The 67,224-nt window shown below is 56.2% G+C and overlaps 5 protein-coding genes across 6 annotated transcripts in view; 1 reads left to right on the top strand and 4 right to left on the bottom strand.

The window, feature by feature from the left end:
- ZP1 (zona pellucida glycoprotein 1) overlaps positions 1-2,739 on the bottom strand; it is a 7,403-nt gene extending 4,664 nt beyond the window's left edge. Inside the window, exons 1-5 of the mRNA XM_036260132.1 lie at positions 2,547-2,739; positions 1,395-1,516; positions 855-1,125; positions 720-764; positions 410-550 (exon numbers count right to left, since the gene is read on the bottom strand). Of these exons, the coding sequence (XP_036116025.1) occupies positions 410-550; positions 720-764; positions 855-1,125; positions 1,395-1,516; positions 2,547-2,739 (772 nt within the window). The remainder of the gene's footprint in view (positions 1-409; positions 551-719; positions 765-854; positions 1,126-1,394; positions 1,517-2,546) is intronic.
- An 8,154-nt stretch (positions 2,740-10,893) lies between these two features.
- PTGDR2 (prostaglandin D2 receptor 2) lies at positions 10,894-14,505 on the top strand. The gene is made up of 2 exons (XM_036259663.1): positions 10,894-10,948; positions 13,313-14,505. The coding sequence occupies exon 2, from the start codon at positions 13,321-13,323 to the stop codon at positions 14,503-14,505; it is 1,185 nt and encodes a 394-aa protein (XP_036115556.1). The 5' UTR covers positions 10,894-10,948; positions 13,313-13,320.
- A 1,463-nt stretch (positions 14,506-15,968) lies between these two features.
- Positions 15,969-36,996, bottom strand: CCDC86 (coiled-coil domain containing 86). Its single transcript, XM_036259662.1, has 5 exons — positions 36,992-36,996; positions 21,369-22,166; positions 18,677-18,806; positions 16,929-17,003; positions 15,969-16,778 (listed from the first exon to the last, which is right to left on the bottom strand). The coding sequence occupies exons 1-5, from the start codon at positions 36,994-36,996 to the stop codon at positions 16,659-16,661; spliced, it is 1,128 nt and encodes a 375-aa protein (XP_036115555.1). The 3' UTR covers positions 15,969-16,658.
- A 1,105-nt stretch (positions 36,997-38,101) lies between these two features.
- MS4A10 (membrane spanning 4-domains A10) lies at positions 38,102-44,651 on the bottom strand. The gene is made up of 6 exons (XM_036259660.1): positions 44,454-44,651; positions 43,936-44,055; positions 42,865-42,921; positions 41,254-41,364; positions 40,027-40,137; positions 38,102-38,212 (listed from the first exon to the last, which is right to left on the bottom strand). Exons 1-6 carry the CDS (start codon positions 44,649-44,651, stop codon positions 38,102-38,104), a joined length of 708 nt encoding a protein of 235 aa, XP_036115553.1.
- An 11,578-nt stretch (positions 44,652-56,229) lies between these two features.
- Positions 56,230-62,840, bottom strand: MS4A15 (membrane spanning 4-domains A15). 2 transcript variants are annotated; one of them, XM_036259249.1, is made up of 6 exons: positions 62,610-62,840; positions 59,797-59,919; positions 58,448-58,504; positions 57,644-57,736; positions 57,163-57,276; positions 56,278-56,421 (listed from the first exon to the last, which is right to left on the bottom strand). In XM_036259249.1, the coding sequence occupies exons 1-6, from the start codon at positions 62,832-62,834 to the stop codon at positions 56,305-56,307; spliced, it is 729 nt and encodes a 242-aa protein (XP_036115142.1). In that variant the 5' UTR covers positions 62,835-62,840; the 3' UTR covers positions 56,278-56,304. The 2 variants fall into 2 exon arrangements, with proteins under 2 accessions (XP_036115141.1, XP_036115142.1); XM_036259248.1 differs by lacking the exon at positions 59,797-59,919 and having other exon boundaries at positions 56,230-56,421; positions 62,610-62,839.
- Positions 62,841-67,224: the final 4,384 nt, after the last annotated feature.

The raw sequence follows: 67,224 nt of genomic DNA, 5'->3' as shown, positions 1-67,224 counted from the left end.
GGGGTTGGTGTCCACTCAGCAGACCAGGGGGACGAGCTGGTGACAGTCAGTACTGACGTGTAGCCTAGGAGTCGGGACCCCGGGCTCTCACTCGCCGCCTGGCTGTCTGCTTGAGCAAACCCTCTGCAGACCCATTCTCTCGTGCATGGAGCGAACAGCTGAACTATGTCTAGAAGACTAAGATCGCCATCTAATTTATCATCCAGCTGGGAGGTTCTCGAGCTAAGGTAGGGGAACAGGTGAAGGGAGATTGACCCCTAGTCCCCAGAACAATCTCGTCAGGCAAGCTGGGACGCGTTCTGCCATCCCTTCTGGGTCAGGCTCTCCTAGGAACAGGGTCGAGGAGAAAGCCCTCCTATCGCTTCAGGATTCGGGAGGACGGGACCCTGCGTGGCATGGAAAGTTGTACCTGTGTTGCCATAGTAACAGGGAGCATCTCTGGTGTTGTCATAGCAGCAGCCGGCCTGCTGACAGGCTTCCTTTGAACTTCTCACTGTGCAGGGGATGTGCCCCGAGTCGCCCTGACACTGCTCCGGGCTCAGGTGGGTACCTAAGGGTTGGTGACAGAGTGGTTAGGACATGAGAAGGCGCCAAGTGGGCAGCAGACTTCCAGGGAATAAAAGGGAGGTGACTTCTTGAGGCCAGCAAGGGCCATCGGCTACCTGATGCTCCAGAAGTTCCCCGACACAGGGTACATGTACACAGAAGAGTCTATATACCTATGTAGTCTGGCTTGTCAACTTCCCACGTCTCCAAGGTGCTCCTGTGGGGTTGGGCCCAGGTGGGTTGGGCCCAGGTGGGTTGGGCCCAGGTGGGTTGGGCCCAGGTGGGTTGGGCCCAGGTGGGTTGGGCCCAGGTGGGTTGGGCCCAGGTGGGTTGGGCCGGTCCAGAGCCCAGGGACGGGGAGGCAGAGGTAGGCTGGATGAAGCTGTGCTCCGTGGTGGGGTGGGGGGGATGGGTTTGCGGGGTAGACAGCGAGAATGTGGCAGACGGCACCAGCTGGCTGTCCGGAGTCGTCCAGGTGTGGTCGGGTTTGGGACACACCAGAGTAACATTCTGTGCTACGTCAACATGACCATTGGGCAGCACAGCTTCTATGAACACTCGCAGGTGGGAGCTCCCATCCTGCAGGTGAGAAGGCAGAGAGGGGAGCAGCTGGGGGAGGCCCCTCAGCATCCGATGGCCATGGACAGCCCAGCTGGGTGTTAGGCAGGGGGCTGGGTTTGTGGGCGGGTACCCAACCCTTGGTCCCCCTTGTCCACCAGCTCACTGAGTGATCTCGGGTGCCTATGTGTTCCGGTCTAGGAGGGGCCTCCCCAGACCGCCACCGTGTTGGGCCAAGCTGGCTCCCAGCATGGGACTCTCCCCCAGAGCAGGGAGGGAGTGCTCCCTACCTTCTCCAGCACGTGGCAGCCTTTGTAATCAGCAGAGAAGACTGTGGGCCCCTGGGGCGTGGCCGAAACCCAGTGGTAGCAGATGGAGCAGTTGTTCACGTCAAATTGGTTCCCAAATTCATCTGGGACAGGGGAGAGCAGAGAGGAAGAGGGGAGGGGTCAGGGAGGCTGAAGGGTGAAGCTAGAGGCCGCTGGGATCTGCTGAGAAGACTCCCCACTCAGGAGCAGGAGGCTAGGGTTCCAGCCTTAGCTTTGCTATTCACTTGCTGTGTGGTCTCAGGCAAACCCCTTCCCTCTCTGGTCTGTTTCCACAGCTGTGAGGGCATGGGTGGCTTCAGCTGGTCCTCTTTCTAGTTCGGGTTCCCTGTTGAAAGCCTTCAGCAGCAGACAGGGACGGAAATGTGGTGGAGAAATAAGTAGGTCTCGGGCACTGGGCTGAGTATTTTACATCGGTTCTCAAACAGCGATTCGCACTCTGGGGATGCGGCAGCTGAGGCACAGAGAGTAAGTGAGCTTTCCCAGGCGCACACAAGGGGGCGAAACGAGGATTCAAACCTGGGGTTTTGTAGAAAGAGCCGAGTCCGTTTGCCAGGTGAAACGGCTTTTGCAATCACTTCACTTGGGGACACCTGCTAGGTGTTCACCTACCTGGTCAGCCCAGAACAGCCAGGACACGCTCTGGGTGTGGGCATGTCCCCTGCACTTCTGTTCATGGCAAGTTTGGGGTCATCTTGCCCATCTCACAGATAGGGAATGGGGGCTCAGAGCGGTCAGATGGTTGTTCACAATCACACCGCTTAGAAGCTGCAGCTGCAAATCCCGATTCGAAACCCCGTCCCTTTCCTCTGTACCGGCCACACCCGGCCACCGAGAGTGGTGCGTGGACCAGCAGCCTGGGCCTCAGCTGCGTGTGGTCGCCAGTGCAGAGCCTGGCCGGGTGAGTGTGCACACGGACTGACACGGGACGAGCTGTCTGGGGGGCCAGGGAAACTGAGGCTGGGAACCAGCCTTCCTCCCTCCTCCCTATGTGGTAGGGTTGGGGGCCACGACCCTCGGCTGGAGGGAGGCCCTACTCTTCCTGTTCCAGGGAAAGGACCCTAGCCCCCCACTGTAGCCCAGGATGGCGGGGTCTGGGATTCAGCGGCCACTCACCCATCACCTTGAATCGAATAGTCTGGCCTTCCCCCGGGAACACGAGCAACTGCATGCCCTTGACCCCACAGTCATAGCTGTGCCACAGGCCTGGGGGCCCGGGCTCGGGGTGCAGACGCTGACCCAGCCCCCGAGGGGCCAGCAGCAGCAGTAGCAGGGCCACACAGCAACCCCAGGCCAAGGCCCCCGCCATCAGAAACACCGCGGACCCCACGATAGGGCCTCCCCGCGTGGGACTCATATAGGACTTATATAGGGAAGGTGGCAGGTGGGAACTCTAGAGGCAAAGGGGGCCCACCTGGAGGGGTGCCTACTTGGCTGCCAGGGGCTCTGGTGAAATTCCTGCCCTGAAGGCCGGGGAAGGTGCCCTCCCAGCCCCGAGCCCCGAGCCCTGCGTTAATGCTCCTGAAGCTGCCCTCACCCTGGCTCTGCCTCTGCAGCTGGGGCTGGGGCTGGGCTGTCTCAGCTGAGTGACCCTGGCTGGAGGAGGGCACCCTCTAGGCCAGGTGACAGGGCAGGTGGGCTGCAGGGCCAGGTCCCCGCGGGAGGCAGCCCTGCAGGCGCAGGCGCAGCGCCCTCCTCTCCCCCTCCCTGCCCAGCCAGGCTCTCCAGGGCCTCCCACCTGGCCTGCGTGGAGCCGGGGGCGGCGGTGGGGGGCAGCGGGCCAGCTTGGTCCTCACCCCAGTCCTCAGGCCAGCAGAACAAGCCCGAGACAAGGCCCTTCCCTGGCAGCCTGCAGCCGGACGGGGCAGCAGGTGTGAGAGTGAAGGCAACTAGCACGACCAGGTTCTCACTGACGGAAACTACCAGCCGTGGGTGACTGATGTGACCTGGCCTCCTGGGGCAGGAAAGGGACAGGAGGCACACGCCCCGGAAATGGACTCGAGCTGCTAACGATGGATCGACCTCGGCTCACTGACTTGTGAACGTGCCATCCTCACGTGAGGTCACCTGCAGGGGAGACCAGCTGCTGGACGCACGGGGTCTCTGTGCTGACCTCTCAGCAGTTCCGGAAACCCAGAACAGTTCCAAGAAATAACGTTCGTTTAAGATCAACAGGAAGACGGCTGGCTGGCATGCCGGGCACAGCCACCTGTGCCTGGTTCGGCACAGCCCTGGTCCCTGGCAGCCCGTGGCCGGGCCGGCAGCGTCCCACTCAGGAACGCTAGTGCCCGTGGTTAGGGTAATCCAAAGCAGCGGGAGGGCACCCGGCTGGGGGCCAGGGCTCTGGGTCCAGTCAGCTTCCAGCCGTGACCCGGCGGACACATCGGTTCCTGTTAGTGACCTGGGGCGGATAATGCCTAACTACCTTGGGGCATGATGTGGTAAGGCAGCGATGGGCCAACGTCTTATCTCACAGCGCACAGAAACTGCGGCACACCCCAAAATGTACTTTTTGCCCATCGGACAGGAAAAAAAAAAAAAAGGTATAATTTTGATTCATTCACACTGGCTGGCTACTGTTGCGTTGGCTGTTGCTTTTCTACTTGACAATCCAAGAAAAGAGCTCAGTCCCCTGACTAAGTAGGCAGGGATTGCCTGTTTTAAAACTTCTTGTGCCACCTCCCGGCTGGAGCTCAGTCAGTCGGAGCATCATCCCATACACCAGGAGGTGGCAGGTTCGATTCCTGGTCAGGGCACATACCCCGGTTTGGGGTTAGATCCTTGGTCAGGGTGCAGCAACTGATCGATGTTTCTCTCTCTCTCTCTCTCCCTTCCTCTATCTAAAATACATTTTAAAAAATGTTATGCCTTTAAATAAAAATTCTTGCATCACACGGGTTGAAAATCTCTGTGGCAATGATTTAATGCTCAGATAGGGAAGTGAGGTGGGTGGGCAGTGGGAACAGAGCAGCTGGGGCATGGGCTGGCAGCGGGGGTGGGTGGGGTGAAGTGTTTGTGGAGGAAGCGGTGGGCACAGGGGTGGGTTGGGGGACACTGTGTTGAGGCAGAGGGGACTGGGCAGTGAGGACATAGACCAGAAGCGGTGGGCTTCAGCCAGCCGGGGTTCCTGAGAGGGAGGAGCTGGGCCGGGACTGAGCAGCTGTGGCTGGAGGAGAAAGGGGCTGTTGAGGTGGGTTTTTCCTGAGGGGCCAGGGGGTTTACAAATTTTTATTTTGAAATAATTTTAGACTTACTGCAAAGGATTTCCACCTGCCCTTTGCCCTCAAACATTCATTGCTACCTTCTTTTTACATTAAAAGAAATGTATTGTTGACCGTATCACAGATGTCCCCATTTTCCCTCTTTTTACATGGTTTTTGGCTGTCTCTCTCTGCGCGCGCACACACACGCACACGCACACGCACACGCACACCCGCTCTCCCATACCATCTGAGAGCTCTTTGTGGACATAACTGATCCCTCCTTTACTACATAAGTGTTTATTTCTTAACAACAAATGACCACAATGAAAAGATCCAAATCAGCGCTGCTATACACAACTGGGTAGTCCACGCACCTCACTCCTTAATCAATGGTTGTAATGATGGCTCCTGCAGGACGAGAGAAAGGTGTGGGTGGGTGGGTGGGTGGTTTTCCTAGGCCAGGATCCAGTCCGAGGTCAGGAGCAGGCTTCTTTAGCCCCTCCTGGGACAGGGCCCTGTCGTGCTCGCCCTCATGCCCTTGACACGTTGGATGCACGCAGGCGAGCTACCTTGCCGAGCGGCTCTCGTTTCGATGTCTCTGCAGTTTCCTCCTGATTAGATTACAGCTGGGCATTTTGAGCGTTTCTTTGGTTTGCTTGGGCTGTCACAACAAAGTACCAGAGTCTGGGGGCTTAGACAGGGGACGTGTTTTCTCCTAGGTCTGGAAGTTGGAAGTCCAAGTCTCTCTGTGTGCCCAAATTTCCTCTTCTCATAAGGACACCAGTCAGACTGCATTCGGGCCCACCCTAACGGCCTGGCTTGCACTTCATCACGTTTTTTTTAAATTCTCACCCGAGGATACTTTCCTATTTATCTTCAGATAGAGCGAGAGGGAGAGGGACATAGACACGTTGGATTGGTTGCCTCCTGCACAACCCTGACCGGCACTGGGGCCGGGGCCGCAACTCCAACTCTGGTTAAGAGGTACGCGCCCTCAACCGGAATTGAATCCTCGACTCTGTGGTCCGTGGGCTGACATTCTCACCGCTGAGCCAAACCAGCCAGGGCTAACTTCATCACCTCTGAAATACCTGTCTCCAGGTAGGGCCCCATCTGAAGTCCTGGGGGTTAGGGCTTCAACATATGCTGGGGGGGGGGGGGCACAGTCAGCCCTAACAGGCCGGATGGGCGCAGAGGTGATGCGTTCCTCTCAGTACGTCCCACCAGGAGGCTCCGTCCTGTTCCTGCCCATGTCGCTGTGAGGCGGGTCGGCCGGGTTTCTCTGCTGTCAAGGTTCTGTGCTTCTCTTTGTAAACAGTGAGTCTCTGGTGGGAGACACTGTGACCTTTCCCCGGCCCGGGATCGGGGTGTGGGCTGGGGTGGGAGGGAGGGCAGCAGCCAGAAGACTTGACAGACCTGGATTCCTCTGTGTTCCCTGCTCGGGGCTGAAAGCGTCTCCCGGGTGTGTAAAGTAGGGATGAGAAGGATCCCGGTGGGCGTGAGGTGATCTCATTCACAGAAAGGTGTTCCCTAGCTGATCCTCAACCTTACCCCTGAGCACAGCGTGTCTCCCAAGGCCCCACAAAGGCAGAGAAAGAGCAGGGAGATTCCTCGCGGCCAAAGGCGGAAGGACTTTTGAGAAAAACGGTGCTAAGCTGCCCTAGAGACGGGGAGCCCCCAGCCCCTGGCTGTGATTTCACTTTTGTCCGAAGGCTCGTGGGCGCTATAGCTTGTCAGCCCGGGAAGCACCTCAGCTCCTCCACGCACCCTCTGGAGACCTTGGAAAAATCACTCACGTAGTTGGTGACTCAATTTCCTCATCTGTGCCATGGGGTAACAATGCCTAACTTGCAGGCTGTGTGGCGATTAAGTAAAATAAGCCATGGAAAGCACGGGGACAGTCTGCAGGGAGTGATCCCTAGAACATGACGGTGATTAATTTCGTCATCTGTAAAACAGGGCTAAGAATAAGATCAATCTAAGTGGGGTGCCATGAGATTTAAGTGCTCATTAAGTGTTAATTCTCCATCCTGTCTCTTCTGCTAATAAAAACCAGGCTCAGAGGGGAGCACCGGGGAGGAAGGGGTTCCAGGCCGGGAAGACGAGGCTGAGTGGCTATGAGGATTAGATGAGCTAACACGTGAGGTGCTTAGCCTGGTACACACAGCAAGTACCCCATAAATGTTAGCTATTACTATTTGTAGTGGGTGGAGTGGTGTCCCCCCAAACCTATGTCCACATCCTAACCCCTGGAAACCGTGACCATGACCTTATTTGGAAAAGGGGCTTTGCAGAGGTAACTAGGGACTCAGATCATCCTGAATTGTCTGGGTGGGCCCTAAGTCCAATGACAAGCATCCTCAGGAGAGATGTGCAGGGAGAAGGAGGAGGCTGATTGAAAGCAGACCAAGACTGGAGAGGCCGCAGCGCCCAGAGGACGGGAGGACCCTGCCTCGGAGACCTCAGGGAGGCGCGGCCCTGCGGAGACCCGGGTTTCATAGTTCTGGCCTCAGGACCAGGAGAGAAGACGTTTCTGTTGTGGTTCTGTTATGGCAACCCTGGGATGCTCCCATGTTATTGCTGTTTCGTGAGGATTAACTGGCATATTAGTTAATAATAACAGAAAGTTGTTGGTCCCCAAGGTCGTACCTGCCGCAGGTGGGACAGGCCGAGAGGATGACGCCAAGTCACCAATAATAATGGATCCGGAGGCACTGGGACCTTTTTGGGGGCCAGTCTCCATTACTGGAGATTCATTCTGTTCAGTAAACATTCACTGGCTTCAGTGATGAGGAGATGAAACAGAGGAACAGTCTCTGTCCCCTCATGAGGGTGCAGAGCAGTTGTGTGAAAGTTACCATGGAGGGCAAAGGTAGCAGGATATCAAGGGAGGCAGAGATATAGACGGGAGGAGTGGGAGGTAGATGGAGTCTGTGGAAGGGGATCAGTAAAGACTTCCCAGAGGAGGCAACCTCTGGCCAGGGTTTTGAAGGATGAATAGGAGTCCACCAAGAGGTTGAGGGAAGACATGGTATTCTAGAGTCGAAAGCAAACAGCACAAGCAAGGGCGCAGAAACAGCTTGGCAGGAACAGGGTGTGGGGAGGTGGTGATAAACCTGACTGATGAGAGCATGTGATTAGGGAGCAGCAGAAACGAACATGGAAGCCTGGGCTGGGCCCATCACTGAGGAGCTTTTTGTCCTTGTGATGGTGGCACCAGGGAGCTCGACCTGGGCCTCCCACACGTCCTGTCAGGCTGCTCCTCTGCTGCATGTTGGCAGCGCCAGGGCCTCCTGAGTGAGGGGCTGGAGGATTCCCGGGAAGGCCTCACCTGCTTCCTGCCGTGCATTGCACTTCCTGTTTGATTGATTTCTATAGAGGCCAGAAAGGAACATGAAAACCCACTTCCTAAGGCAGGGCAGAGGGAGACAGCTGGGGAGAAACCCAGAACTGGGGGATACGCTGGCCCATTCATTCCCTTGACTATTTGTTAAACATGCCTGATGTTATGAGCATTCTCTTGGGAGCCCAGAGACACTGTGATCTCAGAAAGGGTCCTACGGGAGAAATAGGGGAGGAAAAAACACATTCCGGGCAGCAGCAACAGCACGTGCAAAGGCACCGAGGTGGGTGGCGGATGGGGGTAGCTGGGGACCAAGGGAAGCCTGCGGGGATTGGTGGGTGCTGTGCAGCATCCGAGAGGCTTGGGGAGTTTGGGCAGATCCCGCAGGCAGCAGGGAGGCAGCAGAGGTCTGTTAGGCTAGATTTCTCTGCCCTGCTGCTGAAGGTGAGGTTGATGCAGAGATTGACCCGACTTTGGCTCCCTCTGGCTGACATCAAGTTCCAAACTATGGAGAAGGCTGTACTTCAGGGACGAGGGCCTGTGCCCTGTGGGTAGCTGTGTTTTTTTCTAGTTCCTGGGGGTCACTGGACAGGGCTGGGTAGGGCTGGGGCTGAAGACCTGCCTCTCCCTGTCCCTCCAGCCAGTCATCCCAGCACTCAGAGAAGCCAGGCTGAGGAGCCTCTGTCTGCACCCTTCCCCAGCCCCGTCCAGGTCAGGCACCAGCATCCCTGGGTCCCTTCTTCCCTTAGCCTATAACCCCTCTAGGTAGGCCCAGGCTGGGCTGGCAGCTAAAACAAGGCACATCCTGCCCCGCACCCGCAGTGTGCCTGGGGAGGCCGTTCCCACGGAGGGAGCGCAGCCAAGGGGCCCACAGGAATAAACATCGCTGCCCCCTAACAGTCCTGTGCATCTGGAGTACTCTTTTGGTTTGTCTTAGTTACTTTCCTAAGTCCTTGGGGAGGGCTAGGAGATGATCATAGATAGAAAACCAGGGTTGGAGAAAGGTCAGGAGTGAGGGTTTCCGCTGCCAGAAGGGTGCAACGGGAGAGCGGAGGGCAGGGGCGGAGGAGGGAGGGTTTCGGGGAAGCAGCACCTGACAGGGCTACCCTGCGAGGTTGTGCCAGATGCACAGGGTCCTGGTGGATGCGTGCAGGGAGGGCTGTGCCCGCCCCAAGCCCGCCGCCCCAGCGCCGAGGTGTGTCTACAGGAGGGCAGAGGAGACGTTTCTTCATCCGGAGAGCAGTCTGTGCATCCAGGCCTGCACTCGGAGGCAGGGGTTGTGCAGAAAGAGTTCCTTTTAAAAGTTCATATTTTAATGGCTGTGAAGGTACTTGCCCAAGGTCACACAGCTAGGGAGGGGCAGTGCCATATCCAAATGCTGGCCGTCTGGCCCCAGAGTCCCTGGGCTTACCTGCTGCCCTACACCGCCCTCGCGGCCCTGAGGACGTCCACGGGCCAGCAGGCTGGGGTGGGGATGAAGACACTTCCCCAAAGTGGAGCAGGAACGGCCCCTCAGTTTCCAGGGAGGCTGCGTACTGTCTTTGGAAGATGGAGCCCCTCTGTGACCCAGAGGAAAAGAGACATGTCCCTAGTGCGGCTGGTTTGGGTAATCAAGGCTCTGCCTGTCCTTCCCTCTGGGGCTGCCGTGAGAAATACCCCATGACACGGCCATGGCATTTCATTCATTCTTCACTTGGGATCATGGCTTGCGGCCTGTTTATTAAGCACCAGGCCCTGTATTAAGCCTGTGCCTAAGATCCTTGTTGAGTCAGTCCCATGGGGGATACCTTAGTCTTGATACGGGGGTGCTCCCTGTGTTTCTCTCTCCCTCCCCCCACCCCCCTCACATGTTTTACTGAGTGTCTCCAAGGTGCTGGGACATCAAAGGAATGGTCCTTGACCCCCGGAGTATCGTCAGCCAAGGGGAGTAGAGGCTGAGGGAGGGAACACTTAAATGTGAAGTACAGAGTTCGCTTATCTTCGCTTAGGGCCTTGGGAATGAGAGCCGGGTGCCCCTGCCCAAGCCCACACCCACTGCTCCTCCGGAGGGAGACACGCACTTCTCGGAGCACCTACGGTGTGCCGGCGCTTTGGGAAGGAGGGCACCTCCTGGCACAGCCTGTGAGGTAGGCAGGCACTGTTGCTATTCGAAGACGCAAAAAGGGGCCCAGCCAGGGGAGTGGCTTACCCCCTGCCAGGGCTGCAGGGCCGGGAGGGGCAGCCGGGCCTAGGTGCTTCGCATGCCCGCCCGCCTTCCTGGCCGCGGAGCTCTGGGGCCCCTCACTGCTGGGCGCTGCCTGGGAGCAGCAGAGGGGCTTCTTCTCCGGAGTCCAGGGTTAGGAGAGGGCAGCCCGGGCAGTGGACAGATGGACAAGCTGTTCCTTCCTCGTGCACATCTCCTACATGCCCGTCACTCTCTCAAGCACCGCCCTCTGCCTGGCTGGGTAACTCAGTAGGTTAGAGCTTGGTCCTGATACTCCGAGGTTAAGGGTTCGATCCCTGGTCAGAAGCAACCAGTGAATGCATAAATAAGAGGGACAAGTCAATGTTTTTGTTTCTCTCTCCCTTCCCCCCTCTCTCTCTAAAATCAGTCAATCAATAAAATGATTTTTAAAAAAGCACCACCCTCTGCACACTTGGGATCACACTCCAGGGCACACACCTATCCCCCATGTGCAAAGTCTCCTTCGTGAAGGGAGGGGGCAGGGGCAGCCAGCAGTCATGTCTCTTCCCCATTAATGGAGATTAGTGTTACGTGAACACCAGTGTGATAACTCACTCTCCGGCTGTCCCCGCCTCCCCCCCCCCCCCAACACACACACACACACACACAAATACACACTCTGGGCTTGAGAGCTATTTCCTCCCTCAGCCTCACCCACTGCTGCTCCTACCCCGCGCTCCTGTGAGGCTGCTACCAGAAGCTGACTGCCTCCGGGCTGGGATCCCGAGCTCCCTCCCTCTGTGCCCAGGTAAGGGGGTGGCAGCCCAGGGGCTGTGCAGCCTTAGCCCTCTCTGGACCTGCGAGAGAAGGCATCGTTTTACCAGGGGGGAGGGCTGCTAACTGCTAGGGTGGCAGAGAGTTGGGTTTACCAAAGACAGGAGGGGACTTACTGCTCAGAGGAGGGGACCACATTTTCTTTCGCAATGACTAGGATGACAGAGCAGTCTTGGGGTAAACGACCCAAGTTTATCCAGCCAGGAAGTTGAGGAGTACCCAAGTCTCTGACTCCAAAAATTTGCATTCTCTGCCCCCAGCCCCCTGCCAGAGTAGGAGCCTAGATGCTGGGCTCCCTCCGAATCCTGGCCGCCCAGAGGCTGACTCTTCGTAGCCAGAGGACCACCTGGATGGGTCCCCAGGGTGCAGAAGGACTGTGTGCTCGGAGCATCCCCGTGGACAGGCAGCTGCTGGACTGGGGATGTTTCGGTGCAGAGAGGGGTGACACTTGTCTGTCTGCTGGGAGTGAGCCCCAGCTCCCCCTGCCGCTGAGGAATGTGGGCCGAGTTGCTTCTCCAAACCTCAGTTTCTCTTCTGAAAAATGAGGTCTCACAGGGTTACTGTGAGTTGGTTGTGCCATAAACTCTAAGGCTTAGGAAGTATGAGCATTCGCGGGGAGAACAAGCCAGAAGCTCCCTGCCCACTTGCCTGCACACCCCCAACCCAAAGGGCTCATTCACCAGGAAAACTCCAGATTGACATCCCAGGTCCTTACCCCGCACAGGAACGTGGTCCCTGGGGAAGGGGATGGTTTTCTCATCCTGGTCAACACTGTTTCCCCTGGAAAGATGGATACTGAAGATCACCCCTACTCCCTTTCCTTCTCCTTCCTCCATCATCTCTTACTTGGAGCAGAGGGAGGAAAGAAAATGAGCTGAGCGCTAAACGGTTACTCCTCTACTTGTCTGTACTGTTCGAGTGGCTTTGGGCAAGTTATTTAAACACTTGAGTCTCAGTTTTCTCATCTGAAAAATGGGACAGAGACATACTGGCACCTTTCTTGTAGAGCTGTGAGCAGGAGAGCACCCACGTAAGAAGCCTACCACAGTCCTGGCGTGCCATGGGGACCCGGGGCAGTGTGAGCTCCTCACCTGGGCTACCTGTGCCTTACCCCCTCAGCCCTCACTGATCCTGACCAGCTTCACATCAGATGGTCTCAGGTTCTTTTTTTTTAATCCTCACCCGAGGATATTTTTCTATTTATCTTCAAATAGAGTGGAAGGAGAGAGAGGGAGAGAAAGGGAGAGAGAGAGAGAAACACCAACATGAGAGGAACACATCAACTGGTTACTTCCCGTATGACCCTGACCAGGGCCGGGGTACATGCCCTTGACTGGAATCGAACCCAAGACTCATTGGTCTGTGGGCCGACGCTCTGCCGCTGAGCCAAACCAGCCAGGGTGGTCTCAGGTTCTTGATGAGGCCAGGGGCATGCACATTTGGAGTGTCTGCACATCTGCCAGGGGCTGGCTTCCCCAGCGATTCCCTGAGTAGTTGCTCAATTAATATCTGTTGAATGAGCGCTTGGTTCGTGAATGAATGAATGAACAGGCTTAGTTTTCTAGGGCGGGCAGGCAGCTGCGGCTTCCATCTAGGCAGGGAGGGTTCTTCTACAGCGCCTCCAGAGGTAGTTCCTCCTGCCCAGCTCTTCCAACTCTTATCTCAGTTCCTCTTCAACTATCAGTGGAGGGGCTGGCTCACTGTTTACAGCCAATACATGCAACCGGCCACCACTGTGTAGCAAACCACCCCAAGAGCCCCAAGGAGAATCTGCAGAGAGGCAAGCTCTAGGGGTGTTGTGGGTGGGGAAGGGGAGGCATCCCTTAAAAGCACAGACTCCTTTCATCCCCCAGGCCAGCTGAACCCTCCTGCCCTTTAGGTTAAGCCTCAACCATGCTTAAGCTCTCTGGGGACTGGGCAGAGGAGTCCTTCATGGTCTGACCTAGCTCCTATTTTCTCCATATGAACTTAGGCCATCTGCTTAATGATAATCACAATGGCACTGATGCAGTGTTACTGTCGATGCCAGGTTCCGTTCTAAATGCATGTATATGTATATGTATATGTATATGTATATGTATATGTATATGTATATGTATGTATAGGTCATGTTATGACTGATATTCATGTTGCAGAAGGTTAAATGGCTTGCCCAGGGTTGCACAGTCAGCAGGTAGGGGAGCTGGGAAGTAATTCCCCTCACCTTATGCCTTTGCTCAACTTCACTGATTCCCAGGGGCCTCATCAATTACACTCGTGAGTCAGACTCCCATCTCCTGGCCAGGGTCCCCTGTCGCCCCTGCACTGCCCACCTCAGCGCCTCTTCTCTCCATCCCAGCGCCCACCATGCTGGCCAACATCACGGCGAAGCCTCTCTGCCCTCTCCTGGAGCAGATGAGCCGCCTCGAAAGCCACAGCAACTCCAGCATCCGCTACATCGACCACGCATCGGTGGTGCTGCACGCCCTGGCCTCGCTGCTGGGCCTGGTGGAGAACGGACTCATCCTCTTCCTGGTGGGCTGCCGCATGCGCCAGACCGTGATCACCACCTGGGTGCTGCACCTGGCCCTGTCTGACCTGCTGGCCGCCGCCAGCCTGCCCTTCTTCACCTACTTCCTGGCCGTGGGCCACTCGTGGGAGCTGGGCACCACCTTCTGCAAGCTGCACTCCTCCATCTTCTTCCTCAACATGTTCGCCAGTGGCTTCCTGCTCAGCGCCATCAGCCTGGACCGCTGCCTGCGGGTGCTGCGGCCCGTGTGGGCGCTGAACCACCGCACGGTGGCAGCGGCCCACAAGGTCTGCCTGGTGCTCTGGGCCCTGGCCATGCTCAACACCGTGCCCTACTTCGTGTTCCGGGACACCATCCCGCGGCGGGACGGGCGCATTATGTGCTACTACAACCTGCTGCTCCTGAACCCTGGGCCCGACCACAACGCCACGTGCAACTCGCGCCAGACGGCCCTGGCCGTCAGCAAGTTCCTGCTGGGCTTCTTGGTGCCACTGGCCATCATCGCCTGCAGCCACGTGGCCGTGAGCACGTATCTGCACCACCGCGGCCGCCCGCGCTCGGGCCGCTTCCTGCGCCTGGTGACCGCCGTGGTGGTGGCCTTCGCGCTCTGCTGGGGGCCCTACCACGTCTTCAGCCTGCTGGAGGCGCGCTCGCACAGCGACACGGCGCTGCGGGTGCTCGTGTGGCGCGGGCAGCCCTTCGCCACCAGCCTGGCCTTCATCAACAGTGTGATCAACCCGCTGCTCTACGTGCTCACCTGCCCCGACATGCTGCGCAAGCTGCGGAGTTCGCTGCGCAGCGTGCTGGAGAGCGTGCTGGTGGACGACAGCGACCTCAGCTCCTCCAGCAGCCGCCGCCGCGCCTCCTCCACCGCCGGCCCCGCGGCCTGCGGCCCACGCCGGCCCTCGCAGCTGCTCGGCTGGCTGAACCGCGGCGCCGGGGCGCCAGCAGAGAATGGCCCGGCCGGGCCCCAGGACGAGAAGGGCCCCCTGAACCCAGCGCCGAGCACCACCTCTGGTTAGAGGCCAGGCCCGCATCGCTGTTCTCCCCCGAAGGCAAAGGCAGGCAGCGATCCAGCGCAAAAGCACCCTGAAGGCACTGTCGTTAAAATGTATATATCCCAGCCCCCAGCCCCCGCCTCCGAGAGCTTAGTCCCAAGGGCAGGGCCCGGGAACCTGCATTTTAAAGTACCCCTCATGACTCAGTGAAGCCTTTTCAGAAAGAGTTAAAGCCATCTTTGCAAACTTGACTGTGCTCGGGTCACCTAGGGTCCTGCTAAAGTGCAGTCTGATCCAGCGGGGATGGGTTTGCGGAGATCCTGCCTGTGTCCGCAGCGGCGACGGCTGTGGGGCTGCTCCACCCCCACACTGGGGAACACTGACCTTAAGAGCTTGACTCTCAAACAACGGTAGTGGGATCCACACAGGATGCATCTCCCTGGAGTTCAACTTTACCAGATGATGGGGGAGGGTATTTTTACATAAACCAGTGATGTATTTCTGGAGTAGAAAAGGGAGCAAGGTTGGGGAGCACTGCTAGTCTAACCTCTTCACTTTAGCCATTGAGGGTTAGGTTCTATTAACCCCAATTTGTTACAGATGCACAAACTGAGGTGCAGGGAGGTTAAGTAACTTCCCTGAAGTACATGATGACCACTAAGCATTGCCTGCTCAATTACTATTCAGTGAGAGAACACCGTGGCATTCCCAAAGTGACTAAAGCAGTAACTGTGGGAACCCCCATCTCTGCCCTCCTGCCCAGCATTGTTCAAAGAGCTTACAAGGTGGAAAAAACAAAGGGGTGCATGGTCAAGTGTTTGGGAAACCTAGGCTAGTCACAGTGCAGTGGGCATCTCTACTGACGGTCTTCTCAATCTAGTTCTTTAATGTGCACAGTAGCTGCCAAAATCACAGCACGTTTCCTAGCTGGCATGACACCTCTGCGTGCCTGGTGTTCCATGGGCAACGCCGGGCGTCCCAGGATTGTTGCAGCACCCACCTCCCGAGCACCCAAGCTGGGCAGTGGTCACTCCCACGTGTAGATGTGAGGGATGACTTGTATGTCTGTCGTAGCATGTCCTGCACCGTGTCTATTTCCTCTACCTGCCATGGACTCGAGGTCAAAGACTGTATTTAGCCCTGCATCCCAGGGCCTGGGAAGAGCTGGTGCCAGTCCACGTCTGGCAGATGAAACATTAGTGGAAGAGCCAGATGAGAAACTCTTAGGACGGTGGTCCAGTGCTCGTTGTGCCAGCCCCAGGCTGGGGCCCCTGAAGGCTGGGCAGGCAAGCTTACTCAGTACCAGGCAGGGCCTGGCCTGCAGCAAGTGCCCAGCAAACGAACAGACGTACAGCTGACAAAACAGACACCCCATAGTAACACCTCGCCGGGGTTGCGCCCCACCCCCTCCCCACTTTACTCAGCACCTCTGCCGCCTGACACACAGCACAGTTTACTTGTTTATTATGCTTTATGCATCAGGAGAGGTCCTCGAGAGCAGGGACTTCTGTCTGCATCCCTGGTACCTAGGATGGTGCCTGTACACAGCAGCTACTCAATAAATACTTTTGTTGCAAACTGGATGGGCACAAGTTCATCAGATCTTTGGGGCTGCTGCGGAGGATGGTATAGGACAGAGGGCTAGAGAGCAACCCCGCTCCCTGCAACCTCCCACTTTCACCTTTCCGTGTTGAAAAGTGGGTGGGGCTGGACTCAGTGGGGGTCAGTGGGGTGCAGAGGTACCCAAAGCAGCCTTTGGGGAGGTATGGGAAAGCTGCATTCCTGGCTGCTGGCCTCCTGGTCTGGGATGGACCCAGGACCTAGAGACAGAACATACACACCTGGGGGATTCGCCCTTTGGTCACCAGCTCTCGGAGGACAGAAGAACTTACTCTCCTCCATTTGAAGGCACTTGGAGAAGGAGGGGCAAAGAGAGAGGAGGGAGCTGAACCTTTTCTCTTGCCCTAGCCCCTAATCTCTGCCTGGTCCCAGGCTCCCTCTGGGCCTCTGTCTCACAAAGACCTGCCTAAGAGCCCACAAAGGCTGAGCCCCATCTGGAGCGGGGTCCCTGTTTTGGAGCCAGAGCTGGAGTGCCGGGCCCAGCAGAAGTGTGACCAGTGGCCAGAGGTGCCGTGTCTGACTGGTGGTTGGTTACAGGACTCCGGGCTGTTCTGAGCTCAGACCTTGGCTGCCGGCTGCTGGGGCGGTTGCTTCTGCAGCAGGGCCAGGGTGTCCCGCTTCTGGATGGAGCGCAGCTGCTTCTTCTTTGCCCGCTTGAGCTTGGCGGGGTTTCGGATCTGGGGGGTGTGAGGGGAGGGCATTGATGTGGCTGGAGTCTCCACCCTGTTCCCCAGGGAAAGGGAGGCCTGGGATCTCAGCAGGAGAGTGGGAGCAGGGGTGCGGAGGCATCTGGCTGCAACACCCAGCCCCCAGCAGGACACACTCACCACTTGGACTATCTCTGCCTTGCGCTCGTTCTCCAGGCGGCGTCTCAGGTTCTCAGCTCGGCGCTGTTTCTTCTCCTGGAACGCACAGGGCAGGGGTCTGGGTCTGGGGCTGAGGCAGCCGTGGTCTCAGGCCCCAGAGGAGTGAGAGCTGGCAGAACTCCCAGGGAGGGGAAGGGCCTCTTATCCTGGGTTCTGGTAGTGTGTGGGGGGAGGGCCAGGAAGGGACCATCCCTGTGCCCATGGGACAGTGGTGGGAGGTACTACTCCACCCGAGAAGGTGGGCATCTGGACAGGCAGCTGAGGACAGAGGCTTGAATGGAGCCAGGGGGACTTAGACAGGGGTGGGTCCCCACTTGGAAACTCATGTAGACAGTGGCCCCTGGTACCACCCCGCTCCATCAACTGCCAGGGGAGAAGGGGTGGGCTGGTTCCCTCATCCCGCCGGCTCTCCCCTGAAGTCCCTGTGTCCAGGTGCGGGGCTGGGAAGGGTGGAGGCTGCGGAGAAGAGGCTCTGGTTTGAATCCTGACTCTGCTGCTTTCTAAATGGGGGACCTTGGCCAAGTTGTTTAACCTCTCTGTGCTCGAACCCCCATCTTTAAAATGAGAACGATCGCATAAGTTTGTTTTGAGGAATAAATGAATGGATACATGCAGTGGGCTGCCCGGCCCTCCGGGAACATCAGGAGAGAATGCAGAGGGAGGTTGTCTTGGGAACGGGACACCCAGTGACTTTTTGGCTTTGCTGCCTGCTGTCCCTAGTGGGGCCAGGGTGGGATGTGGGCTTCAAGGCTGCTGCACGGACAGGGGCCTATCTTAGCTTTGGTAACTTCGGGGAAATGAGCGGCTTGGGCCCCTAGTGAGAAATGAGAAGCGAGACTTGGGCTCCCAGACGGGAAGGTCAGGCTGAGGACTGGGCAGGTGCACCTCTGAAGCGAACAATGAGAAGGCTGTCTTGCCCAAGAGGGAACCAGGGCCGCACAGGAAGTGAGATAAGGCCTCAGCACAAGGCAGCAGCCATACCTTCTACAGGACCTTGGCCTCTGGCTGAGCCAGGGTGACTCAAAGCAGGGGACAGATGACCGAGTGACTGGCCCATTCCCTCCCCTCAGTGGCCAGGCTGGGACCACAAGTTGGGGAAGGCATTTGATTCGTCCTGTGCCCCTGGGATCATGAGGTGAGCGACTGCCCACTGATAACCCGAGTCCTGGTGGAGCGGCCAGCGGCCACCGCCACTGCCTCGCTTTCTCTACGTGGCCTGCTGGGGCTTCCTGGAGACAAGAGGATGGCCGTGAGCCTCTTATGGGGCATTTGGCCCTGGGATGAGTATCAGGGAGAAAACTGAAGGAAAGTGTTGGCATCCACTTTGCTGATGTGTGGTAGCCACCTCTTGGAGAGTGACAGCAATACCGGGGATACGGCTTTCCAATATCTAAACCTCTCCCACCTGAGCAGGGACCCCGACCCCACCTCACTGAATATTCCTACCACCAGAGGGCCACTGGGGCCTCCTCCCCATCTTTGAGCCTTGTGTAGACCCCTGGGCTAAACTGGATATTCTATTGGCCTCACCTACCCTGTGGTCCCAGACTGTGCTTCTGCTTGTGGCCAGGCTCCCTGCATCCCTGGCGCCCTCAGGCTTCAGCCTTCCCTGGCACTTGTGCAAGCTTTCCCCTCGCCACAGGTCTATTACAGCAGACACTGGCCCTGCTTGTGAGCTCCAGGCCCAGCCTGGCCAGCTGGCCCCTCACCTGCCGGCGCCTCTCCTTCTCCTCCTCCAGGTGCCGGGCAAAGTCCTTGGTCAGCTTCCTCTCCTGCCGTTCCTTCATCTTCCGCTGCCAGGATGTGCGCAGGGGCTTGTCCTGAACCATTTGGGAGAACCTGGATGGGGGAGAGAGAACCTGGATGCTCGTGGAGTCCACAGGATGCACCCAGGCCTTCCCTTCTCTGCTGCAGACTTTTCCCCAACCCCAGCCAGAATCACCTCCCTACCTGCCTGATTGCGGGGCAGTCGCCCTCCAGGTCTGCAGAGACTCGGGGCAGAGAAGGCTCCGATCATGCTGGCTGCCATTTCTTAAGCCCTAGTTATGTGTATCTGACGTGCAGACTCTTGTTTTCTTCCTTTTACAGAGGAGCAACCAAGGCTCAGAGAAGTTAAATAATTGCCCAAGGTTCCTGAATCTGTTTGTGACCACAGAGTCCAGGCCACACAGCCTGCTGCTTTCCCCAAGCACAGTAGGCAGGGCACAAATGCCTCTGGAGACGGGGCTCACTCCCCACTAGGATGGCCGCGAACGGGAGCAGTTCTCTGTAATGATTCGGAACCTCTCTCTCCAGTAGGGACATGTGAAAATGGAGTGGGCATTGGAGGTGATCAGGGGAAGCCTTGATTTTCTGGAGTGTGACAGTGACATTATAATCACAGAAGAAAGGAGATTATCTCTGGGAGAAGGCTCACTGCAAGGTTGTAAGGGTGCGATGACATACCCAGGGTGTGTGATAAAATATCCCAGGGAAAAAAAAAGAAAGAGTAACAAATGTCAAGGAGGAAGATGAAGCTAGACCAGTAAAATGCTGACCACTGAAGCTGGTGGTGAGAACATGGGGCTCATTAAACTGTGCGTTCCCCTTCCCTGGAGGTCTCTTTCCTGGAACTATGTGAAATCTGTTTGAGTAACCCATGGGCCTTTTGCCTCAGCAGGTCCTCTCATAGTGGCCTTTTTGCTTCACCAACCAAGTTCTTAACTTCCAAAGAGGTCCTGTTCATCCACGTCCATTATATGGTGTCCTGAACTGTCACAGCAGAACAGGGGTCCTGCCCCAGCCTCTTCAGTCTTTTTTACCCTACACCTGCCCATCTTCAGGCTGGTTCTGTCCTGCTCTGTCCACTGCGCCTGCCTCTGACCCCAGCATACCTCTCACAGCTCCTTCTCCCCTTCCACAAGGGCCTGCCGCTGACCTGGCCTCCTATGCACAGGAGAATGGGGCTGCAGTGTGTCCTTCCTCCCCACCACAAAGTGGGATCTGAGGAATCTGCACGGACCAGGCAGTGGGGACATGGACACACACAAAGCCACAGGACACAGTGATGCATCTTTCTGGAGCACCACTGTGATGGTAGAAATGCTCCACATTTGTGCTGTTCAATAAAGACACCAGTATCCACACTGGCTGTTGAGCACTTGAAATATGCTTGGTTTGACTGAGCAAATGCATTTTTAACTTTAATTTTAATTCTCATCCATTTAAATTTAAATAGCCACATGGCAGTGGCTAAGGTATTGGGCCAGTGCAGTTCCAGAGCACTGATTTTACCTGGAGACTGAAGAAAGACAGGCCTGGGTTCCAAGGCTTGACTCAGCCACCTGTGTGATGCTGGGCAAGGTAGCCTCTCTGAGTCTAAGCAACTTTACATGTTAAATGGAGTTGAGAATTGTTCCCATCCCAAAGAGTGGTGGGTTAACTGAGACATTTTTGAAGAAGTACATAGCACAATGCTCTGCACAAAGTAAATGCTCAATAAACGCCACCCTTCTGAGAGAGGACACGGCACATCCACGGAGCACACTGTGCAGAAGGTGGCATTTGGCATGAACATGGAAGGTGGGGCTGCAGCCAGGCCTTTGCAGCCGTGACTGCTTTCCTCCATATCCCCCCTTTGCTGGGACACCTGCTGTAGCTGGTCTGCCTCCACTGTCTCTGGGCTCACACAATCCACTGAAGCTGCTTCCTCAAAGATCACACACATCAATTTGATAACCTTTGGGCCCTTGTCCACAGATCTGCCTGCAGCTTCTGATGGCGTTTTAATTCTAATGCAACAGCCTCCTTATTGGCTTCTCTGCTTTCACCCTAGGCCTCCTATGGTCTATTCACCCCTGGTTTCTCTACAGAGCCTCAGTGTCCTCATATGTAACATGAACAATCCTCGTACGTAAAATGAGGATACATCTATTGCTTCACAGGGTTAATGTGCAAATCAGATGCCATGATGCATGCTGGTCCCTGTTTGAAAGGCTCAAGCCCTGGCCAGTGCTTACTAAAGTGTTTAGCACTGTCCTGTATACTCAGTTTTGGTAAAACTTTTTATCACAAAGGCAAATATCTGTAACAGATAGTACTGGGTGAAGACAGACCTCACTGTTTTATCAAGTAACGGCTGGTTTACTTGCTTCTGCCCCCCTCACTAGAGAGGGGAGACAAAGGTAAATTCCTCTGGAATGAATACACAAATGAGGTGCTATAGGAGAGGTCCACAGGGACCTCAAGGAGGAATAATCATGCTGTCACCCTCCCTGGGGTCCCAGGGTATTTTACCACATTCTGATCATAATTACACGTTTGTGTGAGTTCTCTCTAACCTTGGGGCTGTCTCCAGGCTGCCCTGGTGCCCCAACACCACAGAGAACCCCACCATGCCCAGCTGCCCACCCCTCACTTCACCTCTTCTTGGAGCGGTCCTTCCACACTCGCCCCGACTTGGGCTTTCCCTTCGGGATTATAGAAACCTCCGCCTCCTCCTTCAAGTTCTTGGGCGCTGGGGCCTGGGATGAAGATCCTTTACGCTTCTTTGGCCTGAGGCCGTCTCGCACCAGCTCCTGGGCCGGAGGTGGCTTGCTCACCACGTGCTGACCCCGGGGGGAGCTAGGTGACAGGGGTGTTAGCTCCTGTGGTAGGGGTGAGGGCTCCGGACCCGGCGCTTGCTGACCAGGATAAGGCTCTGTTGATCCTGGGCCCGACTGCAGCTCCTCCTTACTCTGGGCCAACTCCACGTCCGGTTCTTCTCGGCTCCGGGAGAACTTTGACGACTCCCCACTTGGCTTTGGCTGACGTTGGGGGGATTCAGGACTCGACTCTGGCTGTCTCCGGGGACACCCTAGGCCTGGATCTTGCTGACCCTGGGGGAACCCTGAGCTCGGATCCGGCTCCCTTCGGGGAGACCCCAGGCCTGCCCCCTGCCCTAGACTGGGTGATCCGGGGCATGTCTCCGGCTGACGTCGGGGGCACTCCAGGCCGGGTTGCCGCACACGCCCAGGAGACCCGGGCTCACTCATTTCTTCTGGGTTCGACTCGAACTCTACGGGCGCTCGTTTCGCCCGCAAAGCTGAGGTGGGGCTCTCGGGAGACTCAGCCTTGAGGCCTTCCGGCTGCCGGCGGCGCCTCAGCGGTGTATCCACCGCCCGGCCTGTAAATTTCCCAAATCCGATCCCACGTGCAGTCTCTAGGTCGACCGGCGCCGTCCTATGACGTCAGGGGACGCCACGTTCGCGCCGGGCAGGCGCGGCTGTTGCCAGGGCGGCCGTGTTGGTTTTGGCCGCAGAGGCGGGGCTAGCGGCCCAGGGGGGCTGGGTTTACTAGGCGCACGCGCAGAGCGTTGTGGCGCGCTTCCCTGTGGTCGAGTCGCCTTGAGATCCCGTTTGCCTTTCCTGGAATCCCCGGGGTAGGGGCAAGAGTGTGCGGGCAGAGAACCGAAGGAGACCCATTTCCTGGAGGGAGGAGAGCTGGAAAGAGATCCAGGGAACCCGTAGGCAAGGCTGGATGAAAGCTTTGCCACTAACTCACTCCTTTGCAGTTGGGTAGAGCCCCACCCTCTTTGGGCCTCAGTTTATTTCAGGTGTATTGCGGGTGGTTTTGCACTAGGTTAGTGTATCTAGAATGACCCTGTCGGAGTACTGACTGCCCAGTGAACTTATCTGGCAGATCCTGGAGGTGGGAAATCTCAAGTCTTGAGTTATATGTTAGATGTGCACATCCTTGTCTTCTCTCACCCTGTGCTTAGGTATCAAATGTATGGCTCTCCCTTTTCTTTTTCTTTTTTTATCCTACCTGAGGACATTTTTTCATTTTTTGTTCAGATAGAGTGGGAGGGAGAGAGAGAGAGAGAGAAACATCGACATGAAAGGGACACATCGAGTGGCTGCCACCCGCACGACCAACCAGGGCCGGGGACAAACTGCAACCGAGGTACATGCCCTTAGCGGGAACCGAACCCGGGTCTCTCTGGACCGCAGGCCGACGCTCTAACCGCTGAGCCAAACTGGCCAGGGGTGGCTCTCCCTTTCAACATTTATTCGTGAAGGTGAGGTCCTGGTAAGATGCACCACTTTTGTCCGGGCCCACCTGGGCCTCAGCCATGCTGCAAAACCTCTCAGGTGCCCCTTTTGCCTCAGTTCTAGAAACAGGTTGGATGGCCTCTGAGCTTTCTTTCAGCCAAATAGTGGTTTTTGCCCCCGCTTATGAACCTGCCTCCTCCCCTGCTTTGTGTGAGAACCAGGAAGGGTTTTGGAGTCTTACACAGCCCCAGTCTTTCTTAGGAAGTACATCTTGGAAGTTGCCCAACTGTATCCCAGTGTTATTTTTAGAACTGCCTGGGAATGGCCCTCTGGGATCCCAGGACTTCTGTCCCACAGCCCCAGTGGCTTCTTTTATTTGTATTTTTAAAAAATTTATTTTTTGTTAATACTCAAATGAGGATATTTTTCCATTGATTTTTAGATAGGACAGAAGAGAGTGAGGGAGGTAGAGAGAGAGAGAAACATCGATTTGAAAGAGACACATAGATTGGTTGCCTCCTGCATGACCCTGACTGGGGTCAGGGATCAAGCCTGCAATCCAGATGCGTGCCCTTGACTGTGAATTGAACCCAAGACCCTTTGGTCTCGGGCGGACTCTCTAACCATTGAACAAAATTGGCCAGGGCCCAGTGGCTTCTTTTAGAAACCATTGCTTTTCCCGCAGAGGGGTTGTGAGAGGGCCTGGGAAGTTGTCCAAGGATGCTCAGGGGTCAGAGGAGAAAGGTCAGAACAGACATTCTGGGCCTCAGCACTGAGCACAGCTCCCACCTGCTGAGTCGCTCTGCAGTGTCAGATGGAGCCCAGCCAGTCTTGACTGCTGATCAAGAAGGAGATGAGGCTTCAGACAAGGTTCCTGGAGGATGGAAAGGTGGATTGAGAATCTCTTAACACCTCTCATTCCTTGGCTGGTGCCACACAGCATCCACGGTGCATCTTGATGAATTCAGCCTATTGAAATCATCTCCCTAAGGGTAAGGTGAAGGCATGGTTTCTCCAGTGTCCCTCCATGTTGTCAGAAATAGCTGCACCCTTGTGCTGTTATGGTGTGTTAGTCCCTGCCTTTCTGGCCCCTCGAAGAGGCTCTATCTTCAGGCTCAGTGCCCTCGTGTTCCTGGGCCTAGGAGGGCCCAGCAGGGAGGCTTTATCTCAGTCCCCTCCCAGCTGCGCAGCTCCCCACCGCAGAAGTAGCTTGCCAGTTCTCGCCAGTTCTCGCCTAGTTCTTCCAGCCCCAACTCTTGGTTCCTTAAATTCCTGCACCAGCCAGCCACTGAGAACCATGCCTAGCATGTGCTATCAGACTGTACACCACCCCACTGCCTCTGCCCTGCATCAGGTCCCCTCAGCTCCCAGCTTCCTGAGCTCCTGTCCTCAGCTGGTGGGTGGCTCTCAAATGCCCATTGGATCATATCCCAGCCCTGGTTTAAAATACTTTAGAAGGTAATCTCAGATTCCTGCCAGGGTGGTGTGAGAAGAGATGTTTTACAGACAGGGGCCCTTTGGGTGTCCCTTGAATTGTGTGTGGAGACCCATTATCAAACGAAGCATCAGGTGAACTCTGGCCCAGAACCCTCCACTCCCACCTGAGCTGTTTTCCATTGTCATAAATGGTGTGCAAGGGCCCTGGGGAGACCCCTGAATTTTTTCAGAAAAACCTGGTATAGCAGTTGCTGTTGGGACCCTGTTCTTTCTCTTTTTGTTTAATCCTCACTGAGGATATTTTTTCCATTGATTTTTACAGAGAGTGGAAAGGAGGGAGGGCGGGAGAAAGAAAGAGAGGGAGAGGGAGAGGGAGGGAGAGGGGAGGGGAGGGAGATGGGGAGAGAGACATCGATTGGTTGCCTCCTGCATGTGCCCAGACAGGGCGGAGATTGAACCTGCAACCCAGGTACACATGTACATGCCCTTGACCAGCAATTGAACCCATGATCCTTTGGTGCACAGGCTGACACTTTAACCACTGAGCAACACCAGCCAGGGCGGGACTCTGTCCTTTACACTCCTTTGTTTTCTACTGTAAACATCCCTGCCCCCTTGCCGTCAGGTTCTCTGCAGTCCCCCAGAGAACCCAGCAAGACTGAGCCTTACTTGTCTACTAAGGTAACCTGGTCATTCATGTACCCTCTTTTGGCTTCTTCCTGTACCTGCCTCACTTTCTCACTTGCAGGTGCTCACGGGGGTCATTTTGTGAACAGACTATTTGCACCTAAATCCTTGTCTCAGAGTCAGCCCTGGAGGAAGCACCTAACGCAACGGGGCAAACATTTGGTGGCCAGGCATTCTTTCAGGCACTCGGTATGTACAAACACGTCATCCTCACAACCCCGCGAAGCAGGTGCCTTGTGGTTCCTCCCATTTCGCACAGAAAGAAACTGAGGCACAGAGAGGCTGGGACACTTGTAAAGGTCACACAGCAAATAGGTGGTAGAGATAGGACCCACAGCGAGACTGCCTAACTGCAGAGCAACAACTTCTCCCTGTTATCCTGGTAAGGAAACAGGCAGAGAAAGGCTGAGGTGTTTGCCCAAACTCACGCAGCTATACATCAAAGAGCCAGGATCACACAGTTCCAGGGTCGGGATGCTCAGCGGCCCTGTGCCCCTCACGTGGGCCTCGCTCGCCCCTTCCCCACACTGACCCTGGTCTGTGCACTGGGAGGTGCTGGGTGCCACGGCGGCACGGGTGCGTACACACTGGGCAGGGCGCTGAGTCGGCAATACCGGCCTATTGATGTAACCTGAGATCTGCTGACTGAAGGAAACCCTGAGCCACAGATGACCAAAGATACGGAGCAGGTGTTCTTCTCTGAGCCACGACACAAGCTGAGGTTTTATTCAACATGGATTTTTTTTTTTTTTTTTTAACAAAGAAGTGCAATTATTACTTCCAGGAAAACAGAAATTTGTGCAGAAAACAAAAGTCATCGATCTAATGCATAGCTTTGGTAAGAAAGCTAAGAAGAGCCCTGGCCGGTTTGGCTCAGCGGTTAGAGCATCAGCCTGCGGTCCTGAGAGACCTGGGTTCAGTTCCCGCTAAGGACATGTACCTTGGTTGCAGTTTGTCCCCGGCCCTGGTCGGTCGTGCGGGTGGCAGCCACTCGATGTGTCCCTTTCACATCGATGTTTCTCTCTCTCTCTCTCTTCCTCTCTCTCCCTCCCACTCTACCTGAACAAAAAAGAAAGCTAAGAAGAGCAGTTACATAGTTATGTTAACACTGAGTATTTCACCAAAAATTTAAAGGGGAGAGTATGTTAGGGGCATAGTTTGGGATGGCAAAAGAAAGTAAATCTTTTCCATCGTGAGGAATTTATTTATATGCCTTACAAAACAAAAATCAGCAAATAGCTATATCAACATTTTTTGAGCGACAGAGGTAGATATTAAATGAATGAGTTGAAAATATATTTATAGCGGCGGCTGATATCTTACACGGTCTGGCCCTGTTTACCTCTCTGACTTCGTTTCTTTTCCATCTCCCCCCTCAGTAAAGCCACTCAAACTACAGTGGATTCTCACTAGTCCGTGGACTCAGGTCTTTGCGCTTTCATGGAATGCCTTCCCCTGGGTCCCTCCTGGGTGCCTGCTGGGTCCCCGGAGCGTGGGTGCTGGAGGGTGCTGGCCTGCACCAGGACGTGCTCCATGAGCCTCTGCCAAGTGTGTGAATGGAGGCTCATCACAACCCCAGCGCACGGATGAACGTCCCCGGTTTACTGACGAGGAAATCCAAGTCTGGGAGAGGCTGAGATGTGCTGCCCGGTGACTCAAGGAGAGGGTGCCCAGTGCAGGGACAGGGCTGGAACTCGGGGCTTCCCGACTCCACACCAGCCCTTACTTTCACACCCCCAGGCCCAGGACTGGGCTGGGGCTGAGTGCGGCTGGAGCGAGGGCAGGCCCCATGAGGTGGGGGTGTCACCAGACGGGCTGAGTGCGGCTGGAGCGAGGGCAGGCCCCATGAGGTGGGGGTGTCACCAGACGGGCTGAGTGAGGCTGGAGCGAGGGCAGGCCCCATGAGGTGGGGGTGTCACCAGACGGGCTGAGTGAGGCTGGAGCGAGGGCAGGCCCCATGAGGTGGGGGTGTCACCAGATGGGCTGAGTGCGGCTGGAGCGAGGGCAGGCCCCATGAGGTGGGGGTGTCACCAGACGGGCTGAGTGAGGCTGGAGCGAGGGCAGGCCCCACGAGGTGGGGGTGTCCCAGGCTGGGTTGAGTGTGGCTGGAGCGAGGGCAGGCCCCATGAGGTGGGGTGTCACCAGACGGGCTGAGTGCGGCTGGAGCGAGGGCAGGCCCCATGAGGTGGGGTGTCCCAGGCTGGGCTGAGTGCGGCTGGAGCGAGGGCAGGCCCCATGAGGTGGGGTGTCCCAGGCTGGGCTGAGTGCGGCTGGAGCGAGGGCAGGCCCCATGAGGTGGGGGTGTCACCAGACGGGCTGAGTGAGGCTGGAGCGAGGGCAGGCCCCACGAGGTGGGGGTGTCCCAGGCTGGGTTGAGTGTGGCTGGAGCGAGGGCAGGCCCCATGAGGTGGGGGTGTCACCAGACGGGTTGAGTGTGGCTGGAGCGAGGGCAGGCCCCATGAGGTGGGGGTGTCACCAGACGGGCTGAGTGCGGCTGGAGCGAGGGCAGGCCCCATGAGGTGGGGTGTCCCAGGCTGGGCTGAGTGCGGCTGGAGCGAGGGCAGGCCCCATGAGGTGGGGTGTCCCAGGCTGGGCTGAGTGCGGCTGGAGCGAGGGCAGGCCCCATGAGGTGGGGGTGTCACCAGATGGGCTGAGTGAGGCTGGAGCGAGGGCAGGCCCCATGAGGTGGGGGTGTCACCAGACGGGCTGAGTGAGGCTGGAGCGAGGGCAGGCCCCATGAGGTGGGGGTGTCACCAGACGGGCTGAGTGAGGCTGGAGCGAGGGCAGGCCCCACGAGGTGGGGGTGTCCCAGGCTGGGTTGAGTGTGGCTGGAGCGAGGGCAGGCCCCATGAGGTGGGGGTGTCACCAGACGGGCTGAGTGAGGCTGGAGCGAGGGCAGGCCCCACGAGGTGGGGGTGTCCCAGGCTGGGTTGAGTGTGGCTGGAGCGAGGGCAGGCCCCATGAGGTGGGGGTGTCACCAGACGGGCTGAGTGCGGCTGGAGCGAGGGCAGGCCCCATGAGGTGGGGTGTCACCAGACGGGCTGAGTGTGGCTGGAGCGAGGGCAGGCCCCACGAGGTGGGGTGTCCCAGGCTGGGCTGAGTGCGGCTGGAGCGAGGGCAGGCCCCATGAGGTGGGGTGTCCCAGGCTGGGCTGAGTGTGGCTGGAGTGAGGGCAGGCCCCATGAGGTGGGGTGTCACCAGACGGGCTGAGTGCGGCTGGAGCGAGGGCAGGCCCCATGAGGTGGGGTGTCCCAGGCTGGGCTGAGTGTGGCTGGAGTGAGGGCAGGCCCCATGAGGTGGGGTGTCCCAGGCTGGGCTGAGTGCGGCTGGAGCAAGGGCAGGCCCCATGAGGTGGGGTGTCCCAGGCTGGGGCCGAGCGTGGCCACATGGATCCAGGCTGCCCTCTCCCCCACTCAGAGCCCTCCTAAGTGTTTGAAGACAGTTTTTCTGTCGCTTCCCCAGAATTCTTTTTCCAGGCCAAAGCCCCCCTGCCTCCCCAGCGGTCCCTCAGTGACACATGCTCATTTTTTAGGGAGGCTCCGGCTCTCTGCACCCCTTCCAAACCCGGTGCCCAGGCTCCTGTAGGAGCCAGATGGACTGCCCCCCAGGGGCCCAGTGATTTGTCACTCCCCTGCTCCACGATTCTTTAGTTTTATTATTATTTTTCTTTATTGATTTTAGAGAGAGAGGAAGGAAAAGGGAGAGAGAGATAGAAACATCAATGAGAGAGAACATCGACTGGCCGCCTCCTGCATGCCCCCCACTGGGGATTTGGCCCACAACCTGGGCAGGTGCCCTGACCGGGAATCGAACCGGCGACCTCTTGGTGCATAGGTCATAGCTCAACCACTGAGCCACACCAGCCAGGCTCCTCTATTCTTGTTTGTGTGGCCAGGTCCCCACCCTCTTCCCAACGTGAGCAAATGAAACCCTCAGTCCGGGTCCTGAGCCGCTGCTGCCCTTACAGGGGCAGGCCTGGGCACTGGCCTTGCTGCATTTCGTTTGGACCTCTTCGGGGCCCCAGCCCTCTCCTTCCATGCAGGCACCCCGCTTGTGTGTGTGAGCAGCTGCTTCCAGGTAGCTCGGATCAGGCCCTGCTGAGAACTCACCCCAGGACCAGCGTTATCACGTCAGTTCTTATCATGAGCACTTATCTCCAAGGTTCATCTCCCAAGTGCTCAGGATGAGTCTCAGATTCTCCAGGGGAGGGGCAGAGAGCTCAGCGGAGGGCATGGGTGGGCGTGGACGCTGAGCCCCAGGCTGTGCAGCCTCCCTGCTGTCCCCCAGGGCACTGCCGGGTGCAGGGAAGCTGAGCAGGTTGGGAAGAGACCTCTTTGCACAGCTCTCAAGTACCTTCAGGGCTTATCTCCTGATCCCCTCAAGCATCTGCAGGCTTTGCTGAAACAGGAAGGGGCAGGCCTGCTACCCACCCCTCCCCTCTTGTGACGAGACCTCCTCCCCCTCCGGGCCCTCCGCCCGTCTCCACAGCACGTCCCCCTGCCCCAGGCTGGCCAGGGAAGGGGTGGGATAGGCTGGGGAATGAACACCTGGGCCAGGGGGGCAGTAGGTACCCCAAGAAAGGGGACATGTCAGGTCACGCCCTACCTCCCCCTCCCCCCAATAACAATGTCTCTTAAACTTTGGCAAGCATCAGTCATACAGAAGGCCTATGAAAACAGATTCCTGAGCCCCAACCCCAGACATTATGATTCAGTAGGTGTGGCGTGGGGGCCGAGATTCTGCAGCTCTAACAAGCTCCTGGGTGATGCTGCTGCAGGTCCGAACCCACCTTGAGGCGAGGTGTGGGGTCGCACAGAGTGGGCGACACACAAAGGACCTCCTTGCTTCACCGGCCCAGACAGAGCAGGGGCCCAGCCCACTCTCGTTTATTTGTCCACCAGATACTCATCGAAGGTTTTTTTGTTTTTTTTTTATCCTCACCCGAGGACATTTTCCCATTTTTTGTTCAGATAGAGTGGGAGGGAGAGAGAGGAACAGAGAGAGAGAGAGAAACATCGACGTGAAAGGAACACATCGAGTGGCTGCCACCCGCATGACCGACCAGGGCCGGGGACAAACTGCAACCAAGGTACGTGCCCTTAGCGGGAACCGAACCCGGGTCTCTCCGGACCACAGGCCGACGCTCTAACCGCTGAGCCAAACCGGCCAGGGCCTTATGGAATGTTTATCCTCTGGGAGGACAGCAGGAGCTGGGCAGCGGTGGCCCTGCCTCGATGGCACTGATGTGGTCTTGAAACACTGGACTCTCAAAACCAGCCTTTGAGGACGGCGGAGCAGGCATTATTCCCCGTTCCACAGGCGAGGGAAGAGTGGGAGGTACGTGACTGGCTGCGGGCCACACAACTTTAAAGTGGCAGCACTTGAACTCAGGGCACCTGGACTTGACACCTGGCGGCCGTCCCCTGGCTGTGAGCTGTCTTGGCTCCGTGGGATTGGGTTTAGATGGCGGAGCTACAGACCCTGGGCTCCTGTCAGCGGTGACAGCTGGGCCTTCATCCTTCGGTCTGGAAGGAGAGCTTGACAGACAGGTCAACAGGCACACCCGCCCCACGCCCACGCGCAGGACTCTCAGTTCCTAAGATCACGGTTTTGCAGTGAGTCACGCGCTCTCCCTTCCTTTCTGCTCGTCTCTCCCTGTCCTGCTTATTTCCCGTCATCTCATTTCTCTCCAGCTCCGGCCCTTCCTTCTTCTCCGCGGCAACCCCTGGAGACCCGCCTTTGGTGACCAAGGAGCAAATGACAAGGCCCCTTCCTGAAGCATGGGCCTACGAGGTGGCAGGTTTGAGGGGAGAAGCTGCTGGCCTGGTGGCAGGGGAACCCCTGTTCTCTCCACCTCTGCACCCTCCAGCGGTGGACTGGCCCAAGTCTGACTGAGCTGCTGAGATGAGCTTTCCTCTGATTCAACACATTTGTTTCTCTGGTCTCACGGAGCCTCAGGAGCCTTCGGGTCCCCAGCTGCAGAACGGAGCAGGTGTCCCCGACTCCACAGGGTCACTCCCTTCTTGCGGACCTCACATCCCAAGGCAGGTTCTAGTGCAGGACCGTTGTGAAAACAAACAGCTCATTTCCCCTAAAAGGACACTTCATGAGCTTATGAATCCAAAGGCATATCACGTATGGTAAAAAGGGCATAAACGTCACAGCAGTATTGATGAGAAGACATTGTATTGCAGTGGCTTAAAAAACCATGAAAACAGCCCTGGCCAGTTTGGCTCAGCGGTTAGAGCGTCGGCCTGCGGTCCGGAGAGACCCGGGTTCGGTTCCCGCTAAGGGCATGTACCTCGGTTGCAGTTTGTCCCCGGCCCTGGTTGGTTGTGCGGGTGGCAGCCACTTGGTGTGTCCCTTCACATCGATGTTTCTCTCTCTCCCTCCTGCTCTATCTGAACAAAGAATGAAAAAGTGTCCTTGGGTGAGGATAAACAAACAAACAAACAAACAAAAACCGTGGAAACATATCAATTTCACTGGAAGTTTAGATGACAGATTCTGTCCAGAGTGGCCACCAAGCATGGAGGGCGTTTGCAGGTATAATCTCATTTAATCCTCCTGGCAGCCCCTCGAGGAAGTTGATCCTGCCCTGCCCCCCAGCCTCCCAACCCCTGTTTTTTTTAGAGGTGAAGGAGTCAGGGCCAAGGGAGAATCTGAATCCAGGACTCCAGTTCCAAGGTGGGTGCCCCTGCCCCACACCCCTCTGCTCTGTGTTTTAGACAGTTGACCTAAATCAGGAATAAAGCCTAGGCCTGATTTTCTATTTTTGAAAAATAAGGCACAAAGCAGAAATTTCAGGTCATGGCGAATGCCTTCCATGAAGAGCAGGGGCTGATCAATCGAAGGGTTATTCTGCTCTTTAATTTTCTGTTCAGAATACTGTATTACACAACACGCAGATAGCATCGCTCTCTGCCTAGGTGGTTTTAGCTTTGCCCGAGAGATGACTCAGGGTAGATGTAGATATCCCCACTTTTTGGAAATTAGATGTAGAGGGTGCAGACGATTGCATTTTCTAAAGTTGGCTGCAACACTGTTTCCTGTCCATGAGCTCTTCCTGCCACGTGACCCCGACACCCTGTCCCTCGAGTTGTGGGGCCTATGTTCCCCCACTCCTGGACCTGGGTGGGCCTTTGTGATCACCTTGGCTAAAACAGTATGGCAGAACCGTGGCTGTGTGACTTCTGAAGCCAGATCACCAGGATGCCTGCACGTCGGCCTGGGTTCCACAGGAGGCTCATTCGTGGAGCTTGGCCGCCATGCTGTGAGGAAGCCCAGGTCGTCCGACGTGGGGAGAGCGCATGGAGACCAGTGGGGTGTCCCAGCTGACAGCCCACACCATCTGCCAGGCATGAGTGAAGATGCTTCCAGATGGCCCCCCTCCTCCAGGTCACTCCCAGCTCTGAGTCTGCCCAGCAGAGGTCCCCGCTTCCCACTGTGTCCTGTGCCACGCAGAACCTGTGAGCACAGTAAAATGGTTGTTCACACCGCTAAGTTTGGGTTGTCACATAGCAAGAGTACTGGGGGAGAGGTAGTTGGCTCACAGTCAGGTGTCCACCTCGAGGGAGAAAGTCGTGGCCTTGTTGTGCACCCTCTCCTGGGGCAGATGTGATCGGCAGGGAAGATGCCCAACCATTACTGCCTCAGAGGCAGAGGGGCAAGCCCTTCCTTGTTCTTCGGTCATCATATATTAATACGTTAATAAATGCTTGCTTGCTTGTTTATTTCCCACCAACTAGAATGCCAGTTTCCTGTGAGCAGATCTTCCCCCTCGGTGTTGTTTGCTACTGTATTTCTGGAGCCCAAACTACTTTGTGTTACTTAGTCGCTGCTCAGTAAAAAGTATTGAATAAGCCCTGGCCCATGTGGCTCAGTGGTTAGAGCGTCGGTCTGCGCACTGAAGGGTTGTGGGTTTGATTCCCGGTCAAGGGCACGTACCTGGGTTGCAGGTTCGATCCGCGGCACCCATCAGAGTGCATGGGGGAGGCATCCAATCAGTGTTCCTCTCTCACATTAATGATTTTCTCTCCCCCTCCCTCCCTTCCACTGTCTCTAAAAAACAAAAAACAAAACAAAAAAACTGATTAAAAAAATATCCTCAGGTGAGGATTAACAACAACAAAAAATTATAGAATGAATGAGCGAATGAGGATGAAAAGTCACGTGGGCAGAGTTTCTGTGAATGCCTTCTGAAGAGCATTTTGTTCATGTTGTCACCGTGTCCTAGTTCTGTGATGATGTGAGATTATTTCTGGATGACAGTAAGCTCACATTATAGTTGGACTTTGTTGAGAATCACAGAAGAGAAGAAGAGAGAAGAAAGTAACAGAGAACAGTTAAGAGTTAGGAGTGAATAGTTAAGAATAGTTAAGAGTCCCAACCTTTTCTTGAAATAAAGCAAAATATATATAGATATTAAATGTATGATGAGTGGTAGGGGGACTTCAGGTCTATCCTAAGGAGTTTGCTCAAGGAATTTGTTCCCAGACACCAGCTAAAAGGACTTTGGATCCGTCAACAATAGAAATCGATTCAAGCAAGCTTCCAGTGTTGCCTGGTAGGTACTGGGTGTCATGAAGTCCACAAAAAGTATAAGATGGGGCCTCTGTCCTCAGGCTCTGCTGATTCCAGCTGGAGATAAGACAGGTCTGTGGCACAGCCAGCCCAGTAAGGCAAGCAAGGCCCAGAGGTAAAACTAATAGGGCTTTACCAGCTGAGGCTCCTGAGGGTGAGGGGATGTCAAGGAGGACTTCCTGGAGGAGGCAGGTCCAGGGGATTGAGAGACTGGCCAGGTAGGCAGCTTCTTCAGGCACTGACCCAGAGACCCACAAACACCACAGGGATTCACCAGAAATCGGCTTCCTGTTAACTCAGTTTTCCACCTGTGGGTTCTCACATAACTGGTAGAGAGGAGATCAGTGTCCCTTTTGCCAAAACACTCCTAAGTAGGTAAGTAAGTACTTAAGTAGGCAATACCCGTACGTAGAAAGAAAACCTCCTCCTCCGCAGCACCGGCCAAGCTCCTTGCGGTACTGGTGTGATGAACATTGCAAGTTGGTGCGTCCCCTGGCCGGTGGTCCGGAGGCCCGCCAGCTGGCAGCCCCTGGGGTGGGCATTGCCCAGCAGCCCAGATTCTGAGACCAAACAATGCACAGCAAAGGCTGTGCACGAGAGAATAACAGCTACAGAGAGTAAACAGGGTGTGTCTGAAGACAGAAGTGGTAACTATACTTTAGGTCGAGACTCCTTACCACCCCACACACCTCGAATCACCTCTGCCGTTTGTAACCGAGCAATGCGCTCCGGCTTGAGTGAGAGGAGAACCAGGAGAGAAGGAGCAATGTCACGTGGTACCTGCGACGTGCCTCTCTTGGAACATAAGGAAAAACGGTTATAATTTCTATGAATGGGAAAATGATTTCTTCTCATCCTTGTTAGGCTCATATTAAATGAACACTGAAAGGTTATCCATTCAAAGGGAGCCAGGTTTTCAGCCTGCCCGGGTGCCCAAGTGTTTCTGGTCTGCTTTGCAGGCCGGACGATCAGTCTGCCAGGCCACGCTGTCCTGCTGGTGAGACAGGACGAATAAAACGTGTGGAATACTCTTGGAACCTTCAGAGGCCATGCTAAAAGCGGGCGATGGGGTGACCACCACTGGAGGAGGGGTGTCAGCGGAAGAGCCCAGGAAGGGTCCAGCTTGGTGTCTGTCCTGTGACTTTCCTGGCTGTTCCCTCTTGGAATCGATTCTGTTCCTTTCTGCAAATCTTTCTGGGTGCAGCCTTCAGCAGCCCGCACTGGGACCAGCAACCTCAGCAGGTGCCCAAGTTCTGCGTTGATACCACACTGCCACCTGGTGACCTCTCCTCACGTCTCTGGGGCTTCCTGTTGTCGAGAGCGACTTTTCCCGGGTCCGTTTTGACCCTATAATTTACCAACCGAATGGGAGCTTTTGTCTAGGTGGGATAGCAGGACGACAGGTGTAAACTAGATCTGTGCCAAGGACATGTGGCCACTCGGTTTGGTACCTCCCAGGTCCCGGGTGTGCATTCTTCAATCTGCTGTCACAGACTGGTACTGGGACGCGACGCCCTCCGAGTGTCTGTAAGTAGATCAGCAGCGCTCTTGCTCGTGTAGGGCGAGGCCGCTGGCTCATGACGTTGCAGTCCGCCTCAGGACCCTAGGACCAGACACCGAGCACTAGCGTAGGTGCCCTGCCACTGCCCAGCTGTGTCGGGGGTGTTCCTTGACCTCTCCAAGCCTTCGTTTCTTCTTGGGTGAAGTGGGGCAGAGACGGGCATCTCTGTACAAGGGTGTGGCGAGGATAGACTTGAGACACAAGTGTGAAGGCCTTTGAGGGCCGGGCACGCAGTCAGTGCTGGTGCACGACGCCCATGACATCTTCATCGACGTCCCTGGATCCGCCCGAAGTTCCGAACATCAAACCCAGCCTTGTGCACTCGCACTGGTGTGCTCGAAGATGCAAGACACGTGAGCCAGAGTTCTGGGGCTGTTCTACTGAAAGGTGTGGGGTGTGCACATGTGGGACTAGAGCTGGCCTCCCCCAGGACTTTGGGGTGCCCACCAGGGGACCTGAGGGGTCTGCTGGGAGGTGAGGGGTCCCTGCTTCCTGGAGGCCCCTCTCATGCACACACCCTGTTTGTTCTGTTTCTCTGGAGAGCCCTGATGAGTACAGGTGAGACCATGGATTTCTGTGTGTAAGCCCCCCAGTTAGTGCTAACGTGTTTCCTGCAGACTTAGGAAACTAATACACCACCCCAGGCCCCTAGATTCAAAATCATGACTCTGACTGGTGCTGCTCAGGGGACAGAACAGATCTCTGAAGCTCTGACCCAGAGGTCCTGCAAGGTTACTGCCATACGGGTCTGCATTCGACCTGTCCCTCCAGGGGCAACTTGGTTAGGTGGGGGAGGCTCCCAAGGGGAGGAGGGTGGCAGGGAGGGTGGGGGTGGGGCGAGTTTAAGCCCTGGGCATTCCCGGAAGGGGCTCTGTCTCCCAAGGACTGAAATGGCTGAGCTGAGCAACTCTTTGTCCAGATGTCACTGCCAAAGGGACCTCAGACACACCCTCATCTACCCCTCACCTGGCAGCAAGGGAAACAGAGGCCTGGAGAGGATGAGAGCCTTGCCAAGCTCACCCAGCGCACCAGGGGCAGGCCCAGCCTCCCCCTCCCAGCAGGGAACCCTAGCAACCTGAGTCAGGACCCGGCTGGGCATCCGGCCCAACTCTCCTTCGTGAGAGATTATTGTCAGTAATGTTGGTTATACAAGGTGCCAGGCTCTGAGCGTGCTAAGCACACCTTGTGCATCGAATCATTTAGCGATCGGAATCCGGGGGCCAGGCACCCTCGTCGCCGTGATACCGGCCGGAAGAGAGGCTCAGCAGCTTGTCATTTGCTCGAGGTCTCAAGCTGGCATCTGAGCTGGTCTGTGCTGAGCACACGGCCTGTGCGCCTGGTGCTCTCCGTACTGATCTTCAAGCTCCTGCTGTTTCACCCTCTCCTTCCAGAACACTCAGCCCAGGCTGACTGCCCAGAGGGACATTCATCCCAAAGCGTGACCAGCATTCTCTTAGGCCCCTCTGACCCTGAGGGCAGCACTGTGACTTTGCCCTTAGCACTCTATGTCGATGACTGTCACCCAAGAAAAATAGCTTCTCCCAGGCTCTGTTCTGTCAACCACCGAGGCTCACCAGCGAGGTAAGTGAGCCCCCGGCCGGTGAACAGGGGAGCCTGGCTCAGCGGTTACGCCGACATCAGAGCTAGACGGGTACCTCTGCCCACTTGCTGATCTTGGCACCACCAAGACCCACCAGGCCTGGTAATAACACGCTGCTTTGATCCATCTTAGTCACAGAACTCACCTCATGGGTGGGTGACGGGGTTAAGTGACATGGGCTTCGGCCCAGAGTCAGTAGCTGAGTCCAGATCCAAAGAGGGGGCTCTGCAAGTACCTGGGGGAAGAGCGTCCAGGCGGGGGAAGGACGAGAGGGCGGCTCGGAGGCAGGGGTGTGCTGGGGCCTGTGGCACCTGGAGGAAGCCAGGCGGCTGCAGCACAGTGAGCCAGAGGCAGGGGAGGCGCAGGCCCCAGAGGTGGGTGGCAAGTGCACGGAGCTTTATTTTCATCCTGTTCACATTACTTCCATGGTTAGCTTCTTTTTGGGGAGAGAGATTGATTTTGCATTCATTGCCAATACAAAGTACCCCTCTAAACTAGTATTAGACAAGGAAAAAAATCAACTTAAGGGACGCAAAGGGACTATAGCACACTCCACAAATACAGAAACCAGGTCGGCCCCCGGACGGGCGATTCGGGGCCCAGGCGGGCGGTGTCCCCCCACCGGGGTTACTCAGCACAGGCAGGTGTGGAATTCGGAGGCCGCCGTTTCACTGGCCGCCTCAGCTGTCGGGGTGTCACAGCATCACCCCGCCACCTGCCCCCCACTGTGAGATTGGAGACACCGAGGCCCCGGGGGCAGAGAGGCTCACTCACGGACAGTTTGGAGGGAAGAACCGGTTCTGGTTTCTGTCTGACTCAAGGTCCCCGCTGCCCCCACCCTGAGTCCAGGGATTCAGACACACGGGTTCCCCAGAGACTCTTAGTAGGTCGAATGTGGGAAAGACCAGGCCTCCTGGGCGCCGAGAGGCCTCCCCTGGCTCGGGCACCCACCACTGCCCGGGAAAGCAGACAGGGAAGGTAGCTGGTGTGCAGTGGGCACCGGCTGCCCTGAGCTGCAGGACGGGGGAGGACCGGCCGTGCTCTGGGTCAGCGGAGGCAGCTCTGGCCAACCAGGTGCTGAGGAGTCATGGGGTTGGGGGCCTGGAGGCCCCTTCTGTGCAGGAGGGGTTGGGGATCGCCCACCTTGCCACCCGTACAGAGATCTCAAAACAGTGCCATTTGCTCTTTCAGGCAATGGCCCCTGGGGAGGGGACCACGGGGTGAATTCTGCCGCCGCGGCCGGTCCCAGGCCTCTTCACCGCTGCCTTGGCTCCGCCCATGTGCCACCTCGAGTCACGTCCTCGTAGGATGGTGGAGGCCCCCTGAACTCCAATGACGTGTCAGGAATAAGGGACAAGTCCTCCTTCTGCAAAAGAGAAGCCACTGTTGCCCCTGCTCACCGACGTGGAGGAAGTGGCCATTCCCACGGCTCACTCGTTGAAGTCTGAAGGTTCCCCATGAAGACGGGGAAACTGAGGCTGGAGAGACGGAGGACTTCCATGGAGGTGGTGCATGGCTCTCTCTACCTCCCTGTTCTTGAGAAGGGGGCGGGGCGAGGCCAACAGGGGAGTCGGCCGACTGGGCCCTCATTCCCGGCCGCTACCAGCGTGCAGTCACCCTGTGGGCACCCCCCGTGGGGTGGGGCCAGGTGGCACACAAGGTCCCTGCTGGCTGCGATACATTCTGGGAGCAGGTGTAGTGCTCACGGCGTCAGGAGGAAGGCACCCTGCGGACACCGTGCTTCCAGCCCAGGGCGGCCCAGTTCGAACGGCTGCCCGCCGAGGGCATGGCACACCAGCTGTGTCATTTCAAGCTGCCGAGTTTGACACCTGTGACTTGTTACAGCAGCAGCAGGAAGCAGATACAACTGTCTCAGCATTTGGCACGGTGCCCGGCACAGCGAGGGCCACAGTGAACAATCGCTGTGAATCCCTGCAGCCACGTAGGCGCCTCGGCCTCCCCACCCCTAAAAGTGGGGTGGCCCCAGTGACGGCAGGCTCCCGGCCAGCTCTCTGATGTCCTAATGAGAACGCTTCCTGCCAGACGGCTGGGCAGCGACCAGGACAACTCATTTGCTTGGTGTTACGTACAACTCGGGGCCACCACCTCATACCTGCATGAGGTGAAAACTCAGTGGATGGATGACACCTGGAACAATCGGGGCGTTCATGTGCAGGATTGCAGGGGATTTACAACATCGTTGTTTTTTTTTTAAATCCTTACCCGAGGACATTTTTACATTTATCTTCAGATAGAGTGGGAGGGAGAGAGAGAAAGAGAGAAACATCGACACGAGAGAGAGACATCAAGTGGTTGCCAACCACACGACCCCAACCGGGGCCGGGGACAAACTGCAACCGAGGTATGTGCCATTAGCGGGAACCAAACCCAGGTCTCTCTGGACCGCGGGCCGACGCTCTAACCACTGGGCCAAACCGGCCAGGGCACAACACACGTTTTTATAGTGTCCGGAAGTTAAGCTTGTACTACGAATTTTTTCCTTTACAAAGTGAGCCTAGGAGATCACTCTGGTCAGGGCCGTGGGGCGAGGACAGGAGTCGACTCTGGGCCTGGGCTGGGCCATGCACACCTGTGCACAGGCGGAGGCCTTGGGAGTGACACGGCCTCCCTAAGCCTCAGGTTCCTCATCTGTAGAATGGGTTGTTGAGAAGCTTCAGCTAAAGGAAGTGACATTTCTCTACAGTGCTTCACAGAGTGGGTACCTGGTGTGCCCAATGCGCCCGGCCCCGATGGCCCCTCGCCGCCCCACCACAACCAAACCTCGCAACACGCTCATCTCGCCCAGACCTTCCCTGACCAGTCACCGAGTCCTTGCACATGCTGTCCCCGTGCTGGAGGCCCCTGCTCTCATCGTGGCCGAATCCTGCCTCCACCGATCTCCCCGAGGAGGTCTCCGCAGCCCCCGGAGCTGGGAGCACAGTGGCCTGTTGCTTTGAGAGCCCAGGGCTTTCTCTCTCTGGTGCCCTGGGATTTTCCACCTCCAGGTGGCATTCTCTGCCCTGTGCCTTCCCTCCCCCACTGGACCGTGTGCTGCCTCTGTGACCCCGCTTAGTAAATGCTGGACAATGACTGAGAGACATGCTCCTGGTGTACCCCTGTCCGTACGCCCCTTCCTGGGCCTTCTGTTTCCTCATGTGCCCATCTCGTGAAGCCCCTCACCTCTGCAGACAGGCAGCTGTCCCTGCAGGCTATGATGGCCAGGGACCCAGGCAGGAAGGGCTCCAAGCAGGTGAGGCAGAGCAGGGCCAGCTCCAGCTCCTGGATGTGGACCTGCTGGAGGGAGGGACAAGGTGAAGCCTTGCACCTGTCACTGGGCACGGGCAGGGGTCAGACCCAGCCAGCAGGGGGCAGTGGGGCTTCAGCTCCCAGTGGGCCTTCAGCATGGGGAGGGCCGGGGTGGGGGTGGGGGTGGGGGTGGTGCGGTGTGGGGCCAGGAGTGGGTCTGTCTCTGTCACTGCTCTGTGCCCACTGCCTGGCACCCACGGGTCCTTGGTGACATTTATCCAGCGTTTGAGCGCTGGAGAACCTCATGGGTCCCTGGACTGCAGGTGGCCTCAGGCATGATCTCATTCAACCCTACCCGGATGGGGCCACTGGGGCTCAGAGAGGCGGAGTGTCTCTCACAGCTGGGGACCAGCGTGCAGCTGGGACATCTCGTGGGGCCAGAGCCTTCGGTGGGGATGTGCGTGTGCGTCTGAGCACGTGTGTGCATGCATGTGTGCTCACACAGGTGCGTGCATGGTGGACGGCGGTCAGGAACAGTGAGCCAGCATGGTCAGAACCCTTGGACCCTGACCCAGAGGCCCTCGGCCGCATACATGGGATGGCTGGTCCACCTCCTGATTCGGAGGTGGCTGAGGTGACAGGAGCACCGGACATGAATCACAGACCCAGCGCTGGGTCCTCACTGCACCCCTGACTTGCTGTGTGGTCTCGGTCCACTCATTTAGCGTCTCTGGATCTCAGCACTCACGCCCATGAAATGGGGAACCGAGCTGGACTGGGTCAGCTCTGCAAGGCTGCTGTGAGGCTCACGAATGATGATATTGGGGTCGCTGGGGCTCCAGTGTCTACGGGGCCTTGAACAGGGAATCAGCAGTTCCAGGTTGTGGGCCTGACTCTGCTACCAACTTGCCGCTCGCCCTCAGACCGACCCCAGTCTGGCCTCAGTGTCCCCCTCTGTACCAGGGATGGACTGGCTGAGCGGTGCTGACCAGCGAGAAGGCAGCATCCTCTGCACTGCTCCTCGTGGGTGGGAACGGTTGGCCGAGGTCCCCGCCCCCTGCCTCTGGCTCCACAGAGTTATTCCGAGAGCCCGAAGCTTGTTGGCCAGGCCCCAGGCACCGCCTTCCCGGAATCAGAGGGCCCTGGAGCCCCGGCGCTCACTGTGCCCGGAGACTCGAACGGACCCTCGAGAAACAGATCCTTGGCCATGACAAAGAGGCCGGCCAGCACGCAGAAGCAGCTGATGGCGTTTCCGATCAGGCACAGCACTTTCTACAAGCAAAAAACACAAGTGACAACCACTTCCGAGGTTAGAGACGCACACGGGTCCAGGCCTGCCAGCAGCTGGCTCGGGGCCTCAGGGAGACTGCCCGTCTCTGGGCGAGCGACTCCAGCCCGCTGAGCACAGAGGCCCCAGAGGCTCTCACCTTCCATGGGGACAGGACTGGGGGCCCAGGGGCTGCCTCCAGGTCCATAGGTTTGTAATAAAGAAGGGTGTTCCCTTGTGCCTCCCTTGCAAAGCCAGCCCCCACCATCCTGGCATTACATCTGCCAACTAATCCAGGGCTCGACACCCAAATGGCCCCTCGCCCAGCCTCTTCCCCACAGGAAGGGGCCGCACCCTGACGGTGCCCTGTCCTCACCAGTCCCTCCTTCCCCCCAGCATGGTCCCCGAAATGCCTCCACGCATCATCATCTTGTGTTAAGCATTATTCCAGGAGCCTCTAAGCAAGTGCAAACCTCTGTAACGAAGAGAACCCCATTAACATAGGGAACCCCAGCCTCTTGTGCTAGAATAGATTTCTCTGCCTTAAGAGGCTCCCTGAGCTCAGGTTCTGAAGTTCCCAGCCCAGGAGGAAGGGGCGGGCTTGGCCGTGCGTCTCCTGCCTCTGAGGGGTCAACTGTGCAACACCCTCTGCTCTCTACACCCCGTGAGGGCCGGGGACAGCCACAGCCCAGACCAGGCTGAGGGCACCGACGTGGACCAGCCAGGGCTTCAGGGGCTGGGATGGGCTGAGGCCGTGAGGTGGGAGGGGGAGGGCTAGTCCTTCCATCCTCCACGTACACCAGCCAGTCCTGTGTTGGTGTCTACCCTGTGCCTGCTCCCACCACCCCGCTGGGAAGATGCTCAGGCACCTTCGTGTAGGGAGAGAGACAAGGGGCCAGGCATGTCCCAGGAGCTGTGCGGACACAGACGCCAGCCAGGGCAGGTTAAGGAAGACGAGGCATGTGGGCTGAGTCTTGGAAAACGATCAGCAGTGAGTCAAGCAGGGAACAAAGGTGCAGCAGGGCCAGGGCCAGGGCCAGGTGCTGGGCAGGGGACAGCACGGCCCCGGGGAGGCCTCCGTGGGTCAGGCTGGTACTTGGAGGCGAGAAGCGGATGGAAACCCAGCTGCGGTCTGGGGCTTGCAGACTTTCTGTTGGTGGAGGCAAGCCCAGGGCCCAGGGAACCCGGGGGGAGCCGACCGCAGTGGGGTGATGGTCGGACGAACTGAGCACAGCACTGGGCTGCTGTGTGCAGAGTGGGCTGGATGGTGCCTCCAGGCCAGACACAAAGGTGAACAGCTGGGTGGAGAGAAGGGCGTGGAGTCAGGGGCGTGAGTGAGGGCAGACCTCCAGGACAGGGGCCCCTTTCTGCAGGGACGCCCTCCGCTGTTTTGAAGACTTGCACCTGCTCCTGGCAAATCCTGGCTGGATCTGCACTCTGTACAGATGCCACACAAGGCGACCCCAGGCTGGACGGAAGGGAATGATCTCAATGCGCCAACTTACCACAGAGGGCTTCGAAACCACGTCCATTGTTATCGCCAAGACCCCTGAAATGAGGAACTGCAGGCCAGATTTGAAACCGTCGTAAGCGAGAAGCTGGGGTTCCTTGTGACCCTCAAATTCCTTCCCTTCTCACTCTTCTCTAAGAAACCCCACCTGTGGCACCCAGTGGGGTTGAGAACACCATTTCTCCAATAAAGGAGCTTACCTGCCTGCCCCTCGCCCGTCCGGCTTCAGCCAGCTGCTGGGCACCAAACCCCCACACCTGGGGCGGAAGTGCCCGCGCTCCGCGTGCCCCCAGGCCCTCCCGCTTTCCCCACTGTATCAGCCCCAAACACCCTCTGGGCTCAGCTGAACTCTCCCCTCCACGGGCACCCTTTCTCCTTCCCGAATCCTGCAGTGGGGAGATTAGCTCTCCCTTCAAGGTCTCTGGCGTATTTCTGCAATTATATTTTCAAGTGTTTGCTGAGCACCTACTCCATGCCCATCTGGGGCACAGGGAGGAGTGGGCACTGCACATGGAGACGGTTCCATGTCTGTGCATTGGAAGTGGACCGAAGTGACAGTGGGGGGCTGGGACCCTTGCCCCAGGGGGTGCCATGGAGCTGGGACACTATGTGAGCAGGGCCCAAGGCCCAGGGGCGGGAGGATGCCCTGGAGAGACTCGGGAACGGTGTGTGCACCGGTCTCCTCTCGCCCTCTGTCCTGGCCCATGGCCTTGGGAGGACAGGATCCACGGCTCACACCTCGTGCTCCTGCAGACCGACCCCGCGGACTTAGGGCCCGCGATGCGCTGCTGCAGCCTGGCGGCCTGGAAGCCCCAGGGAGGTCGAGCTGCGCCCATGCGGGCTCATCCCCTGCTCTGCTGGAGGCGGGTGTTAAGGGAGGGACGGTGCTGAGCCCGGAGTGCCGCCCGGCAAGGAGCCGTTTCAAGCTTGAGTGGAGGGCGTGAGCCGAGAGGACACTGGAGAAGGCACTGCCTGGAGCTTCCCTTTCAGGAGCTCTCTCCGCCTCACCCTGCCTCCGGTCCCAAACGCGGGGTCCCACACCGGCCCATGTTTAGCTCTTACTTACAGAGGCACCGCCCCAGAACGGGTACCAGGACTTCATCATCACCAGGTGAAGGCTCTTGGCCGCAAAGGCCAGGTAGCCCCCGAGGAACAGGTGCAGCGCGGCGATGGCGACCTGGGCAGCCTGGGCGGGGACAGGGAGCCGCTGTGAGGGCCCGGCCCTGGCCGAGGCTGCTGCTGCCTGGGCCCACTGAGTCCGCTTCCCACCCTCGAGGGCCCCTGCCGGGTCTGCAAGGGTGGACCACTCCTCGGAAGGCAGGTGCGGGTCAAGTCATCGTCCGGCCGGTTTGGGGTGGGGAAGCGAAGGAGGAAAGGGCTGTTGAGGACTCCCTGAGGGCCAGCCCTGGTGTGGGTGTACTCGGCTCTTGCCACCTCTCATGGCCTTTTCGACTTTAGGGTGAGTGTTAAGCCAGGAAGCTGGAGGCTTTCTGGCCTTCCTCGGTCCTTGGGGCTCCCCAGCACCCTCCCCATGTACCCGCTCTTCTCCCCGCACCCTCAGGGCCCCAGGAAATGGACACTCACGCCCACTCCCCGGAGAAGGATGCTCCTCTTCCGAGGCTTCGTGTGCCGCCAGTCGGGAGGCAGGCGGCCAGGCGGAGGGGCCGTCTGGGCTAGACTTGTGTGGCCAGGCTGGGGCGGGCTGAGGGCCTGCCATGGCTCGAGCCCCCCAGCTCCGGATCTGGGAGCAACTGTAGCTGCTTGGGTGGCTTCTGTTGCCATGACTCTGGCCGAGGATCCTGGCTGCCAGCCAAGGAGACGGGCCGAGTCAGAACCCGTCTGGTTTCTGGGGCTTGTGCCCGGGTGAGACTCGGTGCCTGTCATCTCTGCCTTCTGGGACAGGGTGTTCTGCCCAGCAGCCCCTGAATTTGATTTGACCTGGAATAACCCGGTTCCCAGGGGTGGGGAGAAACTGCCACCCACAGCCTCTGTGGGGTTTGCAGGGACATAGCTCCTTCTTGGGCAGGAAAACAAGGAACAGACAGACTTCCCACCCATCCAGACAGATCTCACCCAACCGGCACGTGTGGGGAGCCTTGTAAATAGTCCCCACCTACTGGCCCTGACAAGGCAAATGAGGGCAGGTGGGGATCAACGAGTTATCCCACCACCCGTGGTGGTGCCACCTCCTGGGTTTGGGACAACGGGGAAGAGAAAGGTAGGAAACCACGGCTGAGGACTGAGGACTGAGGACAAGCCAGTGTTGAGCTAGGAAGTCAATATTTAACCAAGACTCCGAGTCAACATTTAAAACGACTTTCTCTCTTCCTGGCCGTGTGATAAGCATTTTATATGCGTTATCTGACTTTGTCCTTATCCCTGCTCTCGTTTTGCAGATGATGCTCAGAGAAGTTAAGCCACCTGCCTAAGGTCACACAGCTAGTCCGTGACGGGGCTCGGATGAAAGCCTGGCAGGCTGGCTCCAGAGCTTGTGGGCTTGAATCCTTCAGGTACCCTTGCCTCGCTGAACGGAATGAATGTTTTGGGTGTTTCAGTGGACATGAGGAAACAGCTGGAGAAAACTCGGCAGGAGGCTCAAAGCACTACTTGCTGAGGGTCTTGATCTCTACGTTGTGTGTTGATGCCGGGCACACATCAGAACTTGGGGGGCTGCCTGGTAACATGGTAAAAAGCTGAACTTTTTCCTAGGAGAATGGAGTGGGCGGGGCTGGGAGGGGAGAAGGGGGGCTGGCTGTGGGGATCTTGGTAGGAGATGATTCTCCAAGGGGACAGGACTAATGAGGAAATCCTTTAAAGGGAGTGACCTGTTTTTACTCTTTCTAGTGAAAAGAAAGGAGAAGCATATTCCCCAAGACTTTAATTCTGACTGTGAATGCAGGAGGTCCCGTATGAACATCCACACTTCGCGTTTTCTCTGTCATGGTGGTGATGAGAGGGGGAAGGGCCTTGGGAGACCGGAGGGGACAGGCAGCCCGGATGGCTAAATCCTGAACAGGGTGGGAAGGAAGAGCTGAGGGCCAGATGGGTCCTTCGGGTTGGTGAGCACCAGCTCTCTGCGGGGCACTGTGCCTGCTGACCCCCCTAAATTCCCAGGAAGTTGACTCCTTTCTTTGGAAAAGGAAACCGAGGTTCAGGGAGGTCAAGGTGCCTCGGCCTAGGACTGGGGCTGCCTGACGCCGGCGCTCTGTGCTGTGCCGCTGGGACCCTGATCGTATTAGCACGTGCCTGCAGTGACAACTCCTGGGTCAGCGCAGAGGGCTGAGAGGAGGCTGGGCCTTTCTCCTCCCTGGGCTCCAGCCGCTGAGCCCGGAGGGACACGGTGCGCGACTGTCGTCGGGACCTGACCCCACTGTGTTTGGGAATTTGTCCCTGTCTCAATTCCCAGCGCCCTCTGACATAGCTGGACGGAGGAGTAGTTGGTGGCAGAGACCTGATCTTTAGCCACAGGCTGCAACTCGACTTCTGTACACTCGAGAAGACGGAGCCTGGACCCGAGCCTGACACCACGGGGAAGCACAGAAGGAGGGAGACGTCTTGGCAGAGGGAACAGGTTGCACAGTGTGTGCCCGGTCACCGGAGCTGTGCCTCCACCTGGCATTCCCTTTCCAGAGTTGTGGCGGTGGGAATGGTTCAAATAGCCACTAGGGAGTTCGGTTCAAGAATCCAGAGTAACCTTTCTCAAAGTCTGTTCCAGGATCACTGGTCCCGACAGATCAGCAGCCAAAGGATTCCATGGTCAAATAAGTGTGGGAGACCCTGCCCGCCACAGGCTTGGCATCCTGCCAACCAGGCTCCGTCTGGTCCTGGTCTGGTTCTCATCGCCCGGAGGGGTGCCCCCAGGCGGAGAGGGCCATGGGGGCGCTGGGCCCCTCGGCAAGGCGGGGAAGGGTGAGCAGAGGGAAGGAGGACACTCGGTGTTTCGAACTGGAGGCTGAGGTCTGCCTCTGGAGCTCTGCACGCAGAGCAAACCCAGGCAGAGAAACCTGCGACCTTGCCCAGACTGTGCTGTGCAGGCCCAGAGGCCGGGGAGAGCCTCCGAGGGCGTGTGCATGCGTGCCAGGCCGGGACAGGCGGGGCTGAGCGGCACCGTCACGCGTGTGCCAGAGGGGCTGGTGGGCTCTGCTTCCTCAAAACGGGCTTCTCTGTGTGGGGTTCCTGGGACTGGAATGGAAGTGGCCGAGGCCCCTCCCCAGCCCAGCTGTCGTGGTCACAGCCAGCCAGCAGGACAGGGCTCTCGGCGCTGGATTCCTCCACGGGGCAGATGCTGTCGGTGCCCCCCCCACCCCTTCCCGGATCCCCTTCGTGGGTGGACGCCCATTTCTAGCTGCTGGAATTGTTGGTGCTAAGGGCTCACAGCTGCTCCCTCTGGGGAGTGTGAGTTACACCCTCCCCCCAGCCCTGAGCATGGCGTATACAAGTCCCAGCTCCTTGCCTCAAGTGGGGGCCAAGCTGGTGCTTCTGAGCAGCTCCCCACTCTCCTCCCCAGTGAGGGATCAGGCTGAAGGTACTGGCAGCTCAGACCTGTCCGTGGCTCATTTCCCCGGCCCGGTCCTGCTCCCTTGGGGTTCTCCCTCACCCACGTGTCGCAGGCTCCGCTTTGGAAATCTGACCAAGACCCCCTAGTTGCTGCTGCGGGGGACCACTCACCGGCCTGGGCCCTCCACTCTGAGCTCCAGCGCGTGCTGCCCTCTGGACTCACCTCGGCCCCACGGAGACGGCATCTGAGGGTCGGAGCCTCTTTATCACGTTCGACTTTGGATCTTCTCCGTCCGGGCCCCACCTCCTGCTTCCTACCCAGCCGCTCGAGCTGCCAAGGTTCCTGCCAGCCCCCTCCCCAGGCGGTGAACATCTCGGCAGCCTCCTTTGTAGGTGCAATTTCCTCTGGTGAGTTGAATGTTTCACCATTTAATCTGTTTACAGAGCAGGACAGATGGAGTGAAGATGATGAGCCAGAGGTGGAGCCTTTGAAAAGATCTAATTTTGGAAAATTTCAAACATTCACAAAAGTGAGAGAATGATCCGGTGGAGCCCACGCACCACCCCCTAGCCCCACGGTCCTCAGCTCTCGGCTGATTTTGTCCACGGACTCCCTCTCTTCTCCCCTGTCCGTGGGCGAAGCTCAGACATCTGCCACCTAGTGTTTATCTGTCAAAGAGAATGGCTCTTTAACAAGAGGTGTGACCACGAGTCACAACTGAAAATAAAGACGAGTGGCACTCGGCGCGCCGAGGCACGTGTACGACGGTAACCCTGCAGCTCCGGAGCCCTGTGCTGCACGGACCACTCTTGCCCAGGACAAGTTCAACGCCAGGGGTCAGAAAACCTCTTCTCACCCGGTTCTTGCAACATACCAGATATCAACTATCCAGTCAGTGTTCACCTTTCTTTGTCTTAGAAGCACCTGTGACCTTTGATGTGCTTGAAGCAGGATCCAGGCAGGTCCACAAGCCGTGCAGGCTCATCTGGGGGGGCCGTGCTGCTCTGCCCTGGCACCTGTCCCCGCTCTGCCCCGAGGATGGCGCCTGGCGTGGCAGTTCTGTTGGAAGAGGTGTGGGTGGGACCACCCCCAGCTCCCACCCTGGGCTCCTCGGACTTTTCCATCTGGCTCTTTTCCATCTCTCTACTCTGTTGTGCTGCAGACAGGGACATGCCAGAGGGTCACCCCTGCCAGCATGTGTGACTTCAGCTTGCCGAGCACAGCAGAGCTGTTCAGAGCCAATGTGGGCTGCCTGCGTTCAACCTTCATTGCACCGCTTCACAGCTGTGAGACCTAGGGCAAGTGATTTGACCTCTCTGGGCCTCGGTTTTCCCCTCTGCAAAATGGGGATGACAAGACCTATCAACTTGCTAAACCACCCCAAGAGGTGGACTGTACAGAACGCTGAAAGCAGCCCCTGGCGTGTGTCAGGTACCGTGCACAGCAGGTACCACAGTCCCTGGACACTCCAGGAGCCACTCATGCTCAGTCATCATGCATGTTTCATGTGAAACGTGTTGCACCCGGGCAGAGAGCGATGTCCACACACACAGCTGCCACGCCCACAGAGGTCACTCACCTTCTCTCAGGCCTGCTGGGCTGGGCGGCCCTCCTGTGAGGGATGAGCCCAGGGAAGGCTTCCTGGAGGAAGTGGTATTTACACCAAGCTCTGAAGGGTGGGGAGCTAAAAGGGACAAATAGGTGTGTGTTTTGGGGGAGGACAGGGAAAGCATTCCGGTAGAAGGGTCTCACAGGTTCAGTATGGTTGCGGGGTCAGGTGCAGGAGGAGGGTGGGGAGAGCCAGGCTGGAGAGGCCAGCCGCCGCCGATGTCTCCAGGGCTTTGAAAACTTGCCAGAGCATTTGGACTTTAGCCTGAGGACAAAGGAGAGCCCCAAGTGACAAACAGAGCAACGACATTTGCTTTTGTACTTCAGAAAATTCCCTCTGGCTGTCACCTAGCCCAGAGAGGGTTGGGCCAGCTTGGAGCTGGGGACACAGTTTCGGAGGTGAGGAGGCTGATGACACGATGCAGGTGAACATGCCCACGATCCACAGGTGTGGGGAAGGAGGCTGGGAGAGGGACTGGGCTGAGCAAGGAGAGCGAGGAGAATCAGTGGGGGCGGTTACCCAGGGGGCTGAAGGGGGGTGGGGTGTACCAAGAATGACGCTTGGATTCTGGCACAGACAGCAGCCAGGTCTGCAGAGACACGGACGGACAAACAGTTTGAGCTGGAGAAGATGCAAATTCCCTTTCGGGAGGACACGAGAGCAGATGAGCAGCTGGCTCAAGAAGAGCCGGTGGGAGGTTGGGAGCTGTCAGGATGGCAGCTCACGTGAGCTCCGTGGGGGAGGGGACTTGGGCGAACGCCTGGGTCCCCAGAGCCTGGACACGTAGTAGGCACTCAAAGCATCTGCTGAATAAAACCTTGAATGAAAGCACAGCAGCAGAGGAGATCTCCGGGGACCTGTAGTGAGCACAGAGAGACCAGGGTAGGCAGCACTCACGTGGCGGATGGGGGTATCACTGTTACGGTGTGGGTTGTAAAAGGCCCGTTGATTTTGGCGACAATGAGGTGAATGACAACAGCCTCGGAGAAAGCAATTTCGGTGGAGTGGATGGGAATGAGACAGTGGACTCTGTTAAGGAGAGGAGAAAAGAATCCCATGTCAATAATAAAGAGAGCAGAAATGGCCCTGGCCGCTTTGGCTCAGCGGTTAGAGCGTCGGCCCGCGGACCAGAGAATCTCAGGTTCGGTTCCCGCTAAGGGCACGTACCTCCGTTGCAGTTTGTCCCCGGCCCCGGTTGGGGTCGTGTGGGTGGCAACCAGTTGATGTGTCCCTCTCACGTCGATGGTTCTCTCTCTCTCCCTCCCGCTCTATCTGAAGATAAATGCAAAAATGTCCTCTGGTGAGGATAAAAAAAAAAAATAATAATTCCATGGCTGAAGGACTTGAGGGGTCCAGACAGGGCTTTTTAGCTGGGGGAGAATGAAGCACATTGCATTTTCACATTTTCACAGTTTAAATGGGTAAAAGAGTAACTGCAGTGGACAGATTCTAAGGTGGCCCCCAGGGACCCCTCCCCTGGGTGTGGGCGGGACCTGTGATGTGCTTCTCACTGGGAGACAGACTGTTGCGAAGGCCATGAGAGGCCACTTCTCTAATCACATTTTAATGTAAGACTTCATCTTGTTCCCAGACTTGCTCTAGAGACTTCCTCCGGAGCTGGTGGTAGCAAATGGTCCCGTGCTGGGGCCCACGTGGCAAGATGCTGACAGCAGCCTCTGGGGGAGCTGGCAGCTGGCAGCCAGAAGAAGCAGGACCCTCAGTCCCATAGCTGCGAGGAAGTGAGTTCTGCCATCAACCGGCGTGAGCTCGGAGCAGGTTCTCCCCAGTCGAGCCTCCAGACGAGCCCGTGGCCCGGCTGCCACCGGGACTGCGGTGTCGGGAGACTGAGCAGAGGACCAAGCTGCCCCCGGATCCTGAGCACAGAACCGCGGGACAATGAACGTGTGCTTCTTTGAGCCATTAGGTTTTGGTAACGTGTTACATAGAAACGGATGACTAATACAGTAGCTCTGCTCCTTCTTCCAACTTGAAGAAAACTAAAGTAGCCCTGGCCAGGTGGCTCGGTTGATTGGCTTGTCGTCCTGTGCACCAAAAGGCTGTGGGTTTGATTCCCAGTCAGGGCACATGCCTAGGTTGCCAGTTCGATCCCCAGTTGAGGTGTGGATGGGTGGCAACCGATTGATGTTTCTCCCTCACGTCCATGTTTCTCTCTCTCTCTCTCTCCCTTCCTCTCTCTCTAAATCAGTAGACATATCCTTGGGTGAAGATAAAAAAAAATAAAATGAAATATCAAACTAAAGTAATTATACTCTAAACATGTACAGCCTGATGAATATTTATCTGTGTCTACACCCATGTAACCACCACCAGATCAAGATATAGAGCATCTCCCGTGCCCCAGGAAGCTGCCTCATGCCCACTTGGCCGAAACCACCCTCTCCGGGGAAAACCCACTCTGCTGACTTCCGTCACCATCAGTGATGCTGCCTGTTCCTGAAATTCACACCAATGGAATAATATTGTATGCTCTTCTTCCATTCAGAGATGTGACTGTGTTAGATTATCAGTAGTTTATTATTCCTGCTTATTGAATATGCCACAATTTATTTCCCTGTTCTATTGTTGATGAACATTTGCGGTGTTTCGTTTTTGCCCATTATGAGTAAAGCTGCCCTGAAACACTCAGTCCTTGTCTTCTGGTGGACACTGTCTCCCGTTTCTGTTGGGTATATACCTGGGGATAGAACTGTTAGTGGATGCTTCAGTCGGTCCTGCCAAACAGTTTCCCCAAAGTAGTTACATCAAATTACACTCCCACCAGCAATGCTGAAGAAGATGAGCTCCCAAAACTCATTAATACTTTTGCACTGTAGCCATTTTGGCATGTTGTGGTATCTCACTGTGGTTTTTTTTTTTTTTTTTAATCCTCACCCGAGGACATTTTTCCATTTTTTGTTCAGGTAGAGTGGGAGGGAGAGAGAGGAACAGAGAGAGAGAAACATCGATGTGAAGGGACACATCGAGTGGTTGCCACCCACACAACCGACCAGGGCCGGGGACAAAGTGCAACCAAGGTACGTGCCCTTAGCGGGAACCGAACCCGGGTCTCTCAGGACCGCAGGCCAACGCTCTAACCGCTGAGCCAAACCGGCCAGGGCTCACTGTGGTTTTAATTAGTGTTTCTCCAATGACTGACGATGCTGAACACCCTGACTGGCCATTCTGACATCCTCTTCTTGTGAAGTAGCTGTGAGGTTTCCTGCCTATTTTCTTTTTTTTTTTATCCTCACCCGAGGACATTTTTCCATTTTTTGTTCAGGTAGAGTGGGAGGGAGAGAGAGGAACAGAGAGAGAGAGAGAAACATCGATGTGAAAGGAACACATCGAGTGGCTGCCACCCACACAATTCAACAAGGGCCGGGGACAAACTGCAACCGAGGTACGCGCCCTTAGCGGGAACCGAACCCGGGTCTCTCAGGACCGCAGTCCGACGCTCTAACCGCTGAGCCAAACTGGTCAGGGCCCTGCCTATTTTCAATCGCGTTGTCACTGCTCCTCATTTGTGTTCAGGAGTGATTTACAGGTTTTGCACACGAGCCCTCTGTCATGTCGTATGTGTTTGGAAACCCTCTCCCAGTCTGTGAAGCATTTTCATTCTTTTGGTGTTTTTTGATAAACAGAAGGTTTTAATTTTATTAAACTCTCATGGATACATTTTAAAATTTTATGATTAGTTTTCTTGTGTCCAGTTTGAGGAATCTTTGCTTATCACAACATACTAAAGATATTTTCCTATTTTTAAAAAACAATTTTTAAAAACTACTGATTTTTAGGGAGGGAGGGGGAGGGAGAGAGAAACATCGATGGGCTGCCTCCTGCACACCCCCTACTGGGGATCGAGCCTGCAACCTGGGCATGTGCCCTGACCGGGAGTCAAACCGACAACCCTTCAGTGAACAGGATGATACCCAAGCACCTGAGCCACACCAGCCAGGGTGATATTTTCCTATTTTTCAGGAAGATTGTTTTAGTTTTCAAATACGGGTCTATGACAGCTTGAATTCAATTTTATGTATGGTGTGATATAAAAATTAAGGTTCTTCCTCCCGCCCCCCCATACCAATATCCAATTGCTCCGGCACCAATTGTTGAAAAGAAGACCTTCCGTCCCATGAATGGCAGTGGAGCCTTGTCACAGGCAGGCGAACTGTCTGTGTGAGGCTCTGTCTCTGGGCTCTCCACTCCATTGATCTAATTGTCTGCTTCTGCACTGAAACCATACTGCCTTGGTTATTATTGCTTTATTGTAAGCTTTGAAATCTGGTAGTTTCAATCCTCCAACTTCGTTTTCTTGGATATTTTAGACCCTTTAAATTTCCATAGCCATTTTAGAGTGAGCATGTGAATATACTGTTTGAATTTTGAATAGAATTGTTTTTGAATCTATAGATAAACTTTGGAGATAAAGGGCATTTCCACAAAATTTTGAGCTTTTCAATCCATGAACATAGTATATCTATTTATTTAGATCTTCATTAATGTCTCTTAGTAGTTTTCAGAATCCTTCTTCTTCACGTTACTTATTTTTATAGTTCCCACATCCTCCCAGTGGCAGAAAGCTTCATTTTGCCAAGTCAGGATAAGTTTGTCACTTCCCATGGCTTCCGATCCACAAGCCATGGCCTGTCCTCACTAGTTTCTCACTGGTGGCTACAGCCTCATGCGATCCACACTGCACATCAGCACTCTCAGTCCCCTCTGCTTCCCTTTGGGGGACACAGAAAGCTTTCTGGAGCTTTTACTTATGTCCACTTGGGAACGTAGGACCCCGTGTTGTGTCCCCAGGCACAACCCTCAGCCGCGTCAACTCAACGTTCTGGTTCCATGTTGTCTGGACATGGGGCTTCTCTAGGGGCCGTGCAGTCTCCTCAGCTGACAGCCTGGGATGTGGAAAAGCATCCAGCTCTTTATTTCCTCTTATTTGATCTGTGGTTTTGGCCCCCACATCTCTGGAGGGACTTAGTCACCAGGGGAGAGTTGTGACAATTCTGGCCTGAGAAAGCCCTCTCGTCTTTCCTTTTCTCCCTTCCTCCCTCCCTCTCTCCAAACTTCTCCCCTCAGCTCAAAAATGTCGTTGATCTCCTCTATGAGAAAAACTGGTCTTAGACCTGCAAACACATCTCCCCCAACTCTACACTTTGTGGTCTTAAGTTCTCAGCTCTAAGTCCTCAAAGCTCCTCTCTTGATTTTGAAAGCCAAAGCTTGTTGTAGTCCCCACCCCAGCTCTGCCTTGGCATGACCCTGGGAGTGAGTGCCTCCTTAAATGGGTCCACCCTTGTCCAGCCCGTGGATGAATGTAACTCAACCACCTGGCTGACTATCCCTCCTTCAGGAAGACCTCACAGAAGGAGCAACATTAAAACTGGGTTTTGAAGGAGGAGCTGGAGTTTGTTAGATGAAGAAGAGGAGTTCCTGAGGAATGCAGCCCTGTCCCAGTCTTTGGGAAGGAGGAGGGAGAGAAAGGGGTTGGTGGGAAGCACTTGGGTTTGGACTGTGGGGAGTGTAGGGTTGGGGTTTGGTGGAGGAACAAAATGTAACCTTGAGGTATGCATTATCGCAGCCTGGTCAACCAAGGATTAAAGTGTGCATGAGAATAGATAAGATGTGCATGTTGGGTTCGGAGAGAGCTGCTCTGATTGATCAAAGTATGTGTGATAGGGCTGGACCGCCAACCTGAGTGTATAGTATGCACGTGAATAGATAAGGTATGCATGTTGGGTTTGGAAAGCCACCCTGAAAATACCCAATGGGCTTATCGCCCAAGCGTGAATGTATTTGTTATGTATCTTCACTGAAAACAGAGAGACAGGAAGTATGCTGGGCTCGGCTGTGTGGTGAGCAGAGACTTGATCTCAAGAACTTAATCACCTAAAACACCATGTAACCTAGGGAACCACTTTGCAAATAAATTGGGCTGCATCCAGAGATCTGGAGCATTTGCTCCCTTGCGATGCTCCCCCTCCCTCCAAGGGGTGTCTGCTTGTAGTTTATTGCATTGCAGTGACCCCCGACAGGCCCAGAGAGTTGGCGGGAGAGCCCTGTAGAAGCAGCCATGACATCAGATGGAGCTGGGTTCAGACTTCAGCATTGCCTCTTCACAGACTGCTGGCCTTGGGCACTTGGTTTAACCTCTTTAAGCTTCTGTGTCCTCAGTTGTAGAGTGGGGACGTGAATGCCTGCTTATTTGGGCTCAGACAGGGACAGAACAAGTGTAAGGATCATACCACACAGAGCCCAGAGCCCAGACATACCCTTTAGCTGTGACAGAGGGACAGTTATGCAGGTCTTCTGATTAATATAGGACAACACTTAGAAGCCCCTGGGGTTAAAAAGAAAAGTAATCACAGTGAGACCAGCTCAAAATGTAGCCACACTGTTTACTTCTGTCTGCGGTGTGGATAAGATGAGCCATCCACCGGGCCTCCGACAATAGGTGGAGGTGTCTTCTTAGCCCCAGCCCCAGCCCCAGCCCCAGCTCACGGCAGCCGTTAGGCAGCCTTGCTCCTCGGGCTTGGGGGAGGGGGAGGGGTGCTGAATGGCACAGAGAGATCCTGAGCCTCCTGGGGAGGGGTCACCATCACTGTGCTTCTGTGGATGATGTCGGGGTTCAGTGGGTTGGCCTCAGCCTTCCCCTGCCCTGGAAGGTGGGCAGGGCCAGAGTCAACACCAACTCCATTTTACAGGTAAGGAAAACAAGTGTTTTCAGAGCAGTGGGTGACAGTGCCTGACTTAGACCAGGACTTCAGGGAGCCCAGGGGAGCTGGGGCAGGGCAGGGGGTGCCTCTTATATGTCACTTATATGCCATCGGGTTCAATGCATTCATTTCTGGGTGAAAAAACTGAGGCCTAATGACATGGCAGCAGGTTACAAGGACGGAGCTGCTCCTGGGCCCCCGAGTCTTGAGGTGGGGCCACTGCCAGCAGTGTGGCTGGGGCAGCTAGGCTCATGACCGCCTTCTAGAGGGTTCTGGGCTCTCTGAGCTTAATGACATTTCCAGGTCCGTGGGCCAGGGCAGCCCCTGAATCTGTGACCCAGTGACCCAGATGCTGTGTTCCCCTGTGAGCAGAGAGAGATGCAAAGCAGCACAGAAAGCTGAGGGGGGTCGGGGACACACCCCTTGACATCAACTAACTCTTTTAGGAAAGAACCACTGTGGGACATGTGTGGGACAGAGGTCCCTGGGGAAGACTTCACTGGGGAGCCCAACGTGTGAGGACTGGGGAGGGGCTGCCCCAGATTAGCAAGGTGGGGGTGGGGACAGGTTGGGCCCAGAGGGGAAAGGCTGGACGCCAACCGGAGTGACCAGCTACTCGGACGACTCCTTGGGCACATATGCCACATTGTCATAGGCAGGGGGAGGAGAGGCTGCGGGGCTGGGGATGTTGAAGTCTGTGCTGAAGGCGTTGGGCAGGAAAATCACAGGCTGCGAAGAGAAAGAAAACCCAATTGAGAGTCCTAGAGGTTTCTCGCCGGGCGGGGAGGTGTTGCAATAGTGTCCTCTTGTGGGCATTCTGAGAACAGCACCCAGTAATGACTTCTGCCAGCCTGAATGGGCCGCTGTCATCCGTTCAAGTGATATTTCAAAAAATATTTACTGGGGTCAACTATGACCCGGCCTTGGGAATACAGCAGTGAACAAAACAGACAAGTCTCATTTCTCGAGAAGCTAAAGTTCTTTCTGTCTGGTCGGCCCTGCACTGGTTCGAGCCTCCTTGGCCCCCACCTCTCTCTCGCGGGCTCCACCCCCTGCCTTGGACCAACACTCTTGATTGATTTCCCTTTTTCCTGCTCTACTTACCCTCCCCTTTGAGCAGATCTGTCTGCTCAGACTTTCACCAGCCTCACCTCCCATGGTCTGCATTTTCCCGCAGGAGGCCGCACTTACTCCGACTGGTCCCCTGAGCCCAGGACCTTCCACTGCTCTGCACCAGGGCTCCCAGAGCAGCGGGTCCATTGGTGCTGGCGCCCCCCTGTGGCCATGAGGAAAACAGCTCCATTTTCCGGCAAAGACTTCTTGGATTCCCTCCATTTGTGAGAGTGGAGCTCAATGAGGCCCAGGCCTTCTGGGTTGCTCCCCAGGGGGAAGCAGGGAGGGTCCGGAAGCAGAGCGCCTCCCCAGCAAGCAGCCTCCCTCAGGGGCCCAAGGTGAGGCAGAAGTACTCACCGCGTTGGCTTGGGCGCGGGTGGCTTGGCACCCAAAGTGGGTGGCAATGACTGCGATGAAGAACTCCAGGATGGTGAAGATGGTAAGCACAGCCAGATAGCCCCTGCCCACATCCTGGGGACCCAAAACCCACAGTTCAGGCAAGCTGAGAGTTCTAGAATCGAAAGGGAAGGGGGCCCAGAGCAAGAATAACCTGCCTACGGTCACACAGCCAGTTGGTGGCAGAGCTGAGTTGGAGCCAGTCCTGCTGCCCCTCCTGTGCCCTCCCCTCACTGTGCCAGCCTGTCTCTCTGTTCCCCCAAGCCCATGCTTGGGGCAGCGTCATGGGGTCTATGTGCTCTTGGATCTAATGGGATTGGCAGGCCCTGCCAATGCCAAGGCCTTGACCACCAGGTATTGCAAACCCCGACCGTCCCCACCCCCTGGATTTGGCTCCACCATTCTCCACGTTCCCCACTGCCGGGGATGTCTGCAAACACACCCAGTTAGTGACACCAAAATCCATGAGCAGAATGGCTGTCCCGGCAAAGGCCGCTATGGAACTGAGAATGTTCATCCCCAGGCTGCTCCTTACCTGCACGAGGGAGACACAGGAGGGAAAGGAGGAAGGGAAGAGGCAGGAGAAAAAGAGAAGACCGGAAACCCAAGCCTCCCACATCCAGCCCTCCCACGCGGGGGGTAGTGGCCCCTGACTCCAGTTCCTGTTGACTCCTCTCCTTCCCTCCTATCCTTCCCCAGGACCTGAGGATAATGGCCCTGCTCCGCAGTGTCCTGTCCAAAGCCTCTATCGCCTCCCTGTGGCCCGCAGAAGGCACCAGCGCCTTCCACGATGATCTGGACCTTGAGCGTCTCTGCATCGAAATTCTTTCTACTTCCTTTCCCACATCTCTGCACTGGTCCATGGAACCACACACGGTTTCTGCAGCAGTCTTGCCCATGGCCCTCCTTGAGGCCCCATGCTTTTCCTTTGGTGTTTCTCAGTCCTCCTGCCCACTGGGGCGCAGCTTAGCCACTCCTCCCTCAGGAGGGCTTCCTGCATCTTCCCTTTGAACAACCATGAGCGCTTTGTCTGAGGACTTCACTTTCTGCCTCGCAGTGTATTTTGGCTCCTCCTCTCCTGTAGGGCTCTGTCTGGGATGTCTGGGTGCTGTGCAGCACCTGGTACTCAGCAGTCCCCCCGGAAGTGCTTGTGGAAGGAGCTGAATGGGTGAGTATATTGGGGGCCCTAGTGGATGGAGTCCCACTGTGGCCTCACCCTTGCTCTGGGTCCCCTGATCAGACTTACCAGGCAGCTGGCGTGGTCCTTCTCGGCTGCCACAGAGAGGGACCCAGAGAGGATGAACTGTGTGAGCAGAAGGGACTCCTGTAAGGCTTTGGCTAGGACACTGGGCAGGACACACCATGGCTAGGCTCTGTCGAGGCCGTGGGCACCAAGGAGACGGCAGTGGCCTCTTGGCTGCCACCTTGTCTGCCTCCTGGCCAGATACCTTGGGATCTCTCTGGTTACTAGGGGCCCCTGTCCAGGGAACTAGCTGAAGCTTGCAAGATGTTCTCATTGACATCACATCACCAGAGTCTCTTAGGGAAGGCATTGTGCCTTCAAACATTCACTCATCAATCATTTGCTGAGCAGAGTTGAGTAAGAAAGACAGGACCCATTTTCTCACAGGCTTCAAGTCTAACTGGGGAAGACTGGCATTTAGCAAGTAAACAATCGAGAAGGCTTATTAGCCGACATTTCCCTCAACTTTGGGCAATGATGGACTATTTGAAGGGCCACAGCCTGTCCCTGCAGCATGGCCAGGTGACCATCCTGCTCTAGATATGTGCCAGTTTCTCTGGCTGGGTCCCAATTTTGGGGGTCTTGAGCTCTTGCTGGAGGCAGCCTGGGGCAAGGGAAGGAAGTCACTGTGCCCTGGGTTCAGGAACCCCACTCACTGGAGGGATGACTCTCTAAAGGGAGAAGCATTGCAAACGACAGTCACCATTTGGTGCAGAATCAAAGGTTGGGAATTGGCTCCTACATGCATTAGCTCTTGATTTCCTCAGACTGTGGGGTAGGCAGGGCCAGAACTCTGGACCCGATTTTTAGATGAGGAGCTGAGCTGCAGACCTATGCTGCTGCTGGTGGTGGTGTTGGGGGAGGGGGGCTGGGCTGGGACCATGCAAATGCAAAAATGTTCACTTTAAGTTGGAGATTCTCCAGCTGGGGCTGGTGGCAGGTTGCCGGGGATGGCAGAGGGATGGGCTCAGGGGCTTCAGAGCTGGTCAGATTCCCAGGTGAGGGAACTAGCTCGTGGTGGGTTGGGACTCAGGAGGGGAGCTGGTGGGTTTCTGCAGGCAGGGGTTTGGCTGCAGGGTGAGGCTTAGGACCCAGGTAACACAGGTCGTTCGTGTCCTTATCCTCTGCACCCATCCTCTTCATCCCATCCTTTTCGGGAGCTTTCTCTGTGCCAGGCTCTTTGTTGGGAGCTTGGCATACAGAGGAACGGGGTCTGGCTCAGGTTGAGGAGTTGGATTTGTCTCAGGCCCCTACCTAGAGGCGGTAGTGTCCAGGAGAAGGTGATGGGGGTGGTGCGCAGGGGGCAGAGGTAAACCTGGGCAAGGCCCCCCCCCAGATGACTTCCCACTCACGCAAGCTCCTCCCCAGAAGGGGACGCCGCCTTCGATGAAGAGCATCCCCACGCGGCCGCGGCGGACCATGAGCAGCACGCTGCCGAAGCCCAGGTGGATGAGGCCAATGAGGATCTGGACCGTCTGCGGGGAGCGGGCGGCTCAGCCAGGCGTGCAGGCGGGCTCCACACCGCCGCCTGCCGGCCGCGCAGGAGAGCGCGCGCTCCCCGGCTACTCGGGAATAAACTCAGATTTCATTCTTTTGAGATATCTTTATAACAACCATAAAACACAGTTTTGCAAAGGAAAGGAAGTTCTCCACAGCCCGAGGGACCCACCTGCCTGTTTCCATGTCTCTACGAGTCTGCATCCTGCGCTGTGCTCTGACCCCGTGGCTGCTCCCCGGTTTTCTTCGCCCTCATTTCACTGGCATCGCATTCCCTGCTGCAATGCTTCCCGGTTCCTTCCTCATTCTCCACGGAGGTTCCCTGAGCATCTTTCTCATTTCAGCGCCTATCATTGCTCCACCAGCTGTGGGTTGGAGCTGACCCTGCCCCCCTGAAATCTGGAGTTGGGTTTTTTGTTTGTTGATTTGTTTCATGCCATTGATCCATTCCCAGAGGAGGAATGCTTTCCCCAAAGATGGGCACGTGAGTTTTTCTGGTAATTTCTGCCACACTTCTTTCCAAATGTTTTTGGTAGCGTCTGAATTCTAGGGGACACTGGAGGCCCCTGGATTCAACCTCTGCCTGATCCAGGAGCCCTTTCCAGCTTCTGATTTCTAAATGGACTCCCCAGCGACAAGGTGCTCACCACCACCCAAACCAGCACAGTCCACACATAGGCAGTTCTGACTGTGAACAGCAAGGATTGTATTCTGGGGGGTCCAGCATGGATGCTATGGAGCAGTGGGGACGAAAGTAGAATTTGACTGTCAGGTCGTCCTAGGGTACAAAATGTCACTTAACAATTGTGTGGCCTTGGGCCAGTGACCCAGCCGTGGCAAGCCTCAGTTTCCTAATCTGTCCTGTGGGAACTATGATCACTATCTCAAAAAGTGGGGATGAGAACTGGGGAGACAATGCAGGAAAATTGCTTGTCATAGTAATGTTCCTCTTGGGGCTGCTTAATAAATAAGAGCTCTCCTCCTCCTTCTGCCTCTCCTCCTCCTCCTTCTGCCTCTCCTCCTCCTTCTGCTCCTCCTCCTTCTGCTCCTCCTCCTTCTGCCTCTCCTCCTCCTCCTTCTGCCTCTCCTCCTTCTTCTGCTCCTCCTCCTTCTCCTTCTGTTCCTCCTCCTCCTCCTCCTCCTTCTGCCTCTCCTCCTCCTCCTTCTGCCTCTCCTCCTCCTCCTCCTCCTCCTCCTGTTCCTCCTTCTGCTCCTCCTCCTTCTGCCTCTCCTCCTCCTTCTGCTCCTCCTCCTCCTGTTCCTCCTCCTCCTCCTCCTTCTGCCTCTCCTCCTCCTCCTTCTGCCTCTCCTCCTCCTCCTTCTGTTCCTCCTCCTCCTGCTCCTCCTTCTGCCTCTCCTCCTCCTTCTGCTCCTCCTCCTCCTCCTCCTGTTTCTCCTCCTCCTCCTCCTCCTCCTTCTGCCTCTCCTCCTCCTCCTTCTGCCTCTCCTCCTCCTCCTTCTGTTCCTCCTCCTGCTCCTCCTCCTTCTGCCTCTCCTCCTCCTTCTGCTCCTCCTCCTCCTGTTCTTCCTCCTCCTCCTCCTTCTGCCTCTCCTCCTCCTTCTGCTCCTCCTCCTCCTTCTGCCTCTCCTCCTCCTCCTTCTGTTCCTCCTCCTCCTGCTCCTCCTTCTGCCTCTCCTCCTCCTTCTGCTCCTCCTCCTCCTCCTCCTGTTTCTCCTCCTCCTCCTCCTCCTCCTCTGCCTCTCCTCCTCCTTCTGCTCCTCCTCCTCCTGTTCCTCCTCCTCCTCCTCCTTCTGCCTCTCCTCCTCCTCCTTCTGCCTCTCCTCCTCCTCCTTCTGTTCCTCCTCCTCCTGCTCCTCCTTCTGCCTCTCCTCCTCCTCCTGCTCCTCCTCCTTCTCCTTCTGTTCCTCCTCCTCCTGCTCCTCCTTCTGCCTCTCCTCCTCCTTCTGCTCCTCCTTTTGCTCCTCCTCCTCCTCCTGCTTGTCCTCCTGCTCCTCCTCCTCCTCCTCTTCCTCCTCCTCCTCCTGATTGCTTAAGCTATGTTTTCACCTTCCATTTGGAGAAACAGAGGCCAAGGGACAAACTGAAGATATTCCATGTGTGTATATGGGTGAATACATATATCCATCCATCCATCTATCCACCCACCCACCCACCTATCTACTATCTAATATTTATTCTCTCCCAGAGACCAATATCTCAAGGCCATCTGAGATTGGAAAAAGTCATAGAGGTCAGCCATCATGAACTCTCAGCTGGGTAGCAGCTGGCCCTCACCCTCCACTTCAACTTTATTTCTTTCCCCTCCTTCCTTTGCTCATTACATTCCAGTTATGTCAACCTTGTCTTTTGTCCTTGAACAGCCACACTCTTTCCCACCGCAGGGCCTTTGCACTTGCTTTTCTCTGTACTTGGGGAACCCTTGCTCCTAGATCTTCCCTTGGCCGGCTTCAGCCCAGCAGCTAGGTTTTAGCTTAAAGATCGTCTCCCCAGAGAGACGTTTCTGTCCACCCTCCACAGTGTTGCCCCTCCCCCACCCAGCTTTAGGGGTCCTTGTCTGTCTAGTGCACAGCTGAATCCTCAAGACCTCACTAAGTATTTTTCGACTGCTTGCCACCCCTCCAAGGTGTGCAGGAATGCTCTGGTGCTGGGGTGCACCCTCTCTCCTCAGCACCTACGCCTCAGGTCGTCTGGAGAGGCCGATCTTACCCCTAAAGCCTTGGGCTCTCCAGTCAGGAATGTCTCCACTGGCCGAAGGTCGGGCTGCTGGGTGGCCCTTGGCGTCTGCGCCCCCATTGGTGGCTCCTCGAACTGCATCATCCCGGGAGGCTGGCACACGGACGTGGGCAGAATGGCTGGCGGTGGGCGCAGGCCGCTGGCGTTGTTGGGCGGGATGACGACAAACACTCCATTGCTGGCGGGTGCCGCACACATCGTGCTCAGAGCGCTCGGAAGATCATGATGATGACGTGATGGTTACCCATTTGCATGGAATATTTTAGTTTATCAACAATATACTACCTACCACCCCGCTCACTGCAGCCCCCCACCCCCAGGATGGCACCAAAATCTCTGATGGTCTGCGGGGAGCTTCCCTTGGAGAAGTGAATGGGTGTCCAGTCTCTCTAACCCTAGGTGCCACCTTATTAATCTCTGCTCTATTCCATGGGAAGGACTTTTAGGAAGAGCATGTATTTAAACCTCCTCCTTTCCCCAGAGAGGGCACCTGACTTGCTCAGGAACACCCAACTAGTCGGAGGCAGAGCTCAGCCAGCAGGGGTCTGTCCTGCCGGCACTGGAACACTCAGCCATTCCCTGTCGCTGCCCTGGCTAAGGAGCTTGTGTAAATAATAACCCCAGGGAACTTCCTGCTGTGAGGGGTCTCTCTTCCGCCACCAGGCACTCCCATTAACGTAGCATGGACTATGGATTACAGAAACGTATGTGTGTCTGGCCCAGCTGTCAGGATGCGTTTCCTAGGAAACAGCAGAGTGAGAAATCCGCCCGGTTATATGGTGAGATTAAGGACAGTCTTTCTTCTCAATGGCATTAGGTCAGCACATGGCTCTGGAAATAGCCACGATTTGAACCCTGGCCCCTCTGTCACTGCGAGACAGAGGAAAAGATAGCCAAGCCCCCTTGCCTCTGTTTCCTTCCCCGTAGCGTGAGGATAATAACACTGGCAGAGTCTGGTGTGAATTAGACTGAAATAACACATACAAACCCGATAAAAAGCCCTCTTTTAGAGAGTGACTATAAATAAGGGTCAGATTCAGAGCCGCTGCCCTCAGAGTCTGGAGTCTAGGAGCAGGGGCAAGAGACATTCGCCATCCAGGCCAGGGAGCGGTTATTGAGCATTTGCTGAGCCCCAAGCGCAGGGGCTGAGAATACAAAGGTGAACTAAGTGAAGTCTGGCAGGCAGGGCCACTGCTAGGAGACAAGGGTTAGTGGAGGAAGGGACGACTGGGGGAACTCGGGGGCCTGCACCAGGGTCCTCAGAGGCCGCTGCTCCTCCTCTCTCCCATCCTTCACCCCACATTCTTTTGCTTTTCTCTTTCTCTCTTTTTCATCTCATTTTCCTTCCTCACCCATTGGCTGCTTCCCTCCTGGCCAGACATATCGGAGCCGAGCAGCCAGTGTCTGAAGACGCTGTTGAAGACCGCCTGGCGCGAGTCCAGGAAGTGGGAGTGGAGAGTGAGCAGACCCCTGGAGGGCCCGGACTGAGGAGGGGCCCCTGCCCCACCGCCTTTGCTTCTTGAGGTGTGACTAATGAACATTTGGGCCCCCATGTCATTCCAAGAAGAGACAGGCATGCATTATTAGTTGTGCTTAGAGATGAGGAAATGGGGGTTCAGAGAGGGTGAGGGTGTCTCCCATGGTCACACAGCACCGCAGTGGAAGAAGTCGGATAGGCCCTGGACCCCCATCTCCCAGTAGAGTGCCTGCTAACTTTTGTTTGTTTGTTTTTAATCCTCACCCAAGGACATTTTTCCAATTTTTGTTCAGATAGAGTGGGAAGGAGGGAGAGGAAAAGAGAGAGAGAGAGAAACATTGACGTGAAGGGACACATCGAGTGGCTGCCTCCCACACGACCCAACCAGGGCCGGGGACAAACTGCAACCGAGTTACGTGCCCTTAGTGGGAACCTGGGTTTCTCTGGACTGCAGGCTAACGCTCTAACCGCTGAGCCAAACTGGCCAGGGTGCCTGCTGACTTTTACGGAGTTCATCCACTCCAGGGTTTGAAGCCTGCCTTTGTCAGAGTGAGGGGCCGAGGCTCCTACTTCACTCCTTGGAGCAATAGGACTAATGCTCAGAAGTCGTAGATCAGTAAATTAGAGATCAATGGGGCTGAATGAGTCAGCCAACTTTCCACATCCTCTGGTAAGTTCATTTAAAGAACTCATCCATGTTCTCACCATCATCTAGAAGGGATATTTAACACTAGAGAGGGAGGAAGGACATACTTCTATTATTTTTTTTTTAATCCTCACCTGAGGATATTTTTACATTTATCTTCAGACAAAGTGGGAGTCAGGGGGAGAGAGAAAGAGAGAGAAACATCGGTGTGAGAGAGACACATCAACTGGTTGCCAACCACACGACCCCAATGGGGACCAGGGATGAATCGCAGCCAGGGTACTTGCCCTTGACCAGAATCGAACTCGAGAATCTTTGGTCCCTGGGTCGACGCTCTAGCCGCTGAGCCAAACCGGCCAGGGCGGAAGGACATACTTTTATTTATTTAATTTTTATTTTTAATTCCTCACCCGAGGATATTTTTCTACTTATCATCAGACAGAATGGGAGGGAGGGAGAGAGAGAGAGACAGAGAGAAACATCGATGTGATAGAGTCACATTGACTGGTTGCCTCCCACATGACCCAACCAGGACTGGGATGAACCGCAACCAAGGCATGTGCCCTTGACTGCAATCGAACCCGCGACTCATTGGTCTGAGGGCTGACGCTCTAACTGCTGAGCCATGGTAAAAACATAGTTTTAGAATAAAAGGGCAAAACCTTTAAATGGAACAAATTTAACTTGGCGCAAACCTCACTGTTTTGTCTGAATAGTTGTCATTTCATCAGGGACAAGTGAGAACTGCCCGAGACCCATGGCGATCTGTGGCATGTTTATGAACATTCTCCGGGGCCCCCAAGGGTGGCATCACGGCTGGACTCCGCCTGGGCTCTCTGAGGGCCCAGAGCAGCCCCAGGAGGAGGCGTGGGCGTAATTAACACCTCTCCTGGGCAGGTCTTGGTGTCAGCGGTTCTCAGAACCGCTGACACCAAGACCTGCCCACCGAGAAAACACCTACAGAAATAGGCTGTCTGCTGATAAGGCGGGTTAAGTGGCAGTTCTGAGCAAGAAAGTGTCACATAATTCCTGAGACTCGCAATCTCCTCTCTCTCCCTTCCTCCCCTCAGCAGCCACCACCAGCATCTTGGCACTTCCGGGCCAGAGACCACCTGCCCGTTCCAGAGGCCACCTGTCTATGTGCCACCAGAAAGAGAACTCTTTTTTCCTCCCTAACCGATCAGCCAGGGACAGTCTTAAACACTGATGCATGTATGCCAGAGACGGACCAGTGGAAAGGAGGAAAACTCCTGGTCCACCAAGGGGGACAGAGACGCAGAGAGACCAAGACACCCACAACAGGTGTGCCGTCTGGCTGGATTGGTGGCGGGAGCCTCATGTGCACCCCTCTTCACAGTTGGCACAGCACAGCCACCTGTGTGAGACCGCAGATCCTACCCTCTGCGGTCGGTGGTGCTCAGCCCATTTTGGAGGCCAGGAAAATGAGGATCATGAAGAACCGGGTGGTGGGTGGGATAGGCCTCAGGTTGGGCTTGTTTGTCAGAGATGTGAAAACAGAAGATTCAGCCGAGACCACATCTTGGAGTGGGACTTGCAAAAGGCAGCTGCTGAGAACCTGCTGGAGGACTGTGACACCCTCACCCACGGGCTGGGAGTGGGCACTGAGAGTGGGTTTGGGAGAGAACACGCAGAGATGTGAGCACGGTGTGTGCAGGGACGGGCTGCATTCTGCCTTTAAGGAGATTTCAGGTCATTGATCTGCATCCTCTACATTTTGGGGAAGAGTAGTTGGGGGAGGTGCACAGGAGGGAGACCCCTGCAGTGATGGGGGTGTCTCCATAGACCCCGTCAAACTTCTCTGCAGAGAAGTCAGCTTAAACACTGCCAGTCTCGGAGGGTGACGCCAGCTACGGAGAGTAGCAAATGAGTGCATGTGCCCGGTCCCTTCCGCGGTTCTCCGGCCCTGCAGAGCCTGGAAACACAGTCAGCCAGCAGGTGGGAGGGTGGAGCTGATGGGAAAGTGAGGGGAAACCTGCCAAGGCCCCTTCTTATCTGCCTTGTACTGGACTGAGGACCCAGGGGCCCCAATTCATGAGCACATAACAGATGATCGGACACTCCAATGACTAAACCAGGCTGTTGGCCTCGCCCGAGAGCAGCCCGCAAAGCCACGCAACTAGCCCACTTCACCCTGATATAAGCCCTGTGAGTTTTAAAAGAGAGAATCCTCGGGTAAGAAAGATCTCTTATCCTCTGAGACGACATGGAGGGACCCGGAGAGCATTATCCTAAGCGAAACAAGGCAATCAGAGAAAGACAAATATCACATGATCTCACTTATTTGTGGTATATAATGAACAAAACAAGCTGAGGAACAAAATAGACCCAGAGACACAGAAGTAGGGTACGAACTGACAAACCTCAGAAGAGGGGGACGGGGGTGGGGAGGGAAGAGATAAACCACAGAACTTACATGCACGTATGTGCAACCAGGGACATAGACA

The sequence above is a fragment of the Molossus molossus genome, unplaced genomic scaffold (assembly GCF_014108415.1).
Source record: "Molossus molossus isolate mMolMol1 unplaced genomic scaffold, mMolMol1.p scaffold_m16_p_13, whole genome shotgun sequence".
In the NCBI taxonomy this organism is placed as follows: Eukaryota; Metazoa; Chordata; class Mammalia; order Chiroptera; family Molossidae; genus Molossus; species Molossus molossus.
Note: the sequence above shows the minus strand (reverse complement) of the source record. Positions and strands in the feature narration are given on the sequence as shown.

What these genes read in the sequence shown, in the direction of transcription:
- MS4A10 (XM_036259660.1), bottom strand. Translation starts at nt 44,651, where the DNA reads ATGGCAACAGAAGCCACCCAAGCAGCTACAGTTGCTCCCAGATCCGGA. An exon ending in TCCTTCTCCGGGGAGTGGGC is followed by an intron (nt 44,056 to 44,453) that starts GTGAGTGTCCAT and finishes GTCCCCGCCCAG; the next exon opens with GCTGCCCAGGTCGCCATCGC. An exon ending in TGGTTTCGAAGCCCTCTGTG is followed by an intron (nt 41,365 to 42,864) that starts GTAAGTTGGCGC and finishes TTTTGCTTGTAG; the next exon opens with AAAGTGCTGTGCCTGATCGG.
- PTGDR2 (XM_036259663.1), top strand. Translation starts at nt 13,321, where the DNA reads ATGCTGGCCAACATCACGGCGAAGCCTCTCTGCCCTCTCCTGGAGCAG.
- CCDC86 (XM_036259662.1), bottom strand. An exon ending in AAGGACCGCTCCAAGAAGAG is followed by an intron (nt 18,807 to 21,368) that starts GTGAAGTGAGGG and finishes TCCCCCATCCAG; the next exon opens with GTTCTCCCAAATGGTTCAGG. An exon ending in AGAAGGAGAGGCGCCGGCAG is followed by an intron (nt 17,004 to 18,676) that starts GTGAGGGGCCAG and finishes TGTGCGTTCCAG; the next exon opens with GAGAAGAAACAGCGCCGAGC.
- MS4A15 (XM_036259249.1), bottom strand. Translation starts at nt 62,834, where the DNA reads ATGTGTGCGGCACCCGCCAGCAATGGAGTGTTTGTCGTCATCCCGCCC. An exon ending in GAGAGCCCAAGGCTTTAGGG is followed by an intron (nt 59,920 to 62,609) that starts GTAAGATCGGCC and finishes CGCTCCCCGCAG; the next exon opens with ACGGTCCAGATCCTCATTGG. An exon ending in CCTTCTGGGGAGGAGCTTGC is followed by an intron (nt 58,505 to 59,796) that starts GTGAGTGGGAAG and finishes CTGCTCACACAG; the next exon opens with TTCATCCTCTCTGGGTCCCT.